The sequence below is a fragment of the Cherax quadricarinatus genome, chromosome 86 (assembly GCF_038502225.1).
Source record: "Cherax quadricarinatus isolate ZL_2023a chromosome 86, ASM3850222v1, whole genome shotgun sequence".
NCBI lineage: Eukaryota > Metazoa > Arthropoda > Malacostraca > Decapoda > Parastacidae > Cherax > Cherax quadricarinatus.
Window position 1 is genome coordinate 10,012,286 of NC_091377.1, and position 64,526 is coordinate 10,076,811.

At 43.8% G+C, this 64,526-nt stretch overlaps 1 protein-coding gene across 2 annotated transcripts; it reads left to right on the top strand.

The window, feature by feature from the left end:
* Nucleotides 1-6,954: 6,954 nt before the first annotated feature.
* LOC128703011 (uncharacterized) lies at nucleotides 6,955-60,170 on the top strand. Of its 2 annotated transcripts, none has more exons than XM_053797553.2 (6): nucleotides 6,955-7,473; nucleotides 30,106-30,426; nucleotides 34,380-34,624; nucleotides 37,567-37,720; nucleotides 52,573-52,676; nucleotides 55,781-60,170. In XM_053797553.2, the coding sequence occupies exons 1-6, from the start codon at nucleotides 7,392-7,394 to the stop codon at nucleotides 56,291-56,293; spliced, it is 1,419 nt and encodes a 472-aa protein (XP_053653528.1). In that variant the 5' UTR covers nucleotides 6,955-7,391; the 3' UTR covers nucleotides 56,294-60,170. The 2 variants fall into 2 exon arrangements, with proteins under 2 accessions (XP_053653528.1, XP_069959723.1); XM_070103622.1 differs by lacking the exon at nucleotides 6,955-7,473 and adding an exon at nucleotides 24,864-25,009.
* Nucleotides 60,171-64,526: the final 4,356 nt, after the last annotated feature.

Genomic DNA, 64,526 nt, shown 5'->3' on the forward strand with positions numbered 1-64,526 from the left:
AACACCCTACCTGAAAACTCTAGAACTGCAGACACATTCATCACCTTCAAAACTACCATTAGAAAACATCTTATCTCCCTGATACACCCTGTCAACTAATTACACGAATACCACCTGGTGGTTAACACTTACACTCACTCACCCATTTGACCATAAACAGAAATATTAATCTCAATCTTAAAATAATGAATCCAAACTAGTCATAAGTTGGCCTGTGATACTCCAATACTGAAACTATGTACTATGCCAAAACAAAAGCATTCACATTGCTAAACTCACAAACTAGTATTTAGTCACTCAGCCATAATACCAACTTACCTCATAATTTGTAATATTTTAAAATTAAGAATTAAACTAAGTCTGCCCGAAATGCCTAGCTATGCTAGGTGTTCTAGTGGTACACTCTGTAATTATTATTTTACTACATGTAAACCACACAATAACCAAATTCTGTAAACTCAGCATTGTAATCCTTATGAAGAATAAACTTTGAATTTGAATTTGAATTTGAGATGGACACGAGGAACATCAAAGAGTGATCTGTGTCTTGTGTTATGGCCATGTGTTCTGTTGAGGTTGGTAAGGAGATGTTTGAGGGGAGGGTTTATGTCAGAGTTAAGTGTTCTATGTATGTAGTAGGTGCAGTAATAAGTATTGATGTTTTGTATTGTGAGTAGGTTTAGAATTTTGAATATTGGTGGAGTGTGTTGTCTGTAGTGGGAATTTGTTATCATTCTGACTGCAGCCTTTTGTTGGGTAATTAGTGGTCTGAGATGGTTTATTATTGTTGAGCCCCATGCACAAATTTCATAGGTGAGATAGGGGTAAATAAGTGAGTGATATAGGGCCAGGAGGGCTGACTGTGGAACATAAGAACATAAGAACATAAGAAAGGAGGAACACTGCAGCAGGCCTATTGGCCCATACTAGGCAGGTCCTTTACAATCCTTCCCACTAACAAAATATTTGCCCAACCCAATTTGTAATGCTACCCAAGAAATAAGTTTTGATGATTCTATTTATTCATTATGCAAGTCTCACTCAAATCCAACCCCTCTCACTCATGTATTTATCCAACCTAAATTTGAAACTACCCAACATTTTAGCTTCAATAATCCTAGTAGGAAGACTGTTCCACTCATCAACTACCCTATTTCCAAACCAATACTTTCCTATATCCTTTCGAAATCTAAACTTATCTAATTTGAATCCATTATTGCAAGTTCTCTCTTGGAAAGATATCCTCAAGATCTTATTTATATCCCCTTTGTTAATACCCATCTTCCACTTGTACACTTCGATCATGTCTCCCCTCATTCTTCGTCTTACAAGTGAATGTAGTTTAACCCTTTGACTGTCGCAACCCCAAATCCTGAGGTGTCTCCTGGTGTCACAAAATTCCCCCCCCCCCCAAAAAAAACTATTTTTTTCTTATGAAATTAAAGAGAATTTTTTCCCAATTGTAATGACACCAAAAGAACGAAATTTGATGGAAAACTGACGGAATTACGCTCTCGCGAATTAGCGACCTTGGCGATATTTACGAGTCGGCGATTTCGCCCACTTTGAGCCCTATTTTCGGCTAATTCCATTGCTCCAATCGACCAAACTCATAGCTATTTCTTTAGAACTCCATTTTTTCTATCGATTGAGTACAAGAAACTGCCCCTTTACCGATTTCAACTACCCAATAACGTGGTCAGAAATTTGCAATTTGGCCAATTTCACGAAAATTAAAAAATATGACAATTTCAAAATAGGGTCCAGAATGAACAATGCAGACATTCCTGGCTCTAAAATAACATTTTCTTTGTTAATAAGTCATGTCTCCAGGCCCCTCTAATATTACTCTTGCCTTCTAATTTGAATTTTTATTCAAACAAAAAATAGACGATTTACTGTTATGCAGACTACTGCAATATTGTAATAATTGTATAAATAATGTCAACCCATTCATGACTGCATATCAGAATGGCTACTTGGACATTTATTGGAAAATGACATTATTTGTTTACTTTTGAACATCGGCAAAAATCAAACATTTCCCCTACTTTGAGCTCCATTTCAAGGTTCATTTCATAGTAAAACCATTCAAAATCACCTCTATTTCTATAATATGTTTTCCATTCTATCAAATCAGACCAAGAAAACAAGAATACAACCATAAATACTATACAAAAATAGACCACAAAGTCAGCTTGATTTGAAGCCGCTAGAATTTATGAGTATATATACACGTCAAAAACGGAGGCTCGTAAGATGTATATATACTACCAAAACAGTCAAAGGGTTAAGAGTCTTCAATCGTTCTTCGTACGGAAGATTTCTAATGCTATGTGTTAATTTAGATTTCTTCGTTAAATGTTTTCTAAAGAATTTATATCCATTCTGTAATATGGAGACCAGAACTGAGCTGCATAATCTAGGTGAGGCCTTACTAAGGATGTATAAAGATGCAGTATAACCTCTGGACTTCTGTTGCTTACACTTCTTGATATAAATCCCAATAATCTATTTGCCTTATTACATACGCTTAGGCATTGCTGTCTTGGTTTAAGGTTGCTGCTTACCATAACCCCCAAGTCCTTTTTGCAATCTGTATGACTAAGTTTTACATTATTTAACTTATAAGTGCTAGGGTTATGGACACTCCTGAGCTTCAGAACCTTGCATTTATCTACACTGAACTGCATCTGCCACTTTTCTGACCAACAACTGAGTTTCTCTAAATCCTCCTGAAGTTCCCTGACATCTACGTTTGAATCAATTATCCTACCTATCTTTGTGTCATTGGCGAATTTGCTCATATCACTAGTAATACCCTCATCAAGGTCGTTGATATATAGTATTATAAACAACAACGGGCCTAAGACTGATCCCTGTGGTACGCCACAGGGATCCCCACTTGGATTTAACCCCATTTAAGCATACTCTCTGCTTCCTATTAGTGAGCCATGACTCAATCCATGAGAGCACTTTTTCCCCAATCTCATGAGCTGCCACTTTCTTTAACAGTCTCTGGTGTGGTACTCCATCAAAAGCCTTACTAAAATCTAAATAAACAATACTGAATTCTTTACCACGATCAATGGCCTCAAAAGCTTTACTGAAGAAAGTTAATAAATTAGTTAGGCAGGAACGGCCCCTCGTGAATCCATGCTGAGTATCATTAATCAAGCTGTGCTTATCCAGATGGCTTCTTATAATATCAGCTATAACTGACTAGTAATTTGCCTACAATTGAGGTCAGGCTTATTGGGCGGTAATTTGACGATAATGACTTGTCCCCTGCTTTAAAAATAGGAATTACATTAGCCATCTTCCACATATCAGACACTACACCTGTTTGAAGAGAATATTAAAAATATTAGTCAATGGTTCACAAAGTTCCATTTTACACTCTTTAAGAACCCTTGAAAAAAGTTCATCAGGGCCTGGGGATTTACAGTGGACCCCCGCATAGCGAACTTAATCCGTGCAAGAGGGCTGGTCGTTATGCGAAATGTTCGCTATGCGAATTAATTTTCCCCATAAGAAATAATGGAAATAAAATTAATCTGTGCAAGACACCCAAAAGTATGAAAAAAAAATTTTTTTACCACAAAAAAATGTTAATTTTAGTACACACAAACTGAAAAAGGCATGCACAATTACATGACACTTACTTTTATTGAAGATCTGGTGATGATTGATGGGATGGGAGGAGGGGAGAGAGAGTGTTAGTGTTTAGAAGGGGAATCCCCTTCCATTAGGACTTGAGGTAGCAAGTACTTTTCTGGGGTTACTTCCCTTCTTCTTTTAATGCCACTAGGACCAGCTTCAGAGTCACTGGACTTCTTTCGCACAACATATCTGTCCATAGTGGCCTGTACCTCTCGTTCCTTTATGATTTGTCTAAAGTGGTTCACAACAGTGTCATTGTAACAGTCACCAGCACGGCTTGCAATAGCTGTGTGAGGGTGATTTTCATCAAAAAAGGTTTGCACTTCAAGCCATTTTGCACACATTTCCTTAATCTTTGAACTAGGCAATTCCTTCAATTTCTCTCTCCCCTCCTTAGAACCAGTTTCCCCAGGTCTGGCCTCTTGCTCTTGAAGTTGATCTATCAGCTCATCAGTGGTTAGTTCTTCATTGTCCTCCTCCACCAACTCTTCCACATCCTCCCCACTAACCTCCAACCCCAAGGACTTCCCCAATTCCACAATTGATTCCTCAACTGGTATACTACTCCTCTCAGGGTTAGCCTCAAACCCTTCAAAATCCCTTTTGTCTACACATTCTGGCCACGGTTTCTTCCAAGCAGAGTTCAAGGTTCTCTTAGTCACTCCCTCCCAAGCCTTACCTATAAGGTTTACACAACTGAGGATATTAAAGTGATCCTTCCAAAACTCTTTTAGAGTCAATCCAGTGTCTGTGGTCACTTCAAAGCACTTTTGAAACAGAGCTTTTGTGTACAGTTTCTTGAAGTTGGAAATGACCTGCTGGTCCATGGGCTGCAGGAGAGGAGTGGTATTAGGAGGCAAAAACTTCACCTTAATGAAGCTCGTGTCCCCATAAAGTCGCTCTGCCACGTCTGTAGGATGACCAGGGGCATTGTCTAACACCAGGAGGCACTTAAGGTCTAATTTCTTTTCAGTTAGGTAATCTTTCACATTGGGGGCAAATGCATGGTGTAACCAGTTATAGAAAAGGCATAGTACCGTATCTTCGATAGTATGCCTACGGTCTTGGAATTTTTTTTGGAAATTTGTTGTATATGTTTGAAATTTGAGTCTATTATCAAGGTGGATGCCTAGGAATTTTCCCTCTGTGAGTTTTGTGAGAGGTGATCCATTTATTTACCTGGAGTTTACCTGGAGAGAGTTCCGGGGGTCAACGCCCCCGCGGCCCGGTCTGTGACCAGGCCTCCTGGTGGATCAGAGCCTGATCAACCAGGCTGTTGCTGCTGGCTGCACGCAAACCAACGTACGAGCCACAGCCCGGCTGATCCGGAACTGACTTTAGGTGCTTGTCCAATGCCAGCTTGAAGACTGCCAGGGGTCTGTTGGTAATCCCCCTTATGTGTGCTGGGAGGCAGTTGAACAGTCTCGGGCCCCTGACACTTATTGTATGGTCTCTTAACGTGCTAGTGACACCCCTGCTTTTCATTGGGGGGATGGTGCATCGTCTGCCAAGTCTTTTGCTTTCGTAGTGAGTGATTTTCGTGTGCAAGTTCGGTACTAGTCCCTCTAGGATTTTCCAGGTGTATATAATCATGTATCTCTCCCTCCTGCGTTCCAGGGAATACAGGTTTAGGAACCTCAAGCGCTCCCAATAATTGAGGTGTTTTATCTCCGTTATGCGCGCCGTGAAAGTTCTCTGTACATTTTCTAGGTCGGCAATTTCACCTGCCTTGAAAGGTGCTGTTAGAGTGCAGCAATATTCCAGCCTAGATAGAACAAGTGACCTGAAGAGTGTCATCATTATGTTAAGAGACACATTTGCAGCTCTGTTACCAAAATGAATGTAGTAGGTTTTGTCAATGTTTAGAGTAAGTTTGTTGGTCCTCATCCAGGTTGATATTTTCTGTAATTCGGTATTTACAGTATTGGCTAGCATGACTGGGCTCGGGTGAGAGTAGACGTATGTAGTGTCATCTGCAAATAGTGTGGGTTTGAGTAGTTGCGATGCATTTGGTAGGTCATTTATGTATATGATAAAGAGAAGAGGGCCTAGGACGCTTCCCTGTGGGACACCAACTGGAATTGGCTGTGCGGAAGAGTTTGCCCCATTTATGTACACATATTGGCTTCTGTTGCTGAGGTAAGACTTGAGGTAGTTGAGGGAGTGCCCTCTAATACCATAGTGTGACAATTTTACGTGGAGCAAGTCGTGGTCAACTGTATCGAAAGCTTTACGTAAGTCAATGAAGATCCCCAGTGGGACTTCTTTTTTCTCTATTGCTGTATAAATATGTTCTAGCATGTGGATAATAGCATCATTAGTATTTTTATTAGGCCTGAAACCAAATTGGCAGGGGTTGAGTATGTTGTGGGAGATGAGGTAGGAATAGATACGCTTATGTATTAATTTTTCAAAGATTTTAGAGAGAGGGTGTAGTTGGATATTGGCCTATAGTTATTCAAGTCTGTGTGGTCTCCTCCCTTATGGATCGGGGTGACCCTTGCTATTTTGAGAACTGTAGGAAAGGTAGAGGATTCAATGGATTTGTTAAAGAGTGTTGCAATAATTGGTGATAGCACCTGTGACACTTTTTTGTATATAATAGGTGGTAAGGTATTTAAATCTCCTGTCATGTGTTTTAGTTTGTTGATAATAAGGGAGACTTCAGTTGGGTTAGTCGGAGCTAGGAACAGTGTGTTCGGGTAGTTGCCAGTGAGGTAGTCATTGGGTGGGGTATCTGAGCTTGGGATTTTATTGGCAAGGTTTTTTCCTATAGTGGAGAAGAAATCATTGAGTCTGTTTGCTGTTTCAGTAGGTGGGAATTGGGGTTCATCTGGTTTTGTTAATTCAGTTTCGCTATTTCGTGTTATCTTTTTTGTTCCTAGTATTTCTGATAGGGTTTTCCAGGTCTTTTTTATGTCACCTCGTAAGTTGGATAATCTGTTCTCATAATACAATTTTTTAGCCCTTCTTATTAGGCTGGTTAGGACTGACGAGTAACGTTTTGTTTGGTCTCTGGTTATGTGGCCCATTCTGTACTGTTTTTCGTATAGGTGTTTTGTATTTATGGATTTGAGGATACTGGGTGTTAGCCAGGGACTGTTCAGTCTCTTTGCAGTCATCTGTTTAGTTTTGAATGGTTCATACAACGAAAACCCGCTACAAGGGTTTTTTCCTTCGCAAGTTTATGATCTGGTAACAATGTTATGAAGAGAGGATGTTCAGGAAGCGCCTTAACCCAGATACGTTAGTGGCAGGGAGGGCCATGTTAGTGTGTTTTAGGTAGTGGTGGTGAGGGGTTTACCGCTGCTTCAGTATCTCAGTCTTATCCTAAGAGTGAGGACGCACACTGGTGCTGTAGGTCAGGAGCCATTTGTCGAAATACCCATTAACTTCTTCAGACCTCAAATTATCATTTTGTAAATGTAAAATATTTATGCTGGTAGAACGATATAGTGCCATTAATGTGAACGTCAGGAACCTGAGTGATTGTGTTCCACAATTAATGTAACAATCTCCAGTAACAGCTAGAAGGATCGAACCTTCACTCTTAACACTAAATGATCTAGAAAATTTTGCCTCCTTACGTAAATGGTAATAATCCACCGATTAAGATTCAAATTTGAGTGTTGAAGACAGGTAAAACTACAACTTCAACTCCATTTTAGCACTGACAGCCGAGGAAGGCAGAACAAGAAGCCAGAGACACAGAAAAAGGTGATTTAGTCATGGATAACTTGAAGAGAAGTGTCTGTGTGTTGCTCTCAGCTGTTGTTGTCACCTTCGTCAGTGCAGAAGATCTGAAGGATGGTGAGAAACATGTTCCAACCCCCCCCCCTCATAGCATTTCTCTTTTTTCTGTGGTTATATGAATTTCTCTGTGCTAGCGGTTTTTTTTTATGATATTAACAACAACTGATAATTCTTTCGTATCTCCACCATTCTATTCATTGCTTGTAACCTGTCCTAGAAATACGACATTGAAATATTTATACTAATGGTTACTGTGAATTATGTGAGCAAATTGCCTTCATGAGGTTTACTGGGTATTACCTGAATTATTACAGGCAAGTAATTTGGATGAGATAATTGGGACTTAACTTCATCACTCACACAAAAAGCTAGACCTGACATTAAATTAATAATTACAATATTAAAACCAGCTGCTCTGGTAAAGTAAAGTTGTGGACTGTATATGATTAGGTTTGCTGAGTACACAAAGGAAATTTATATTACCACTTACCATTTAATTACTATAGCTGGATCACACCACAACACCTGCCTGACACCTAGACCCTAATTAAGGTCAAGAGAGGCCTGAGCTTGCTACCATCTGCAGCTCATAAGACTGCCATCCCCACGAGCCCCTTTGAGGCGGGGTAGATGGCAGACCAGAGGCCTAGCTTCTCCCTACGAGCCCCGTGAGGGCGGGAAATGTGGCTAGGACTGGGGACACTTGGTCCCAAAGATGAGGAGGTACTGTACCGCCTCCCATGGGAGACTTTAGTCTCGAGACACTCCCCAGATAGGGAGCCAAGGCCGGGTCACCACTGCTTGGAAAAGACCCGGGCCGGGAGAATACCGGCGAATAAAAAAAAAAAAAAACCTAGACCCTACACTGCCCAGTTAGAGATCTAAATAAAAGGACTAATGGTGCACTTCCCTGTGAGTGATGGTCATATTCCTTATCTTCCACCATCCACGTAATTCTTGAGTTCCCGTAAATTTCCTGTCCCAACTCTTCAGCAGGGGGCATTAACACAGGTTCCTATTACAAATTCAGGCCGGAAAACCCTAATTTGGCAATGAAAATGCCGGATTATTAGCTGAATTTTCCACAGCAACCAGTGCTCCCAAATTACAAATGGAATCTCCCCATCCGCGTCACTCAGCAGCTGTTCTTCCTCCCCCCCACTCAGAATTTCTCTAAAGGGTCAAATCAGCATCACATTTCATTACACAATTCTTGTATTCAAATTTACACATGCTGAACTTAAGAAAATCTAAAATTATCCACAGTTACCTAGAAGTCTGTTGACCCATTTCCGTTGACATTTTTTTAGGTAAACAAAATACGTTCTTTTCAGTGTTTGTCTATTTTTCCCTTTATTCTCTAAACACTGATGCATTTGTTAAGATGATACTTTTAAGTTTAGAATGTATAGGTGCAAATATACCAGATACATGTTGAGATAACTGGAGAATACATCACCTGGTCGGTTTTGAAATTGATTACACTGAAAGATAATTATTATTTTAGTGAGTTTCATAAAATCTGATTCACTGATTTTAATGAAATTTTTGAGGTATCATCCTTATTCCTGAAAAATTAATGCAGCTATAAAAACATTTCAAACCTATACCTTGTTTATATACATGCAGTTCTCTCTATCTGTTCAGGAAATACTGGAGGCTGGAGATGACATCAGGTGGACCCTGAGGTCACTAGCTGACAGTGTATTGAGGTAGACGAGGCTTGACATGATCGAGTGTCAGGTGTGTCGGTATTTTTGAAAGGTTATAACTTACATATTTTTTATCCAAGGTAACGGTGATAGCGATCAATGAGGCTTCTAGGAATTTTCGATTCCTCAAATGAGGTTCTATGATAAGAAGGGGTTATGCCCTTTTCCAGTTAATAATAATATAATATCTTTATTTACTACCAGTACATGTACATGTACATGTACTACCAGTACATGTAGGGGTGGCCCGGTGGTCTGGTGGCTAAAACTCCCGCTTCACACACGGAGGGCCCGGGTTCGATTCCCGGCGGGTGGAAATTCCGACACGTTTCCTTACACCTATTGTCCTGTTCACCTAGCAGCAAATAGGTACCTGGGTGTTAGTCGACTGGTGTGGGTCGCATCCTGGAAATAAGTTAGACAGTCCTCGATGACGCACTGACTTTCTTGGGTTATCCTGGGTGGCTAACCCTCCGGGGTTAAAAATCCGAACGAAATCTTATCTTATCTTATCTTACGAAGTATACAGACCATAGCTGACATCAGTGACATACTACTATATAGAAAGCTGCTTGTTATGCTGAACATTTTGGGTAAATTAGGTCCTTGTCCCAGGATGCGACCCACACCAGTCGACTAACACCCAGGTACCCATTTTACTGATAGGTGAACATAGACAACCGGTGTAAAGAAAGATGCCCAATGTTTCTACGCGTGCTGGGAATCTAACGCAGACCCTAGCCGTGTGAAGCGAGTTTTAGCCACCAGGCCACGGTGTTCCATGGAGATCCTGTGGAGAACATAGACGATGCTCAGGTCCCTGATGCAGGAGGATAGACTTCTGTCTCTCGTACACACTTCTTGGTAGTGGTCGTATAGGATGATGTAAACGTTTGCTGTGGGAGGGATGTAGGACTGTGCTTCTTGGTGAGGTCCTTGATGGAGGGTGAATGTAGGGTCAGTCGGTACCTGACCAGTCGGGCTGTGGCTCGTACGTTGGATTGCGTGCAGCCAGCAGTAACACCCTGGTTGATCAGGCGCTGATCCACCATGAGGCCTGGTCACAGACCGGGCCGCGGGGGCGTTGACCCCCGGAACTCTCTCCAGGTATGTTAGGTACAGGACACTCTAGGAGTTTTGTCAAGCTTCTGGAGAGCGAAACGTTGCCACAATAAAAATATCACATTAGCTGCATATGTGTCCTTTTACCTACATATTGCAGGTAATTTTACCAACGATGATGTTGCTTGTAGCGAGCACCCGGGAAGTGTTCCTGGCAACATCACAACATCTGAGCACCAAGAGCTGCTGTGTGGAAGGTTCCGTAAGGGTAATACAATGGTAGAGTAAACCAACAATTATCAATAAGACACACAATGTGGGTTCTGGTATTTAATAGTGAAGAAGTTTCGCCCATCAGAATTGATAAAGTCCCTGATGGGCGAAACGTCTTCACAATAAAATGCCATAACCCAAATTGTGTCTTATCCACGCGTATCACGAGGGTTTTGATGAGGATAAATTGCGCCTTCAGTCCCAGATGAAGCAAGAGAGTATTTGAAGTCTCAGGAAAGCTCGTCTTACATAGATACACAAATGTTGAGAGGGGGGGGGACTCTTTAATGCAGGTGAAGGACTCTTTATCCAGGGAATTAGACATACTCTTCTTTTCCTGGAAATACTCCTGACTACTAACTCGTTCATACAGCGTCTAACCATTCTGGAAAAAATGACTTTGCCTATCGTAAATAACGCGTAATCACTTAAACTTGTTAAATTTCAAGCATACCTTGCTAAAACATTAAGTAATATTTTTGTCACCTAATTCATATCTGTATAAGTAACTCATTATGATTGTTACCAGATATAAATATGTAAATAGTCCATTACTACTGTAACTATAATTATTAAATGTTTGTAGCCTAGTCCCTAGACCCATTATGTACCTAATATTTTGACTACCACCCACGGAATGGGTATCACGTGTATAATGAAGATATAAGACTAATTTGATAATCCCCCTGGGGAATGGGAGGTAACTAAATAAATAAAGAAAACAGACATAAAGAGGAAGGAACGTCGTCTCATTCTTTGTATCAAGAGCCCCTCGCTGTCATCAAGGTATCTCCCATGAAGGAAAATCGCACAAAAACAAGGTTTCAGTTACACGGTAAAGACAATGTCTATCACCACGAACAACGTATTATGCTAATACAATTAAGCTCTGAACTTGTGCGGGTCATAGGGTGTCGTCATGGACAAAGGACAACCAGCCATCCTGCCATGGCTTCCAAACGTTTCTGGCATCCGTTTATACCTAAGACAAGCACATCCACCCTGCATGACCGCTCCACCACCTCAGTCATGCACACAATTCTCACCACTATGGATACTGTAAGCACAATATCTTAGGTGGTATTTATTTGACGGGATGGAAGGGTAAGTCATCACAAAACATCGGGTAATATAAATAATTAAGGACCCCAGTGGAAATAAGTCACTTAGTCTGACTATTTTGGGTTATCCTAGGTGCTTTATGTATGATAATTGTACTTACCGGTGCCTAAATAAACTTACTTAACTACATACAAGCTACATTGTAATATTTTTGTGACTTAATTCATTACGATTGTAACCAGATATGGCCATGCACTCTGTCCCAGGTCCAGACTCATGGAACTCCGTGCTCATCAAGAACTGCAAGAAACCTCTATCATGTGCTTTTAACATCCTATGGAGAGTAAGCATGGACACAGGTCGTCCCACAGCTGCTAAAAACAAGACATAGCCCCACTCCACAAAGGGGGCAGTAAAGCAATAGCAAAGAACTACAGACTGATAGCACTAACATCCTATATCATAAAAATCTTTGAAAGGGTTCTAAGAAACAAGATCTTTACTCATAGATTCCCATCAGTTACACAACCCAGGACAACATGGGTTAGAGCAGGTCGCTCCTGTCTGTCCCAACTACTGGACCACTATGACAAGGTCCTGGTTGCTCTAGAAGACAAAACGCAGATGTAGTATACACAAACTTTGCAAAAAGCCTTTGACAAGTGTGACCATGGTGTAATAGCGCACAAAATGCGTGGTAAAGGAATAATAGGAAAAGTTGGTAGATGGATCTATAATTTCCTTATAAATAGAACACAAAGAGTAGTAGTAAACAGAGTAAAGTCAGAGGCGGCTACTGTGAAAAGCTCTGTTCCACAAGGCACAGTACTCGCTTCCATCCTGTTCTTCACGCTCATGTCTGACATAGAAAAGGATGTAAGCCACAGCACTGTGTCTTCCTTTGCAGATGACACTCAAATTTGCATGACAGTGTTCTCCATTAAAGACATTGCAAGACTCCAGGAGGACATCAACCACATTTTTAAATGGGCCGCAGAAATTTCAATTACTCGGATATGGAAAAAGTTAGGAAATTAAAACTATATCAGAGTGTAAAACAAATTCCAACCACACAATAGAGTGAAAAGCTAATGTGAAAGATGTGGGAGTGATAATGTCAGAGACTCTCACTTTCAAAGACCACAACATTGTATCAATCGCATCTGCTAGAAAAATGACAGTATGGATAATGAGAACCTTCAAAACTAGGGATGCCAAGCCTATGATGTGTAAATGCTGCCCACCTTTGCACCCGTTGGCAACAACGTTGGTCTGATCTGCTCCATAATAAACTACATTCTATTAAACAGAGTGTAGGTTTCTGACCGTCTTCTTATCATCGTTGTCGAGGTTGGGAGACTACTCTCCCGTCTTCGCATCGGCCACACTCGTCTTACTCACGGGTATCTCATGGAGAGGCACCCTGTTCCACTCTCTGAGAATTGTCAGGTTCCAGTTTCTGTTAGCCACATTCTGTTGGACTGTCCACTCTATCAACGGGCACGCAGAATTTACCTCCAACGTCGTCATCGCTCTACTGCCCTTACTTTACTTCCCGTCTTGCTGATAGATTCTCCTTTAACCCAGACTCTCTCATTGACTTTTTGACAGCAGTTGATTTACTGTACAAACTCTGATGATGATGCCTCTAGTATTCATCACAGCCCTTTTTACCTCAATCTCTTGCTATCCTCTACTCCTGCACTGCCCACTGTACTCCATGACCTAATAATCATCCCTCTCCCTCTTGCTGCCCAATACCCCTGCATCCTTCCCTGCCCGGCGGCACTATATGATCCTTGTCGGTTCAGCGCTTCTTTTTGATAATAATAATAATAATAATAATAATAATAATAATAATAATAATAATAATAATAATAATAATAATAATGATAAGCCCATGATGGCACCCTTCAGGTCGCTTGTTCTATCTAGGCTGGAATATTACTGCACACTAACACCACCTTTCAAGGCAGGTGAAATTACTGACCTAGAAAATGTGGAATAGTCTGGAAAGTGATGTAGTGGAGGCAGGATCCATACATACCTGGAGTATATCTGGAGAAGGTTTCGGGGGTCAACAGCACACATAACTGCGATAAAACACCTCAGTTACTGGGAACCCTTGAAGTTCCTCAACCTGTACTTCCTAGAAGGCAGGTGGGAGAGTTACATGATTATATACATATACACATATATATACACTTGGAAAATCCTAGAGGGATTAGTACCAAACTTGCACACGAAAATTACTTCCTATGAAAGCAAAAGACTCAGCAGACGATGCAACATTTCAGTGAAAAACAGGGGTTACACAAATAACCCGCACATAAAAGACAGAAGCTTACGACGACGTTTCGGTCCGACTTGGACCATTGACAAAGTCGCACTAACAATGGTCCAAGTCGGACCGAAACGTCGTCGTAAGCTTCTGTCTTTTATGTGCGGGTTATTTGTGTATCGTTCCAGTCACGGTATTGTGCCTTTTTGTTATTTAAAAACAGGGGTGCCAGTAGCACGATAAGACAGCACAATAAGTGTCAGGGGGCCCAAGACTGTTCAACTGCCTCCCAGCAAACAAGGGGGATTACCAATAGACCCCTGGCTGTCTTCAAGAAAGCACTGGACAGGCACCTAAAGTCAGTACCTGACCAGCCGGGCTGTGGTTCGTACGTCGGGTTGCGTGTGGCCAACAGTAACAGCCTGGTTGTTGAGGCCTGGTCACAGACCGGGCCGCGGGGGCGTTGACCCCCGAAACCCCCTCCAGGTATACAAACATGAATATAGTTCATTACCACTAACTTGTTCAGCTAGCAACACTTTGGAGTCCAATACCTGGACCTGGAAACTTTTGCCTACCACCCACACCATGTGTATGTGGTGCCTAATAAGGATATTAAGCTAAGTAAACACCCATAAGCTTCACTGATCGGGTCATTATATGAATAAAGCCGCTTTATGGATTTTTTTTCCTTTTATAAATACTCACAAACAAGATTCTCCTCCCGTTCATCTATCATAACTTTGGGGCCCAGTCCCTGGACCCATTATGTACCTTTGTAATCTTTTGACTACCGCCCACAGGATGGGTATGGGGTGCATAATAAAGATATTAAACTAAACGTCCACTCGCTTCTTACGAATCTATTTCATATTTATATGAAATTCTACATAATGCGTGGGAGGGTGACAGGAAAGACGTCATTTCTTCCAAGATACGTTTATTAATAGTTCAACGTGATGATGGTGAATATTTCACAGCAACGTTCAACTAGTATTAACGTAACAATAAAGAAAATATATCTTTCCTACCACTCAACCTTCAGTAAGTAAGTTTATTCAGGTATACACAAATACAGTTACATAGAATTACCATACATAGCAGCATATGTGTAGAGAACCTGGGATAACCCAAAAGTCAGACAGAGTGACTTATTTCCATTGGGGTAGGATGGGAGACTTTTACTGAGCTTACGAAAAATAACTTGCGTGAGTGAATATGGGAAAGAAACATAGGTTAGAATCCACAATAGCAACTACCGAGACATTACAGCAACGGTTCTCTCTTCAGGAGCTTGATCCAGTCAGTAATAATAATTCTTATTTCTACAAGTGAACGTACAAGGTATACAGGCCTAGCTGACAGTGACATGCTATATAGAAGGCCGCTTGTTATACCTGGAGAGAGTTCCGGGGGTCAACGCCCCCGCTGCCTGGTCTGTGACCAGGCCTCATGGTTGATCAGGGTCTGATCAACCAGGCTGTTACTGCTGGCCGCACGTAAACCGACGTACAAACCACAGCCCAGCTGGTCAGGTACTGACTTTAAGTGCCTGTCCAGTGCCAGCTTGAAGACAGTCAGGGGCCTATTGGTAATCCTCCTTATGTATGCTGGGAGGCAGTTGAACAGTCTTGGGTCCCTGACACTTATTGTGTTGTCTCTTATCGTGCTTGTCATTGCGGGGATGTTGCATCGTCTCCCGAGTCTTTTGTTTTCATAGGGGGTGATTTTCTTGTGTATATTTGTACTAATCCTTCTAATAATTTCCAAATGTATATAATTATGTATCTCTCTCGCCTGCGTTCCAAGGAATACAAGCTAAGGGATTTCAACCTTTCAGTAATTTTACCTGCCTTGAAAGGTACTGTTAGTGTGCAGTAATATTCCAGCCTAGATAGAACAAGTGACCTGAAGAGTGTCATCATGGGCTTGGCATCCCTAGTTTTGAAGGTTCTCATTATCCATCCTGTCATTTTTTCTAGCAGATGCAATTGATACAATGTTCTGGTCTTTAAAAGTGAGATCCTCTGAAATTATCTCTCCCAGGTCTTTTACATTAGTTTTTCACTCAATTGTGTGGTTGGAATTTGTTATATACTCTGATATAGTTTTAACTTCCTCACGTTTTCCATCGTGGGAGACCTAGCTAAAGCTGGTTGGTTTGTTAATTAATGGGGTTTGAAGCCTACCGTCAACACGAAGAGTCACTGAGTGTGCGGTAGCCTTTTACACCCACGGACAAGACTACTTTAATACCTAAAATAGTGATTCATATATACGCTGATATATACACCTCGGTGTATATATCCTGTGCAGTGTATATAATACTATGTTGGGATTATGGGATACGAGAAGATCATATTGCTAATGAATACATTGATTTTTATGTAAATATGGCAACTACAATCTACCAAATTTATCTGTAATATTTTCAAGTAAATATATAATATTTTTGTGTGCGAGGGGCTTGGACTTCCAGCAGGCATGCGTGAGCGTGTTTGATAGGAGTGAATGGAGACAAATGGTTTTTAATACTTGACGTGCTGTTGGAGTGTGAGCAAAGTAACATTTATGAAGGGGTTCAGGGAAACCGGCAGGCCGGACTTGAGTCCTGGAGATGGGAAGTACAGTGCCTGCACTCTGAAGGAGGGGTGTTAATGTTGCAGTTTAAAAACTGTAGTGTAAAGCACCCTTCTGGCAAGACAGTGATGGAGTGAATGATGGTGAAAGTAATATGTAATATTTTATGCAACTTTACTATATCCAGTCCAGCTACTGTATCTGTAGTAATTTATAGTGTTGTTTCTACGACTGATCAGTAAGTTTAATATAATGTATTTGCCACCATATTCATTATATAATCGAAGACACCGTTCCCACGAGTCCTCCCTGGGGCACCTCACAAGACTGCCGTTCCCACGAGTCCTCCCTGGGGCACCTTACAAGACTGCCGTTCCCACGAGTCCTCCCTGGGGCACCTCACAAGACTGCCGTTCCCACGAGTCCTCCCTGGGGCACCTTACAAGAGTGCCATTCCCACGAGTCCTCCCTGGGGCACCTCACAAGACTGCCGTTCCCACGAGTCCTCCCTGGGCCACCTTACAAGACTGCCGTTCCCACGAGTCCTCCCTGGGGCACCTCACAAGACTGCCGTTCCCACGAGTCCTCCCTGGGGCACCTTACAAGACTGCCATTCCCACGAGTCCTCCCTGGGGCACCTCACAAGACTTCCATTCCCACGAATCCTCCCTGGGGCACCTCACAAGACTGCCGTTCCCACGAGTCCTCCCTGGGGCACCTCACAAGACTGCCGTTCCCACGAGTCCTCCCTGGGGCACCTCACAAGACTGCCGTTCCCACGAGTCCTCCCTGGGGCACCTCACAAGACTGCCGTTCCCACGAGTCCTCCCTGGGGCACCTCACAAGACTGCCATTCCCCCGAGTCCTCCCTGGGGCACCTCACAAGACTGCCATTCCCACGAGTCCTCCCTGGGGCACCTCACAAGACTGCCATTCCCACGAGTCCTCCCTCGGGCACCTCACAAGACTGCCATTCCCACGAGTCCTCCCTGGGGCACCTCACAAGACTGCCATTCCCACGAGTCCTCCCTCGGGCACCTCACAAGACTGCCATTCCCACGAGTCCTCCCTGGGGCACCTCACAAGACTGCCATTCCCACGAGTCCTCCCTGGGGCACCTCACAAGACTGATATTCCCACGAGTCCTCCCTGGGGCACCTCACAAGACTGCCATTCCCACGAGTCCTCCCTGGGCCACCTCACAAGACTGCCATTCCCACGAGTCCTCCCTGGGGCACCTCACAAGACTGCCATTCCTCCGAGTCCTCCCTGGGGCACCTCACAAGACTGCCATTCCCACGAGTCTTCCCTGGGGCACCTCACAAGATTGCCGTTCCCACGAGTCCTCTCTGGGGCACCTCACAAGACTGCCGTTCCCACGAGTCCTCCCTGGGGCACCTCACAAGACTGCCATTACCACGAGTCCTCCCTGGGGCACCTCACAAGACTGCCATTCCCACGAGTCCTTCCTGGGGCACCTCACAAGACTGCCATTCCCACGAGTCCTCCCTGGGCCACCTCACAAGACTGCCATTCCTCCGAGTCCTCCCTCGGGCACCTCACAAGACTGCCATTCCCACGAGTCCTCCCTGGGGCACCTCACAAGACTGCCATTCCCACGAGTCCTCCCTGGGGCACCTCACAAGACTGCCATTCCCACGAGTCCTCCCTGGGCCACCTCACAAGACTGCCATTCCCACGAGTCCTCCCTGGGGCACCTCACAAGACTGCCATTCCTCCGAGTCCTCCCTGGGGCACCTCACAAGACTGCCATTCCCACGAGTCCTCCCTGGAGCAGTTCACAAGATTGCTATTCCAACGAGTCCTCCCTGGGGCACCTCACAAGACTGAAATTCCCACGAGTCCTCCCTGGGGCACCTCACAAGACTGCCATTCCCACGAGTCCTCCCTGGGGCACCTCACAAGACTGCCATTCCCACGAGTCCTCCCTGGGGCACCTCACAAGACTGCCATTCCCACGAGTCCTCCCTGGGGCACCTCACAAGACTGTCATTCCCACGAATCCTCCCTGGGGCACCTCACAAGACTGCCATTCCCACGAATCCTCCCTGGGGCACCTCACAAGACTGCCATTCCCACGAGTCCTCCCTGGGGCGCCTCACAAGACTGCCATTCCCACGAGTCCTCCATGGGGCACCTCACAAGACTGCCATTCCCACGAGTCCTCCCTGGGGCACCTCACAAGACTTCCATTCCCACGAATCCTCCCTGGGGCACCTCACAAGACTGCCATTCCCACGAATCCTCCCTGGGGCACCTCAGAAGACTGCCATTCCCACGAGTCCTCCCTGGGGCACCTCACAAGACTGCCATTCCCACGAGCCCTCCCTGGGGCACCTCACAAGACTGCCATTCCCACGAGCCCTCCCTGGGGCACCTCAAAAGACTGCCATTCCCACGAGCCCTCCCTGGGGCACCTCACAAGACTGCCATTCCCACGAGTCCTCCCTGGGGCACCTCACAAGACTGCCATTCCCACGAGTCCTTCCTGGGGCACCTCACAAGACTGCCATTCCCACGAGTCCTCCCTGGGGCACCTCACAAGACTGCCATTCCCACGAGTCCTCCCTGGGGCGCCTCACAAGACTGCCATTCCCACGAGTCCTCCATGGGGCACCTCACAAGCCTGCCATTCCCACGAGTCCTCCCTGGGGCACCTCACAAGACTGCCATTCCCACGAATCCTCCCTGGGGCACCTCACAAGACTGCCATTCCCACGAATCCTCCCTGGGGCACCTCACAAGACTGCCATTCCCACAAGTCCTCCCTGGGGCACCTCACAAGACTGCCATTCCCACGAGTCGTCCCTGGGGCACCTCACAAGACTGCCATTCCCACGAGTCCTCCCTGGGGCACCTCACAAGACTGCCATTCCCACTAGTCCTCCCTGGGGCACCTCACAAGACTGCCATTCCCACGAATCCTCCTTGGGGCATCTCACAAGACTGCCATTCCCACTAGTCCTCCCTGGGGCACCTCACAAGACTGCCATTCCCACGAGTCCTCCCTGGAGCACCTCACATGACTGCCATTCCCACGAATCCTCCCTGGGGCACCTCACAAGACTGCCATTCCCACGAGTCCTCCCTGGGGCGCCTCACAAGACTGCCATTCCCACGAGTCCTCCATGGGGCACCTCACAAGCCTGCCATTCCCACGAGTCCTCCCTGGGGCACCTCACAAGACTGCCATTCCCACGAATCCTCCCTGGGGCACCTCACAAGACTGCCATTCCCACGAATCCTCCCTGGGGCACCTCACAAGACTGCCATTCCCACAAGTCCTCCCTGGGGCACCTCACAAGACTGCCATTCCCACGAGTCGTCCCTGGGGCACCTCACAAGACTGCCATTCCCACGAGTCCTCCCTGGGGCACCTCACAAGACTGCCATTCCCACTAGTCCTCCCTGGGGCACCTCACAAGACTGCCATTCCCACGAATCCTCCTTGGGGCATCTCACAAGACTGCCATTCCCACTAGTCCTCCCTGGGGCACCTCACAAGACTGCCATTCCCTCGAGTCCTCCCTGGAGCACCTCACAAGACTGCCATTCCCACGAATCCTCCCTGGGGCACCTCACAAGACTGCCATTCCCACGAGTCCTCCCTGGGGCACCTCAGAAGACTGCCATTCCCACGAGCCCTCCCTGGGGCACCTCACAAGACTGCCATTACCACGAGCCCTCCCTGGGGCACCTCACAAGACTGCCATTCCCACGAGTCCTCCCTGGGGCACCTCACAAGACTGCCATTCCCACGAGTCCTCCCTGGGCCACCTCACAAGACTGCCATTCCCACGAGTCCTCCCTGTGGCACCTCACAAGACTGCCATTCCTCCGAGTCCTCCCTGGGGCACCTCACAAGACTGCCATTCCCACGAGTCTTCCCTGGGGCACCTCACAAGATTGCCGTTCCCACGAGTCCTCTCTGGGGCACCTCACAAGACTGCCGTTCCCACGAGTCCTCCCTGGGGCACCTCACAAGACTGCCATTACCACGAGTCCTCCCTGGGGCACCTCACAAGACTGCCATTCCCACGAGTCCTTCCTGGGGCACCTCACAAGACTGCCATTCCCACGAGTCCTCCCTGGGCCACCTCACAAGACTGCCATTCCTCCGAGTCCTCCCTCGGGCACCTCACAAGACTGCCATTCCCACGAGTCCTCCCTGGGGCACCTCACAAGACTGCCTTTCCCTCGAGTCCTCCCTGGGGCACCTCACAAGACTGCCATTCCCACGAGTCCTCCCTGGGCCACCTCACAAGACTGCCATTCCCACGAGTCCTCCCTGGGGCACCTCACAAGACTGCCATTCCTCCGAGTCCTCCCTGGGGCACCTCACAAGACTGCCATTCCCACGAGTCCTCCCTGGAGCAGTTCACAAGATTGCTATTCCAACGAGTCCTCCCTGGGGCACCTCACAAGACTGAAATTCCCACGAGTCCTCCCTGGGGCACCTCACAAGACTGCCATTCCCACGAGTCCTCCCTGGGGCACCTCACAAGACTGCCATTCCCACGAGTCCTCCCTGGGGCACCTCACAAGACTGCCATTCCCACGAGTCCTCCCTGGGGCACCTCACAAGACTGTCATTCCCACGAATCCTCCCTGGGGCACCTCACAAGACTGCCATTCCCACGAATCCTCCCTGGGGCACCTCACAAGACTGCCATTCCCACGAGTCCTCCCTGGGGCGCCTCACAAGACTGCCATTCCCACGAGTCCTCCATGGGGCACCTCACAAGACTGCCATTCCCACGAGTCCTCCCTGGGGCACCTCACAAGACTTCCATTCCCACGAATCCTCCCTGGGGCACCTCACAAGACTGCCATTCCCACGAATCCTCCCTGGGGCACCTCAGAAGACTGCCATTCCCACGAGTCCTCCCTGGGGCACCTCACAAGACTGCCATTCCCACGAGCCCTCCCTGGGGCACCTCACAAGACTGCCATTCCCACGAGCCCTCCCTGGGGCACCTCAAAAGACTGCCATTCCCACGAGCCCTCCCTGGGGCACCTCACAAGACTGCCATTCCCACGAGTCCTCCCTGGGGCACCTCACAAGACTGCCATTCCCACGAGTCCTTCCTGGGGCACCTCACAAGACTGCCATTCCCACGAGTCCTCCCTGGGGCACCTCACAAGACTGCCATTCCCACGAGTCCTCCCTGGGGCGCCTCACAAGACTGCCATTCCCACGAGTCCTCCATGGGGCACCTCACAAGCCTGCCATTCCCACGAGTCCTCCCTGGGGCACCTCACAAGACTGCCATTCCCACGAATCCTCCCTGGGGCACCTCACAAGACTGCCATTCCCACGAATCCTCCCTGGGGCACCTCACAAGACTGCCATTCCCACAAGTCCTCCCTGGGGCACCTCACAAGACTGCCATTCCCACGAGTCGTCCCTGGGGCACCTCACAAGACTGCCATTCCCACGAGTCCTCCCTGGGGCACCTCACAAGACTGCCATTCCCACTAGTCCTCCCTGGGGCACCTCACAAGACTGCCATTCCCACGAATCCTCCTTGGGGCATCTCACAAGACTGCCATTCCCACTAGTCCTCCCTGGGGCACCTCACAAGACTGCCATTCCCACGAGTCCTCCCTGGAGCACCTCACATGACTGCCATTCCCACGAATCCTCCCTGGGGCACCTCACAAGACTGCCATTCCCACGAGTCCTCCCTGGGGCGCCTCACAAGACTGCCATTCCCACGAGTCCTCCATGGGGCACCTCACAAGCCTGCCATTCCCACGAGTCCTCCCTGGGGCACCTCACAAGACTGCCATTCCCACGAATCCTCCCTGGGGCACCTCACAAGACTGCCATTCCCACGAATCCTCCCTGGGGCACCTCACAAGACTGCCATTCCCACAAGTCCTCCCTGGGGCACCTCACAAGACTGCCATTCCCACGAGTCGTCCCTGGGGCACCTCACAAGACTGCCATTCCCACGAGTCCTCCCTGGGGCACCTCACAAGACTGCCATTCCCACTAGTCCTCCCTGGGGCACCTCACAAGACTGCCATTCCCACGAATCCTCCTTGGGGCATCTCACAAGACTGCCATTCCCACTAGTCCTCCCTGGGGCACCTCACAAGACTGCCATTCCCTCGAGTCCTCCCTGGAGCACCTCACAAGACTGCCATTCCCACGAATCCTCCCTGGGGCACCTCACAAGACTGCCATTCCCACGAGTCCTCCCTGGGGCACCTCAGAAGACTGCCATTCCCACGAGCCCTCCCTGGGGCACCTCACAAGACTGCCATTACCACGAGCCCTCCCTGGGGCACCTCACAAGACTGCCATTCCCACGAGTCCTCCCTGGGGCACCTCACAAGACTGCCATTCCCACGAGTCCTCCCTGGGGCACCTCACAAGACTGCCATTCCCACGAATCCTCCCTGGGGCACCTCACAAGACTGCCATTCCCACGAGCCCTCCCTGGGGCACCTCACAAGACTGCCATTCCCACGAGCCCTTCCTGGGGTACCTCGCAAGACTGCCATTCCCACGAGCCCTCCCTGGGGTACCTCACAAGAGTGCCATTCCCACGAGTCCTCCCTGGGGTACCTCACAAGACTGCCATTCCCACGAGTCCTCCCTGGGGCACCTCACAAGACTGCCGTTCCCACGAATTCTCCCTGGGGCACCTCACAAGACTGCCATTCCCACGAGCCCTTCCTGGGGCACCTCGCAAGACTGCCATTCCCACGAGCCCTCCCTGGGGCACCTCACAAGAGTGCCATTCCCACGAGTCCTCCCTGGGGTACCTCACAAGACTGCCATTCCCACGAGTCCTCCCTGGGGCACCTCACAAGACTGCGATTCCCACGAATCCTCCCTGGGGCACCTCACAAGACTGCCATTCCCACTAATCCTCCCTGGGGCACCTCACAAGACTGCCATTCCCACGAGCCCTCCCCGGGGCACCTCACAAGACTGCCATTCCCATGAGTCCTCCCTGGGGCACCTCACAAGACTGCCATTCTCACGAATCCTCCCTGGGGCACCTCACAATACTGCCATTCCCACGAGTCTTCCCTGGGGCACCTCACAAGACTGCCATTCCCACGAGTCCTCTCTGGGGCACCTCACAAGACTGCCATTCCCACGAGTCCTCCCTGGGGCACCTCTCAAGACTGCCGTTCCCACGAGCCCTCCCTGGGGCACCTCACAAGACTGCCGTTCCCACGAGCCCTCCCTGGGGCACCTCACAAGACTGCCGTTCCCACGAACCCTCTCTGGGGCACCTCACAAGACTGCCGTTCCCACGAGTCCCCCTGGGGCACCTCACAAGACTGCCGTTCCCACGAGCCCTCCCTGGGGCACCTCACAAGACTGCCGTTCCCACGAGCCCTCCCTGTGGCACCTCACAAGGCTGCCGTTCGCACGAGTCCCCCTGGGGCACCTCACAAGACTGCCGTTCCCACGAGTCCCCCTGGGGCGGGGAAGATGAAAGACCAGAGGCCTAGCTTCTCCCTACAAACCTTGTTAGGGGGGAGAATGGGGCTAGACCTGGGGACAGTTGGTCCCGGAAGATGGGGAGGTACTTGTACCTCCTCCCATGGCAGACATAGGTCTCAGACACTCCCATGACAGGGAGCCAAGGCCGGGTCACTATCTGAAAAAGACCTGGACGGGAGAGTACCGGCGAATCAAGAAGAAATATTCATATATAATATAATAATAATAATAATAATAATAATAATAATAATAAGAAGAAGAAGAAGAAGAAGAAGAAGAAGAAGAAGAAGAAGAAGAAGAAGAAGAAGATAAAAATGTCTATAACTATGACCATAATTTTTAAAGGGATGGAAGGGTAAGCCAGTGGAAGGCCTCTGTCAGATGACCAAAAGCTCCAGCTGTTGTCATCAGTCATCATATGACTAAGACCCGCGTCAGGAAACGCTTGTGCTGTTTCCTGTCAAACCTTGCCTAACCTTGATAACAGAGAATTTTCAGTGTTGATTATCCAGTCAATAATATTTATTAGGTCCCGTATGTGAGTGTATGAGTGTGTAGAAAAGAGAACGTGACCTGGTGGTAAAAGCTCTCGCTTCACAGGCTGAGAGTCCGGGTTTGATTCCCGGCGAGGGTAGAAACATTGGGCGTGTTTTCTTACACCTGTTGTCTATGTTCACCCACCAGTTAAATAGGTATCTGGGTGTTAGGCGACTGGTGTGGGTCGCATCTTGGGGCAAAACTAACCTAATTTACCCGAAATGCTCAGCATAACAAGTGGCTTTCTATATAGCAGTATGTCAGTGATGTCAGCTATGGTCTGTATACCTTGTACATGTAGAAATAAATATATTATTACTAATATAATAGTGTACTATAGTGACGTCGAGTACCAGCAAGACGGTGCTTGCTCAACCACTGATAACTCACACAGGAAAGACGGTGGTAACTGCATGTTAACTTAGAGTGCCAGACGATACATCAGAGTTACAGCAGTGGGTTTACAGTGTATTTCTCTCAGGATAACCTCATGCTTATATATAGCAATACACAGATAACCCGCACATAGCAGAAAGAAGCTTATGACGTTTCGGTCCGACTTGGATCATTGGCTAGTTACACTAACACACGAAGGTAAGGGAGCCAGTATATATAGGAGAGGAGGACACGGACGGGACAAGGAGAGGGAGAAAGAAGGTAGTGGAGAAGTAGTGGTACTAGCCTACTTTCCCATTCATGTAACTGCCAGCCTACTCTCCCACCCATGTAAATACCAGCCTACTCTCTCACCCATCAGGGCCTGATCAACCAGGCTGTTACTGCTGGCCGCATGCAAGCTGACGTACGAACCACAGCCCGGTTGGTCAGGTACTGACTTTAGGTACCAATCCCTCCAGGACCTTCCAAGTGTATATTATCATGTATCTCTTTCGCCTGCGTTTGAGGGAATACAGATCAAGGAAGGACCTTCAACCGTTCCCAGTAGTCTAGGTGCCTTATCACACTTATGTGTGCCGTGAAAGTTCTTTGTACACTCTCCAGGTCTACAATGTCTCCAGCCTTAAAGGGGACAGTTAGTGTACAGCAGTATTCCAGCCTAGAGAGCACAAGCGATTTAAAGAGAATCATCATGGGCTTGGCGTCCCTAGTTTTGAAGGTTCTCATTATCCATCCTATCATTTTCCTAGCAGATGAGGTAGCTACATTGTTGTGGTCTTTGAAGACGAGATTCTCTGACATTATCACTCCCAGGTCCTTCACATTACTTTTTCGCTCTATTGTATGGTTAGAATTTGTGGTATACCCTGACACATTTTTAATTTCTTCAAGTTTCCCATATCTGAGTAGTTGAAATTTCTCCTCGTTGAACTTCATATTGTTTTGAGTGGCCCATTCGAAAATTTGGTTGATGTCCACTTGGAGTCTCACAGTGTCTTCGATGGAGGTCACTGCCATGGTGATCCGGGTGTCATCCACAAAGGAAGACACGGAACACGCTATATACATCCCCTTTATTTATTCCCATTTTCCATTTTTACACCTCGATCATGTCCCCCCTAATTCTACGCCTTTCTAGAGAGTACAGATTCAGGGCCTCAGTCTATCCTCATAGGGAAGATTTCTGATACATGGGATCAACTTTGTCATCCTCCTCTGTACGTTTTCCAGAGCATTTATATCCATTCTTTGATGAATGGTTTTGAAAACCGACAAGTTGAAGATTGAGACACTTATGCAACATATTGGGATCTTTATTTAGGAAACGTTTCGCCACACAGTGGCTTCATCAGTCCAATACAAAGCAGAAAGGTGTAAGGAGAGGAGGAGTTTGAGATAATCAGTCCCTCAGCCTGGAGTCAATGTGTTCAGTCCATCAATCTTCTACAAGATTGTTGGACTGAACACATCGACTCCAGGCTGAGGGACTGATTATCTCAAACTCCTCCTCTCCTTACACCTTTCTGCTTTGTATTGGACTGATGAAGCCACTGTGTGGCGAAACGTTTCCTGAAGATTCCCATATGTTGCATAGGTGTCTCAATCTTCAAATCTTCTTATCCATTCTGTAATACGGTGACCAGAACTGAGCAGCATAGTCTAAATGAGGCCTAAGCCAAGAATTCTGTTAGCTTTATTGCGAGCACTTATGCACTGTTGTCTTGGTTTTAGATTACTGCTAACCAGAACTCCTAAATCTTTTTCGCAATCAGTAGTATTTAAGATCTACATTATTCAGTTTATAAATGGCATGGTTATTGTCCTGTCCAACATTTAGCACTTTGCATTTGTCAATATTAAACTGCATCTGCCACTTCTCCTACCACTGCATCAGTATATTCAAATCATCCTGGAGTGCACTAATGTCCTCAATAGAATGAATTGGACGGCCTGTTTTGATGTCATCAGCAAATTTGCTTATGTCGCTATTTATTCCCTCATCTATGTCGTTTATGTAAATTGTGAACAACATGGAGCCCAACTCTGACCCCTGAGGAACACCGCTTGTGACGTTCCCCCATTCTGATTTCTCACCACTTATGCAAACTCTTTGTTGCCTATTTGTCAGCAATGCCTCTACTCAGGAAAAAATTTCTCCTCCGTTTAAGTGTGTCTTAAGTTTCCTCAATAGCCTCTGGTGTGGAACTCTATCAAAAGTCTTACTGAAGTCCATATACACAATATCATATTCATTACCATGATCTACCTCCTCAAACACCTTAGTGAAAAAAGTTAGTAAATTCATAAGACAGGAACGCCCCTTTGTAAAACCGTGTTGAGATTTATCAATTTATGCCTATCAAGATGGCTACGAATTGCTTCGGCAATTATTGATTCTATAAATTTTCCCACTGTGGAGTTAAGGTTATTGGTCTATAGTTCGAAGCCAAGGACCTGTCACCTGCCTTGTAAATAAGTATTACATTAGCCATTTTCCACTTATCAGGCACTATGCCAGTTTGTAGTGATATGTTGAAAAGATTAACGAAAGGTATGCTAAGTTCCTCTTTACATTCTTTTAACACCCTTGCAAACAGTTCATCAGGACCTGGGGATTTGTTAGGCTTTAATTTCTCTGTTTGTCTGAGGACCATGTCCTCAGACAAACAGAGTATACTACTGACTCCGGCCATACAATAGAGCGGAAAAATAATGTAAGGGACCTGGGAGTAGTAATGTCTGAGGATCTCACTTTCAAGGATCACAACAGTGCCACGATCGCACGTGCAAAGAAAATGATAGGATGGATAATGAGAACTTTCAAAACGAGAGATGCCAAGCCCATGATGATCCTTTTCAAATCACTTGTTCTCTCTAGGCTGGAATACTGCTGTACATTAACATCTCCATTCAAAGCAGGTGAAATCGCAGATCTAGAGAGTGTACAGAGATCCTTTACTGCACGTATAAGTTCTGTCAAGCACCTTAACTACTGGGAACGCTTGGAAGCACTTGACTTGTACTCGTTGGAACGCAGGAGGGAGAGATATATCATAATCTACACTTGGAAAATCTTGGAAGGAATGGTCCCAAATCTGCACACAGAAATCACTCCCTACGAAAGTAAAAGACTGGGCAGGCGATGCAAAATGCTGCCAATAAAAAGTAGGGGCGCCATTGGTACACTAAGAGAAAACACCATAAGTGTCCGGGGCCCAAAACTGTTCAACAGCCTCCCATCAAGCATTAGGGGAATTGCCAATAAACCCCTGGCTGCCTTCAAGAGAGAGCTGGACAGATACCTAAAGTCAGTGCCGGATCAGCCGGGCTGTGGCTCGTACATCGGACTGCGTGCGGCCAGCAGTAACAGCCTAGTTGATCAGGCCCTGATCCATCGGGAGGCCTGGTCATGGACCGGGCTGCGGGGGCGTTGATCCCCGGAATAACCTCCAGGTAACCAGGCTAGTTACCGCAATCGTGCATATTTATTATCGTCCTGTTCTACATAATCTATTATTTCTGGAATTTTGCTAGTATCTTCCTGAGTAAAGACTGAGAGGAAGTAAGAATTAAAAATCTCACACATCCTTATCACTGTCAGTGATCTAACCTGAGTTACTCTTAAGTGGGCCTATCCTGTCCCTGATCTTACTTCTGTATACCTGAAAGAACCCTTTTGGGTTAGTCTTTGAGTCCTTTGCGACCTTAGCTTCATAATCCCTTTTTGCTTTTCTTATTCCTTTTTTTTTATTTCTCTCTTTAACCGAATACAGTGGTCCCTCAATAATCGACCGGCCTGAAAGTCGACCATTTCGGAAATCAACCGTTTTTTTCGACAAAATATTGACTCGGAAATTGACCGAAATTCGTTTATCGACCCGTCTCGACCCGTCGTCCCAGACGCGTATGCACGAGGTAAGCGGGCCTCGACCCGCCTCAGCCTTCCTTCCCAGCCAGTGTGTCGACAAGAGGGATTTGGAAGGGTTTGGGGCTGACCCTGATGAGCCTATGTCAGTTTTGAACTCTATTGTGGCACTGGGGAGTTCCATGGGGTTGGATGTGAGTTTGGAGGATGTGGAAGAGTTGGTGGAGGACCACAACGAAGAGCTAACCACTGAGGAGCTGCAAGAGCTTCAGCAGGAAGAGCAACAGATCGCAGCTCAGAATCTTGCTGCAGAGGAGGAGGAAGAGAGATGGAAGAAGGTGCCTTCTTCAGAAATTAAGGAGATTTTTACTATGTGAGGTAAGATGGAAAGATTTATGGAGAAACATCACCCAGAGAAGGATGTTGCAAGCCATATCGGCAACTTGTACAGTGACAGTCTTGGCCCATTTTAGGGAAGTTTTAAAGAGACGCCAGAAACAGAGCTCTCTGCACAGTTATTTTGCGAGACAGGACTCCAGTGACTCTCAAGCTGGTCCTAGTGGCATTAAGAAACAGAGAAAAGAAGCAACCCCAGAAAAGCAAATGGTACCTGAGGTGTTGCTGGAAGGGGATTCCCCTTCCAAACTATAAACAATCCACTCTCTCCTCCTCCTCCAGTCTCCCATACACTAAGAAGAATCTCCAATAAAGGTAAGTGTTATGCTGTTAATGTTTCATTCATCATTTCCCATTGTATTGTTTATGTACTACATGAATATTTCATGTAAAAATTTTTTTTGTTTTAATACTTCTGGGTGTCAGGAACGGATTAATTGAATTTACATTATTTCTTATGGGGAAAATTGATTCGTAAATCGACCATTTCGATAATCGACCGGCTTCCAGGAACGGATTACCGTCGATAATCGAGGGACCACTGTATATTGAATTCCTAACTGCCCATCCCCTCTTTTGATAAGCCTATATATGCCTCTCTTTTGACCAGTGAGATGTTTTAATCTATTGTTCATCCATTTGGGATCATTTTTGTTAGATCTAATTTCCCTTCTCGGAATTAAAGTTGACCGAGCAGCTTGAACTATGCTATGTAACCACGAGCCTACTCCCGCACTTGTGTAACCACGAGCCTGTTCTCATCCCCTCATTAACCACCAACCTACTCTAGCACCTATGTAAACACAAGCCTACTCTCTCACCAAATGTAACCACCAGCCTGGTTTAGAAAGACACGTAAGCAAACACTAGGACAGAAAACATTTCGGTTCTGGGACCTTGATGAAGGTCCCAGAACCCAAAGCGTGTCTTTCTAAACTAAGTTGTCGGTATTTATCACCAAGATCTGTACCATCCACCAGCCTACTTTCCAACAATTGCTACCATGCAATAATCTGCATATTCACTGCAGGTTGTATGGTGCTTGATGGTCTAAACAAGACTACGCTGGAGAGGAACTTGACTCTGCTGGTGGCGGAGCCGCTGGCGATGGACCTGCGGATGATGGTGATAGGAGTGCAGCAGAATTCCAGCATTGAGAATTGGCGAGGCGGTAATAACTCCCTGGCGCCTCGATCCTGGACCCCAGCAACTATTCAACTCTACCCCCAACTGCGGCTCAGTGTACATGGCCATCCCATTGTGTCGGGTGAGAGATTCTCATCCAGAGAAGATATGGGACCTCTGAGGATCGTCGTGGAGAATATTCTGCTCATGACTAATTGTCCGGAAGGTAAGCATGAATTGTATTGACTACCAGCCTACTAGATCAGCCAGGCTGTGATGGATATGTGGGGCAGCGGCCACCAACAACAACACCCTGGTTGACCAGGCAAATACCAGACGAGCTTGGCAATGGCCGGGCTTCGAGAGTAGAAAAACTCGGAACTCATCAAAGGTATATATACCTGTGATCGTGAAGTCACTATAATCTACCTTGTCCATAATTACTATCGCATTTGCTTTGTTTGTTTCGTAAGGTGAAGTCCAGGATCTTTACTTAATTCATGGTATAACTTAACAAATCTTTGATGTCAATTGTCTTCAGCAACACAATTGTCCTCAGATGTTTGTTAAGTTATACCATGAATTAAGTAAAGATCTTGGACTTCACTTTACGAAACAAAGGAAATGCGATAGTAATTATGAACAAGGTAGATTATAGTGGAAAAATGAACTTGTTATTGGAAGATGGGGGAACTTACGTGTCTCTTAAGGGTCGGGCCAAGAGCTGAGACTTGATCCTTCACGACCACAACTGCTTACTAAAGCACTGTTTCAGCCAGAGTTTCACGAAGACTATTGTTGCAGTGGTTGTACGATAGTCAGTTTTCTTGATTGAACCTCAAAAAAAAAAAAAAGACAAGCGTTGACTCAGCTAGACTTGTTTCGATTAGGAAACAAGTCTATCCGATTAATTATATGATGACCCGCTAGTGGAGCTTTTGGTCATCAGACCGAGGCCTTCCACTGGCTTACCCCTTCACCCCTTTAAAAATTAAGGCTGTAATTATAATAATATTAAGTTATAGGTGTATCGGTCTCTGCGCGAACCGAGGAAGGCATTTCCCGTATAACAAAACTCCAGCTCCAGCACACACAAAGTCTAGCACTACTAGGCCTCTTGAAGTATTGCTACTAGTCTAGTACACAAATAACGACGACGTTTTGGTCCGACTTGGACCATTTACAAAGTCACACTGTATCGTTTCAGTCACGGTATTGTGCCTTTTTTTTGTTATTTACTAGTCTAGTAGCTATACATGATTATATACACCTGGAAAATCCTAGAGGGACTAGTACCGAACTTGCACACGAAAATCACTCACTACGAAAGCAAAAGACTTGGCAGACGATGCAACATCCCCCCAATGAAAAGCAGGGGTGTCACTAGCACGTTAAGAGACCATACAATAAGTGTCAGGGGCCCGAGACTGTTCAACTGCCTCCCAGCATACATAAGGGGGGTTACTTACTTACTTACTTACCAACAGACCCCTGGCTGTCTTCAAGCTGGCACTGGACAAGCACCTAAAGTCGGTACCTGACCAGCCGGGCTGTGGCTCGTACGTTGGTTTGCGTGCAGCCAGCAGTAACAGCCTGGTTGATCAGGCCCTGATCCACCATGAGGCCTGGTCACAGACCGGACCGCGGGGGCGTTGACCCCCGGAACTCTCTCCAGGTAAACTCCAGATACATCAAAACTTTCAATAAGCACAGGAGCTGCAGCTCAACTCCGTCGACAGATGTAGGAGCTATAACTCAATCCTCCCAAGATGTCCTTGAACTAGAGATCAACAATTTATATAGGCCTAGCAGTTTTCAAGCGTACATACATACGCTGCCTAGCACCTGTAGTTTACCATCCTTAGGAGACTCAGAACTGTAGTCAAGACTCGACAGCTGTATAATGAGTTGTAGATCAGCATCGTCAAGAGAACCAGGAGCTAAAGCTCAACACAGTTAATCAGTGTAATAACAAAAGACTTGGCAGGTGATTTCAGCAGTTTTCAGTGATCTCAAGACTCTTAGAAGCCACGAAGACTAATTTTTCAAGGAAGGAGTTCGCTGTTATTTCACGGAAACTGACCAGTTAGTTTACACCAGTTAGTCTACACCAGTTAGTCTACACCAGTTAGTCTACACCAGTTAGTCTACACCAGTTAGTCTACACCAGTTAGTCTACACCAGTTAGTCTACACCAGTTAGTCTACACCAGTTAGTCTATACCAGTTAGTCTACACCAGTTAGTTTACACCAGTTAGTCTACACCAGTTAGTCTACACCAGTTAGTTTACACCAGTTAGTCTACACCAGTTAGTCTATACCAGTTAGTTTACACCAGTTAGTCTATACCAGTTAGTCTACACCAGTTAGTCTATACCAGTTAGTCTACACCAGTTAGTCTATACCAGTTAGTTTACACCAGTTAGTTTACACCAGTTAGTCTACACCAGACTGCCGAATCAAATTAAATTAATGATCTGAAGAGCTCTTTTCTTGTTGTCTTTGATGAAAAAGGACTGCAAGAAAAGAGCTCTTCAGATCATTAATTCTCCACGCACCAACACCACTCCTAACAAAGTTATAATTGAACATTGAAATGGTATAAAATACCGACAGGTTGTTAGGTAAGACACATATGCAACAGTTAGGTATCTTTATTATGAAACGTTTCGCCTACACAGTAGGCTTCTTCAGTCAAATACAGAAAAGTTGATAGGAGCAGAAGATACTTGAAGACGATGTAATCAGTCCATCACCCTTAAAGTTTTGAGGTGGTCAGTCCCTCAGTCTGGAGAAGAGCATTGTTCCATATTGTTTCATACTATGGAACAATGCTCTTCTCCAGACTGAGGGACTGACCACCTCAAAACTTTAAGGGTGATGGACTGATTACATCGTCTTCAAGTATCTTCTGTTCCTATCAACTTTTCTGTATTTGACTGAAGAAGCCTACTGTGTAGGCGAAACGTTTCATAATAAAGATACCTAACTGTTGCATATGTGTCTTACCTAACAAAGTTATAATTCTTCCCAACAGCCAGGTTGCATTGAACGTTTCTAAAGTACTTTCACAAGCTAACACCAGAGTCGCCATCGCTTCCATCACTTCAATAAAGGATCTAACCAGAACAAAATGAAACACCATGAACCAGTCAACACAGGGGTTTACACTATACCCTGTGGAGGCTGTGACAAGATTTACGTAGGTGAAACAGCAAGAAACCTCGACACCCGCCTCAATGAACACATGCATGTAGGAACGATAACTTGAACAACGCCTGTGTACAACACCGAAATTCCACCAATCATCTCATGAAATTCAGGGACGCCCAATTAGTGATCAAAGAAACTAATTTCCGCAGACGCAAGTGCCTTGAATCAGCACTGATCGCTGTTTCGAATACAATTAAACAAAACAAAAGCAGCTTCACCATCTCTGAAGTCTTAGCAAGAATCCTCCTGAAAACAGTAAACCCTGCCGTCACATAGTCTCTCCTGTTAATACTACACAAATCACATTACAGAGAGTGAACACTGAAACAAGCTGCCTCCATCCAGCCTCCAATAAAAATATTTGTCTAACCAGTTTTTTTATGTTACCCAAGTAATAGCTTTTATATCCTTTTACTCTTGTGCGAGTTAATTGTTCTACCATATTGTATTACTACTACTACAACTTACATCACTACTACTACTACTACTACCACTAGTATCGCACCTCACTCTGAGCCTATATATACCCTCTGTGTCCATGTATTGTTTGTAATGGCTTGATAAAGCTCCTGGAGAGTGAAACGTTGCCACAATAAAATGTCACATTAGTTGCACTTGTGTCCTTTTACGTTACATATTGTCGGTAATTCTACCAACTTTATTACAAGTTTTCTAAGGTTCTTTTGGTACAAAATTATTAATTTTAACATTAACATAAATTAAAAAAAATATATCCAAATGTATAAGAGAAAATTTTAGAAAGGACTTAATTTTAAATGAGTTCTTGCTAATTGGCCAGTTTTACCTAATCGGCACGACACACACACACACACACACACACACACACACACACACACACACACACACACACACACACACACACACACACACACACACACACACACACACACACATATATATATATATATATATATATATTCTATATATACTACTTGCATTTTTCAGGTAACTCTGTGTGGAAAATATCTGCAAACGAAAGCCTCGGGTTTCATTTGGGCGACCGTGAGAATTTCACCATCATTGCGAATGAGTATGTGCCTCTATATATCCATTTTGATCGAATTAAGCATATCATGTGTATGACCGATGGCAAACCAGTCCTGAGGGAGAGTCGCTACACCTGTGCTGGTGAAGAACGGCCTCCAGTGCGTCTCAACCTACAAATTACACTCTCCGACACTGAGTATAAGGCAAGAAGCTTTTTGTGTGTTTTATATAAACTATATCTGAGCTCCAGTTTGTTTTCTCCGACCAGCTTATGGGAGGAGAGGGTTAATACACAAATAACCCGCACATGGGAGAGAAACTTATGACGAAGTTTCGGTCCGTCTTGGACCATTTATAAGATCACAGTGTAACTTTGTAAATGGCCCAGGTCGGACCGAAACGTCGTCATCAGCTTTTCTCTCCTATGTTCGGGTTATTTGTGTATTGTTCCAGTCAGGGTATTTTGCTGTTTTGTTCTCTGAGGAGAGGATTGTATTCCTGGGGATGTATTACAAAAGTATGGAGGGTCGTAGGTATCCGGGGATGGATGGAAGAGTTGAGCCGGAGGGTAACCTTAATTCCTTGAATCGTGAAATATTCACCAATACCAAGGCGCCTCTCAATTTGCTTGTAACAAATAATGAATTATAGATATGTAGATATAAATCCATATGTATTCCTGTTAACCCTTTGGGGCCTAGTTCCTAGGCCATTTGTGTATCCATATGCTCTCGCGCTACCGTCCACAGGATGGATATGGGGTGCACAATAAACTAGCCACTTCGGTGGCAGAGGTACCAGCTGTAACCCAGGTGAACTCCTCTTTTCGTTGGTGCCTCTGATGGAATGCAATACAGTATTACTTCTGATTCCTTCCTGTTAGAGGCCTGGGCAGCTGGAACAGTAGAGCATCGGACTGTCAATTTGCAGACCCCGGTTCGTGCCCATCGTCCACTCTTCTGTTAATTCATAGAATGTGAAGTTGACATTACCTTGACCAATTGCCAAGCGGCTGTCAAATGATCAAACAATGATATAATAATAACATAATATCTTTATTTCTATAAGTACATGTACAAGGTATACAGACCATAGCTGACACCAGTGACATACCATTATATAGAAAGCCGCTTGTTATGCTCAGTATTTCCCCCAAATTAGGTCAGTTTTGTCCCAAGATGCGACCCACACCAGTCGACTGACACCCAGGTACCTATTTTACTGATAGTTGAACATAGACAACCGGTGTACAGAAATACGCCCAATGTTTCTACCCTCGCTGGGAATCAAACCCAGACGGATAGCACTAACATCCCATATCATAAAAATCTTTGAAAGGGTCCTAAGAAGCAAGATCACCACACATCTAGAAACCCATCAGTTACACAACCCAGGGCAACATGGGTTTAGAACAGGTCGCTCCTGTCTGTCTCAACTACTGGATCACTACGACAAGGTCCTAAATGCACTAGAAGATAAAAAGAATGCAGATGTAATATATACAGACTTTGCAAAAGCCTTCGACAAGTGTGACCATGGCGTAATAGCGCACAAAATGCGTGCTAAAGGAATAACAGGAAAAGTCGGTCGATGGATCTATAATTTCCTCACTAACAGAACACAGAGAGTAGTCGTCAACAGAGTAAAGTCCGAGGCAGCTACGGTGAAAAGCTCTGTTCCACAAGGCACAGTACTCGCTCCCATCTTGTTCCTCATCCTCATATCCGACATAGACAAGGATGTCAGCCACAGCACCGTGTCTTCCTTTGCAGATGACACCCGAATCTGCATGACAGTGTCTTCCATTGCAGACACTGCAAGGCTCCAGGCGGACATCAACCAAATCTTTCAGTGGGCTGCAGAAAACAATATGAAGTTCAACGATGAGAAATTTCAATTACTCAGATATGGTAAACACGAGGAAATTAAATCTTCATCAGAGTACAAAACAAATTCTGGCCACAAAATAGAGCGAAACACCAACGTCAAAGACCTGGGAGTGATCATGTCGGAGGATCTCACCTTCAAGGACCATAATATTGTATCAATCGCATCTGCTAGAAAAATGACAGGATGGATAATGAGAACCTTCAAAACTAGGGAGGCCAAGCCCATGATGACACTCTTCAGGTCACTTGCTCTATCTAGGCTGGAATATTGCTGCACACTAACAGCACCTTTCAAGGCAGGTGAAATTGCTGACCTAGAAAATGTACAGAGAACCTTCACGGCGTGCATAACGGAGATAAAACACCTCAATTACTGGGAGCGCTTGAGGTTCCTGAACCTGTATTCCCTGGAACGCAGGCGGGAGAGATACATGATTATATACACCTGGAAAATCCTAGAGGGACTAGTACCGAACTTGCACACGAAAATCACTCACTACGAAAGCAAAAGACTTGGCAGACGATGCAACATTCCCCCAATGAAAAGCAGGGGTGTCACTAGCACGTTAAGAGACCATACAATAAGTGTCAGGGGCCCGAGACTGTTCAACTGCCTCCCAGCATACATAAGGGGGATTACCAACAGACCCCTGGCAGTCTTCAAGCTGGCACTGGACAAGCACCTAAAGTCGGTTCCTGACCAGCCGGGCTGTGGCTCGTACGTTGGTTTGCGTGCAGCCAGCAGCAACAGCCTGGTTGATCAGGCTCTGATCCACCAGGAGGCCTGGTCACAGACCGGGCCGCGGGGGCGTTGACCCCCGGAAGTCTCTCCAGGTAAACTCCAGACATTTAGTTACCAGGCCACGGGGCACTGCCTTATCCTTTCGTGGCTAACATTTGACATGGCTCCCATGGCTAATTTGTAAATGATTCCTTAACGTTAAAAATTGGTCGCTGGTCATACTGATCGTGATGCCAATTATTTTTGTATTATGCTGCAGATTTTCGGACCTTGTTTAAACCGGTCACTGACTCTGGTCGGGTGTAGATGTTTTGCCCTCACTAGGTTTAGGTGGGAAAAGTTAACTTTTCCGGTGTAGGAACTTTTCGTACAATCTTCTATATTTCCTCTTATACTTGGGAAATATTTCTTCCCTGTACATCATGAGGTTTAGGGTTCAATACAGCTGTATGATTTGCTAATAGTAAGAACAATCCACTAACCTGTCCATGTAACCTATTCACTTATCCGCCAGATCCTCGGTAATGGACATAAGCTGAAGAACCAGAAATGGAATAAAGACCGGTCCAACGAAATTAAATTTACGGCTAAAGCAGACATGACAAACGATATTTACGTGCTTCACCCTCTGCCCCTTACTGTACAGCCCACACGCCGGAACACAGCAGGTGCACACCCACTACTTTGTAATGTGTTGTATATTCATAAATATTGAACTAGGAGTGTTAAATAATTGTGTATTTATATTTTTAAGCCTTTTATGCATACATCTTCTCTTTCACAAAATACACAACATAATTTATTAAAAAAATTAAGATTAAGAAATTTCAGAAATATATATCTGTGCTCAAATTCGACGAACCATGTTAGATATGGCTGGCAGGACACGAGTGTGTACACGACGGATATCTATGCTGGATACGTTTCGGTCGTTATACCTTGGAGTGACAGGTCCCAGGACCGAAACATATGTAATAACTAGGCTGTAAGTGTTGGTACTGGTGTACAATCGTCCATTATGATGCTATCAGTATAACTTCTGTCTTCATTTTTTTTTTTATTATCACACTGGCCGATTCCCACCAAGGCAGGGTGGCCCGAAAAAGAAAAACTTTCACCATCATTCGCTCCATCACTGTCTTGCCAGAAGGGTGCTTTACACTACAGTTTTTAAACTGCAACATTAACACCCCTCCTTCAGAGTGCAGGCACTGTACTTCCCATCTCCAGTACTCAAGTCCGGCCTGCCGGTTTCCCTGAATCCCTTCATAAATGTTACTTTGCTCACACTCCAACAGCACGTCAAGTATTAAAAACCATTTGTCTCCATTCACTCCTATCAAACACGCTCACGCATGCCTGCTGGAAGTCCAAGCCCCTCGCACACAAAACCTCCTTTACCCCCTCCCTCCAACCCTTCCTAGGCCGACCCCTACCCCGCCTTCCTTCCACTACAGACTGATACACTCTTGAAGTCATTCTGTTTCGCTCCATTCTCTCTACATGTCCGAACCACCTCAACAACCCTTCCTCAGCCCTCTGGACAACAGTTTTGGTAATCCCGCACCTCCTCCTAACTTCCAAACTACGAATTCTCTGCATTATATTCACACCACACATTGCCCTCAGACATGACATCTCCACTGCCTCCAGCCTTCTCCTCGCTGCAACATTCATCACCCACGCTTCACACCCATATAAGAGCGTTGGTAAAACTATACTCTCATACATTCCCCTCTTTGCCTCCAAGGACAAAGTTCTTTGTCTCCACAGACTCCTAAGTGCACCACTCACTCTTTTTCCCTCATCAATTCTATGATTCACCTCATCTTTCATAGACCCATCCGCTGACACGTCCACTCCCAAATATCTGAATACGTTCACCTCCTCCATACTCTCTCCCTCCAATCTGATATTCAATCTTTCATCACCTAATCTTTTTGTTATCCTCATAACCTTACTCTTTCGTGTATTCACCTTTAATTTTCTTCTTTTGCACACCCTACCAAATTCATCCACCAATCTCTGCAGCTTCTCTTCAGAATCTCCCAAGAGCACAGTGTCATCAGCAAAGAGCAGCTGTGACAACTCCCACTTTGTGTGTGATTCTTTATCTTTTAACTCCACGCCTCTTGCCAAGACCCTCGCATTTACTTCTCTTACAACCCCATCTATAAATATATTAAACAACCACGGTGACATCACACATCCTTGTCTAAGGCCTACTTTTACTGGGAAAAAATTTCCCTCTTTCCTACATACTCTAACTTGAGCCTCACTATCCTCGTAAAAACTCTTCACTGCTTTCAGTAACCTACCTCCTACACCATACACTTGCAACATCTGCCACATTGCCCCCCTATCCACCCTGTCATACGCCTTTTCCAAATCCATAAATGCCACAAAGACCTCTTTAGCCTTATCTAAATACTGTTCACTTATATGTTTCACTGTAAACACCTGGTCCACACACCCCCTACCTTTCCTAAAGCCTCCTTGTTCATCTGCTATCCTATTCTCCGTCTTACTCTTAATTCTTTCAATTATAACTCTACCATACACTTTGCCAGGTATACTCAACAGACTTATCCCCCTATAATTTTTGCACTCTCTTTTATCCCCTTTGCCTTTATACAAAGGAACTATGCATGCTCTCTGCCAATCCCTAGGTACCTTACCCTCTTCCATACATTTATTAAATAATTGCACCAACCACTCCAAAACTATATCCCCACCTGCTTTTAACATTTCTATCTTTATCCCATCAATCCCGGCTGCCTTACCCCCTTTCATTTTACCTACTGCCTCACGAACTTCCCCCACACTCACAACTGGCTCTTCCTCACTCCTACAAGATGTTATTCCTCCTTGCCCTATACACGAAATCACAGCTTCCCTATCTTCATCAACATTTAACAATTCCTCAAAATATTCCCTCCATCTTCCCAATACCTCTAACTCTCCATTTAATAACTCTCCTCTCCTATTTTTAACTGACAAATCCATTTGTTCTCTAGGCTTTCTTAACTTGTTAATCTCACTCCAAAACTTTTTCTTATTTTCAACAAAATTTGTTGATAACATCTCACCCACTCTCTCATTTGCTCTCTTTTTACATTGCTTCACCACTCTCTTAACCTCTCTCTTTTTCTCCATATACTCTTCCCTCCTTGCATCACTTCTACTTTGTAAAAACTTCTCATATGCTAACTTTTTCTCCCTTACTACTCTCTTTACATCATCATTCCGCCAATCACTCCTCTTCCCTCCTGCACCCACTTTCCTGTAACCACAAACTTCTGCTGAACACTCTAACACTACATTTTTAAACCTACCCCATACCTCTTCGACCCCATTGCCTATGCTCTCATTAGCCCATCTATCCTCCAATAGCTGTTTATATCTTACCCTAACTGCCTCCTCTTTTAGTTTATAAACCTTCACCTCTCTCTTCCCTGATGCTTCTATTCTCCTTGTATCCCATCTACCTTTTACTCTCAGTGTAGCTACAACTAGAAAGTGATCTGATATATCTGTGGCCCCTCTATAAACATGTACATCCTGAAGTCTACTCAACAGTCTTTTATCTACCAATACATAATCCAACAAACTACTGTCATTTCGCCCTACATCATATCGTGTATACTTATTTATCCTCTTTTTCTTAAAATATGTATTACCTATATGTATTACCTATTCCTGTCTTCATGTTAGGAATAAACTAAATCTCTAAATATAGTGGAACTGGTGTTTAAACTTAACTGGTTTCTAGGTGGTGTTCGAACTGCGAAAAGTTCGAAGTCCGAAACAGTATTTCCAAGGCTTTAATTATCAGCTTCACTCACCGGAGAATGTTGAACTGACTCTTCCAAAGTCTGAGAGTTAGGTCAGTGTCAAAGAACATTTCAAAGCACTTTTGAAACCGCTTTTGTGTCAAGTTTTTTTACAGCTAAATTACAAACAAACCGGCACATTCAGAATCCAGTAAATTTATTCAGGTATACACAAATACAGTTACATAGATTATCATACATAGCAGCATATGTGTACAGAACCTGGGATAACCCAAAAAAGTCAGACACAGTGACTTATTTACTTTGGGGACCTTCGAAGACAAAAATGTTCGGACTCCAGAACGTTCGAGGTCCTGTAAGTTCGAACTCCGAGGTTCCACTGTATATCTGTTTCCACTGTAAATTGGCTTCCCTTTCACCTGGATCTAAGTCTCCCCATCACCCATCTGCGATCTCTAGTGCACACCTATTTTCTTCCTACTACTGTAGTTATTGTATTATTGTTTTATTTGAAAGACAAAAGTCATATGTGTTATACAGTCCCTGGAACCATTATGTACCTCTGTAATGTTGAGGTGCAGTCACTGGAACCATTATGTACCTCTGTAATGTTGAGGTGCAGTCACTGGAACCATTATGTACCTCTGTAATGTTGAGGTGCAGTCACTGGAACCATTATGTACCTCTGTAATGTTGAGGTGCAGTCACTGGAACCATTATGTACCTCTGTAATGTTGAGGTGCAGTCCCTGGAACCATTATGTACCTCTGTAATGTTGAGATACAGTCCCTGAACCCATTATGTACCTCTGTAATGTTGAGGTGCGGTCCCTGGACCCATTATGTACCTCTGTAATGTTGAGGTGCAGCCCCTGGACCCATTACGCACCTCTGTAACGTTGAGGTACAGTCCCTGGAAACATTATGTACCTCTGTAATGTTGAGGTGCAGTCCCTGGACCCATTATGTACCTCTGTAATGTTGAGGTACAGTCCCTGGAACCATTATGTACTCTAATGTTGAGGTACAGTCCCTGGAACCATTATGTACCTCTGTAATGTTGAGGTGCAGTCCCTGGACTCATTATGTACCTCTGTGATGTTGAGGTACAGTCCCTGGAACCATTATGTACCTCTGTAATGTTGAGGTCCTGTCCCTGGAACCATTATGTACCTCTGTAATGTTGCGGTACAGTCCCTGGAACCATTATGTACCTCTGTAATGTTGAGGTGCAGTCCCTGGACCCATTATGCACCTCTGTAATGTTGAGGTACAGTCCCTGGAACCATTATGTACATCTGTAATGTTGAGGTACAGTCCCTGGAACCATTATGTACCTCTATAATGTTGAGGTACAGTCCCTGGAACCATTATGTACCTCTGTAATGTTGAAGTACAGTCCCTGGACCCATTATGTACCTCTGTAATGTTGAGGTGCAATCCCTGGACCCATTATGTACCTCTGTAATGTTGAGGTACAGTCCCTGGAACCATTATGTACCTCTGTAATGTTGAGGTGCGGTCCCTGGACCCATTATGTACCTCTGTAATGTTGAGGTGCAGTCCCTGGAACCATTATGTACCTCTGTAATGTTGAGGTACAGTCCCTGGACCCATTATGCACCTCTGTAATGTTGAGGTACAGTCCCTGGACCCATTATGCACCTCTGTAATGTTGAGGTGCAGTCACTGGACCCATTATGTACCTCTGTAATGTTGAGGTGCGGTCCCTGGACCCATTATGTACTTCTGTAATGTTGAGGTGCGGTCCCTGGACCCATTATGTACCTCTGTAATGTTGAGGTTCAGTCCGTGGATCCATTATGTACCTCTGTAATGTTGAGGTACAGTTCCTGGACCCATTATGTACCTCTGTAATGTTGAGGTACAGTCCCTGGACCCATTATGTACCTCTGTAATGTTGAGGTGCAGTCCCTTGACCTATTATGTACCTCTGTAATGTTGATGTACAGTCCCTGGACCCATTATGTACCTCTGTAATGTTGAGGTACAGTCCCTGGACCCATTATGTACCTCTGTAATGTTGAGGTGCAGTCCCTGGACCCATTATGTACCTCTGCAATGTTGAGGTGCAGTCCCTGGACCCATTATGCACCTCTGTAATGTTGAGGTACAGTCCCTGGACCCATTATATACCTCTGTAATGTTGAGGTACAGTCCGTGGACCCATTATGTACCTCTGTAATGTTGAGGTACAGTCCCTGGACCCATTCTGTACCTCTGTAATGTTGAGGTACATTTGGAGGTATATTTGGAGTGGGTTTCGGGGGTCAACGCCCCCGCGCCCGGATCTGAGACCAAGCCTCGTGGTGGATCAGGGTCTGATCAATCAGGCTGTTACTGCTGGCCCCACGCAAACTGACGTACAGTCCGGGTGGTCAGGTACTGACTCATATTACTGGGAGCGTTTGAAGTTTCTGAACCTGTATTCCCTGGAACGCAGGCGGGAGAGATACATGATTATATACACCTGGAAAATCCTAGAGGGACTAGTACCGAACTTGCACACGAAAATCACTCACAACGAAAGCAAAAGACTTGGCAGACGATGCAACATCCCCCCAATGAAAAGCAGGGGTGTCACTAGCACGTTAAGAGACCATACAATAAGTGCCAGGGACCCGAGACTGTTCAACTGCCTCCCAGCATACATAAGGGGGATTACCAATAGACCCCTGGCAGTCTTCAAGCACACTGGACAAGCACCTAAAGTCGGTACCTGACCAGCCGGGCTGTGGCTCGTACATTGGATTACGTGCAGCCAGCAGTAACAGCCTGGTTGATCAGGCTCTGATCCACCAGGAGGCCTGGTCACAGACCGGGCCGCGGGGGCGTTGACCCTCGGAACTCTCTCCAGGTAAAGTCCAGGTAGGGAATGATTTTCGTGTGCAAGTTTGACGAGGGTTGGCCTGTATATCACAGAATCACTTATTTGCTCAGAACTACTAAATGCCTCAAATGATGTAGTTGAAGTTTTAGCAGTAAAGATCGAGAACCAAAACCTGGTCATTGTGGTAGTCTACAAGCCTCCGGATGCAACGTCCCAACAATTCCAGGGACAGGTTTTGAAAATTGACCACTGTCTGGAAAATCTTCCAGCTCCTGCCCCCAACATCTTGCACCTGGGGGATTTCAACCTAAGGCACCTTAAATGGAGGAATATTGCAAATAATGTTGTAGCAGAGATAACACCAAGAGGCAACTCAGAGGAAAACTCGCACACACGAACTTTTAAATCTCTGCACCAAAAGTAATGTGAAGGACCTGGAAGTGATAATGTCAGAGGATCTCATCTTCAATGACCACGACAATGTATCTACCACATCTGCTACAAAAATGATAGGGTGGATAATGAGAACCTTCAAAACTAGGGACGCCAAGCCCATGATGATTCTCTTCAAATCGCCTGTTCTCTCTAAGCTGGAATACTGCTGTGCACTAACTGCCCTCTTCAAGGCTGGCAAAATTGCTGACCTGGAGAGTGTACAGAGAACTTTCACAGCACACAAGTACGATAAAACACCTAAATTACTGGGAACGGTTGAAGTCCCTTTATTTGTATTTCCTGGAATGCAGGCGAGAGAGATACATGATAATATACACTTGGAAAATCCTAGAGGGATTAGTACCAAACTTGCACACGAAAATTTCTCCCTATGAAAGCAAAAGACTCGGCAGGAGATGCAACATTCCCCCAATGAAAAGCAGGGGTGTCACGAGTACACTGAGAGACAACAATAAATGTCCGGGACCCAAGACTGTTCAATTGCCTCCCAACATATATAGAGGGGAGCACCAATAGACCCCTGGTTGTCTTCAGGAAGGTACTGGACAGACACCTAAAGACAGTACCTGACCAACCGGGTTGTGGTTTGTACGTCAGTTTGAGTGCGGCCAGCAGTAACACCCTGGTTGATCAGACCCTGATCCACCATGAGGCCTGATCTCAGACCGGGCCGCGACGGCCTTAACCCCCGAGACCCTCTCCAGGTAAACTCCAGGAATTATGTGACTCGGTAATCTTTTGACTATCACCTACATAATGAGAATGGAGTGCATAATAAAGATATTAATAATTATAATAATAATTATATTTTAGATAAGTGACATATAGTAATGCATGCAGAAAATCCATAGTTATGCAGAGCATTTCGATCAACTGTATATAATATATATATATATATATATATATATATATATATATATATATATATATATATATATATATATATATATATATATATATATATATATATATAATATATATATATATATATATATATGCCATGCGCTGGCATGGCAAGACGTGTGGCGGGCTAGCTGCGGGATTTTCAATTATAACTCCGGATCAACGAGGCTGACCAGGTTAAGACTCAACAGGACTTATTGTGAATACTCTGGGAAGATTCCAGTGAAGCGAGAAGATAAGATAAGATAAGATAAGATTTCGTTCGGATTTTTAACCCCGGAGGGTTAGCCACCCAGGATAACCCAAGAAAGTCAGTGCGTCATCGAGGACTGTCTAACTTATTTCCATTGGGGTCCTCAATCTTGCACCATTTCAAGGTAAATTGTGGAAGTGTTGTGCAGTTTGTGAATGTTGGTGAGTGGTGGTAGTGAGGAAGACGGCCAGTGGAGGAGTATAAATAGGGAGCGGACAGGTGTAACATATCGACTTCTTTATTTTTCAACCGATTACGTTCATTTTTGGTGTACTATTAGAAGCTTATATCAAATATCCTGTGCTGAAGTTTCAATCATATCGGCCAAAAAGGAAATGAAATATGCAAAATTTACGAAAAATTGCATTTGGCAGGGGAGTCCTTCTCAGTGGTACTTGGAAAAGTGGTTTTGACACTTGCTGCTGATAGAACACCTCTAATTCCATCACTGTAAGTGTACCTATTCTAAAATAAACCTTATCTTCATGCTAAAAAAAAATAAGTTTCATAACTTTTTTGACATATTGGAAGATGTCGGTCTTGTTGCCCACATAAATCTAAAAATATTTGGGATAGTTCAGAAAGGTACATGTAAACTTGTAAAGCAATCATTCTCCTATGTTTGTTGTGAAAATCAAGTCAATTCAATCATAAATAAAGATGGATTGCCCCTAAATAGATAAATAAGTTACTTTCGAGATATAGGCCGAAGCGCGCTGCACCCCAGCTGCCCGGGAAATAATTTTTTTCCCCGAAAAATTCGCTTTATTTTACACTTTTTGCGTGACCTACGAGTGTTTATTACAGTTAACCATTGTAAATTCGTTTTCTCTCATCACTTGTAAGAGATAACGAAACTTCAGGGGATACACCGATAGAAATTTTTCCCTCTTGGGCATCATATTATGCTATATATTACTTTTTTCGGTGTGCTTTTTATGTTTATATGCTATTATTATATTGCATTATGTCATAATAGATCAATTGTGATAGATAAATAAGCCTTATAATTGATATTAGCGTGGGTATGGAATATTTATGGAATATTTTGTTGGCTGGAGGTGTTGGCCATTTTGGGTACTATACCCAGGGTACCTGACTGGTTACTTGACCATATTAGCTCCGCCCGCTCGGGCATGATCTCAGACAGTGAATTTGTATTATATTAGACATAAAGATATACGAAAACGATAAAAATAACAAGGGGGAAAAACGTAAACAAAGCCGCGTCAGCGCTTCTTACGCAATATGACGCGTCAGCGCTGTCACCATGCCTGTTATAAATGGCTGTAATTCCTTTTAGAAACATCGTACAAGGATAATAATTATACCAGAGTGTAGCCAGAAAGTTCAGCTATTTTTTGGTAACAATAACTCCATTTTCATATTTTTTCGAATTGTTTTTTGCTCCGCGCGCGTGAACCTGACCGCTCCCTAAGGCCTACACTGTGTATGAGTACCGGCCAAGATTATCGTACATACAAACCTCGAAAAGCTCTTATAAAAACATCTATATCCAGCACCATGCACCATGCTTCCAGTTAACTTGGAAATGATTGTGTCGATGCATGGACTATTTAGATTTTAGAGGCATATGTTATGGAAAAACAATGTGAAATTAATGTTAACGAGGGAGTAACCAGTCAGTGCATTCACCCCCAAGTCACGGGAGTGGGTGGAATAAGTAAGTAAGTAAGTAAGTTTATTCAGGTATACACAAATACAGTTACATAGAATTATCATATATAGCAGCATATGTGTAGAGAACCTAGGATAACCCAAAAAAGTCAGACAGAGTGACTTATTTCCATTGGGGTCCTTTAGGAAGAGGTGGGATGTGTAACTAGATGGTGAGTGAACACATTCAATTCAATTCAAAGTTTATTCTCTATAAGGATTACAATGCTGAGTTTACAGAAATTTGGTTATTGTTTGGTTTACATGTAGTAAAATTGTGATTACAGAGTGTACCACTAGAACGCTTAGCATGGCTAGGCATTTCGGGCATACTTAGTTTTATTCTTAATTGTAAAATATTTCAAATTATGAGGTAAGTTGGTCTTATGGCTAAGTGACTAAATACTAGTTTATGAGTTTAGCAATGTGAATGCTTTTGTTTTGGCACAGTATATAGTTTCAGTATTGGAGTATCACAGGATTCATTATTTTAAGACTGAGATTAATATTTCTGTTTATGGTCAAATGAGTGAGCGAGTGTAAGTGTGAACCACTAGGTGGTATTCGTGTAGTTAGTTGACGGGGTGTATCAGGGAGATAAGATGTTTTCTAATGGTAGTTTTGAAGGTGATGAATGTGTCTGCAGTTCTAGAGTTCTCAGGTAGGGTATTCCAGATTTTAGGTCCTTTGACATACATTGAATTTTTGTAAAGGTTTAGTCGGACACGGGGAATGTCGTAGAGATGTTTGTGTCTGGTGTTATGCCTGTGGGTTCTGTCACAACTATCAAGAAAGCGTTTTAGGTCAAGGTTGATATTAGAGTTTAAGGCCCTGTAGATATAGATTGCACAGTAGTAAGTGTGGATGTACTGAACTGGGAGTAAGTTTAGATCTTTGAAGAGTGGGGGGGTGTGCTGCCAGGGATGGGATTTAGTGATTATTCTTACTGCAGCTTTTTGTTGGGTTATTATTGGCTTTAGGTGTGTTGCTGCAGTTGATCCCCAAGCACAAATAGCATAGGTGAGGTATGGATAAATAAGTGAGTGGTATAGTGTGAGAAGGGCATTTTGCGGCACGTAGTATCGTATCTTGGAGAGGATCCCAACCGTTTTGGATACTTTTTTGGCTATATGCTGGATATGGGTGCTGAAATTCAGGTTGTTGTCAAGGTATAAACCTAGGAATTTTCCCCCATTATTTCTGGTAATTAGAGTGTTGTCAATCTTAATGTTAATTTGTGCATCTTCTGCTCTGCTACCAAACATAATATAGTAAGTTTTGTCAGTGTTAAGCGTAAGTTTATTGGCTGTCATCCAAGTCGATATTTTAATCAGCTCCTCATTCACAATGGTGTTGAGGGTGGCAAGATTAGGGTGAGAGATGACATAAGTCGTGTCATCAGCAAAGAGAATGGGTTTCAGGTGTTAGGATACGTTTGGAAGGTCATTGATGTATATGAGGAAGAGCAGGGGACCAAGGACACTTCCCTGCGGAACTTCAGTATCAAGTGGCCGTGTTGCTGATGCTGTGTCTTTAATGGTGACGTACTGATACCTATTAGTAATGTAAGATTTGAAATAAGCAAGCGCATGGCCTCTTATACCGTAGTGGTCAAGTTTGTGGAGTAGGATTTGGTGGTTTACTGTGCTGGTTCAGCAGTGCCCATACCCACATTGTTCATAGTGTACATGGGAAACAAATAAAGTTATGTGTATTGTAAGACAGTGTGAACAATATATAGTGTGCAAGTCCATGTGTATTGTACTCCCCGGGATAACCCCACTCAACCTGCGCCTCCCCCACCTAATTCCCAGGGGAAGTTTTCCCCTTCCCCTCCCGGCCCCTCAAACCCCACCAGGCCACCACGGTCAAGTTCACTACCTTCCACGCACCATACCCACCCAGCAGGTCATATTCCACTCCTATTGTCTAGTCTAGCAGATGGATGCCAACCAGGAGGAAGCAAGCAGCCAGGGAAATGGCACGGCTGGCAATACTAGGAGAGGCAAGTGTCAGTCATGCTTACAGCTTCGTTGTCTCAACTCTAATGGTTTCCTCCGCAAACACGGTAGTTGCCCTGGTTCAGGATGTCCTCCTGTGGAAAGTGATGATCCAGAGCCACCTCAGGCACCTGAACCCACTCCAACAGATTTCATCTCATCAGACAATCTCTTGGAAGCAATTAAAGCAACAGGTACGATGACACTCACACATATTCCCAAAGCAGCCCGTCCACACGCAGCTGGGAAACTTACAGACCTCCTGAAAAAAGTAAACGATGGTTCCACTATCTTAAATGCTCCACCAACCATCAAGGCATGGCACAACTTGCTATTTTTTGGCAATGTCTGCTTAGCTGTGCCGGAAAGAAGGGGAAAGAGGCTAGCCTCAATGATAATTAAATCCTTAAGAGATTTTCCTAGAGTTGATAACCTCATTCGCCTTCCCCGTCAACACAAAAAAGGGAGAGGCAGAACCCCCACTCACTCTACTGACAGTGAAAAAGCCAGAGTCCAGGTGAGCAAGAAAATTGAAGAGGGCAACACAGTGGGGGCAATCAGAATTATTACCAGTGAAGATACAGTTGCTCCCAGGGATGCTGACACTGCTGAAGCACTTAGAGGAAAGCACCCTGCCAGGGAAACCAGTGGCACCAACAGTTCCAACACCTCTGTCCCCACTATGGAACCATTGATTGTGGAAGACTCAGACATTTACAAAGCAATAATGTCGTTCCCATCTGGCTCTGCTGGGGGTTACACTGGAATAAGGCCACAGCATTTAAAGGAAATGGTTAATCCAGTTATTGGGGAAATTGCAGAGACACTGCTTTCAGAGATCACAAGGTTCGTCAACAATTCCTTGGCTGGTCTGATTCCTGATGAAATTAGACCTTTCTTTTTTGGTGCAACACTTTGTGCACTTAAAAAGAAGGATGAAGGAATTCGGCCAATTGCAGTAGGCAACACGTTACGCCGCCTCGTGTCCAAAGCTGCTGTCCGAAGTATTCGTGCACAGGCAGCCATGATGCTTCAACCAAACCAGCTTGGCTTTGGGGTCTCTCAAGGAAGTGAAGCAGCGGTTCATGCAACAAGGGCGTATATCAACAACCTGCCTGAGGACAATGCAGTGGTAAAATTAGATTTCAAGAATGCGTTCAATCTCCTGAAAAGAGACGTGGTATTAGCAGCAGTACAAGAACATTTACCTGGTCTCTTCCCTTTTGTTTCAGCTGGGTATAACAAGGAATCAATGCTTCTCTTTGGAGAGCATGAAATCACATCATCGGAGGGTGTCCAACAAGGAGATCCTCTTGCACCATTTCTCTTCTGTATAGCAGTTAGGGAAATCACAGTCAGACTGACCAGCGAGCTACACATCTGGTTCCTAGATGATGGCACACTAGCAGGTACAAAGGAGTCCCTCCTACATGACCTTACACAGGTAATGACACGGGGAAAGGAAATGGGTCTCATCCTGAATCCATCCAAATGTGAAATCATCTCAGTCAGTCAACAAGTGATAAATGCAGTGAGATCAAAACTACCAGGAGCAGCAGTCATTGCCCCCACAAATAGTGTCTTGCTAGGAGCACCTCTGGGAAGCAATGCCATTGACACAATTCTCAGGAAGAAATTGGAAGAGTTAAGGAGAATGGAACAACGAATAGGCAATCTGGACACCCACGATGCCTTGTACCTTCTCACAAAGTGCTTGAGTCTGCCCAGGTTGACATATTTCCTAAGATGTGCACCTTCATATGACAACTCTATACTGCACGGATATGACAGTATTCTGAGGCAGATTTTTACGAAAGTACTTAACCTTACTCTAGAAGACGGGCAGTGGAACCAAGCTACACTTCCAGTCAGACTAGGAGGCATTGGTGTCCGCAAGTCATCACAGATTGCGTTACCTGCTTTTCTGTCCTCGTGTATTGCATCCAGAGAGCTTGTAGCAGCGATTCTCCCTGAACATCTTAGGGACAAGATTGGAGTCCAGGACCAAAAATTCATTGACGGAGCAATGATCTGGGATAATCTAACGGGCTCTGAAACCAGACCTGCTCCCCCCAACAACTATAAACAATCGCACTGGGATGGTCCAATAGTGGAAAATATTGCCTCAACAATGCTTCAGAGTGTGTCAGGGAAGGATAGAGCCCGCCTCCTGGCAGTTAGAGCCCCTCATGCTGGGGACTTTCTGTTGGCTGTTCCCAACTCCAGCCTTGGCACACGCCTCGACCCACAGACCATCCGCATCGGTGTTGCCCTTTGACTTGCCGCCCCTATTCTCGCCGAACACAGGTGTATTTGTGGCAGTGAAGCAGCAGACCGATTCGGGTACCATGGTCTTGTGTGCCGTAAATCCGAGGGAAAGATTGCAAGACATGAGGAGGTTAATAACATTATCAAGAGAAGCCTCACAACAGCTGGATGCCCAGCAGTAAGGGAGCCACCCCAACTATGCAGATTTGATGGCAGCCAGAAGCGTCCAGATGGTATCACCCTTCACGCCTGGACAGATGGAAAGCAGGTGGTGTGGGACTATACATGTGCATCTACCTTGGCTGATACCTATCTCCAATACACCAGGGAGGAAGGAGGGGCAGCTGCCAGCTTCAGGGAGTCCCAAAAGTCTAGAAAATATGGAGAACTTGCCCATCATTATATGTTTGTTCCCATAGGCTCAGAGATCCTTGGCTTATGGGGAAAGAGTGCATCTAAATTTCTTAAGGAGCTGGGAAAAAGACTCATCAGGGTAACTAGGGATCCCAGGGCAGCTAGTTTTCTGTTCCAGCGGCTCAGTGCGGCTGTTCAAAGGGGTAATGCCTGCTGTATTTTGGGCACACGCCCCAGCTCTGAGGAGCTGGATGAGATTTTCGCCTTATAATCGGTGATACACACGTAACAACATGTACCGTATATGCCACCTTCATATCAACAATGTATCTCTTAAATCTTCTGTGCCATATTATGTAATAAAATATTCCTATTAGTAAAAAAAAAAATAGTTTAAAAGATGGGGTGGTAGGGGAAGTGGAATATTCAAACGGCTTCAGGAAGAAACCCAAATATTCTTCCTTGAAGCCTTTTTATCCACTTCTCCGAGGCTGTGGGTCCCACAGTTTACACCAGAGGTGGACCCCATCATATATATATATATATATATATATATATATATATATATATATATATATATATATATATATATATATATATATATATATATATATATATATATATATGTATATATATATATATATATATATATATATATATATATATATATATATATATATATATATATATATATATATATATATATATATATATATATATATATATATATATAAGTGTTGTGTAAATTGTTATAATCATAACCATAATTTTTGAAAGTGTGGAAGGATAAGCCAGCGGAAGGCCTCGATCAGATGACCAAAAGCTCCATCTATAGGTCATCATATGACTAAGACCCGCGTCAGGAAACACTTGCCCTGTTTCCTGACAAACCTTACCTAACCTAACCTCTGTGTTTGTGATATCGTTTAAGAAGTTAATTTCCTGATCGTAGTTTTTAATTATAGGTCCTACAGCTGCTATTGTGGCCCTGACTGTGGTAGTGGTAGTACTGGTGACATTACTCTGCCTGGCACTCATCTTCTTCCTGCGTAACTCCCCGTTACTCTTTGTAAGTCATTTTCACTTACACCTCACTTTTGTTAAGTCATTTTCACTTACACCTCACTTTTGTTAAGTCATTTTCACTTACACCTCACTTTTGTTAAGTCATTTTCACTTACACCTCACTTTTGTTAAGTCAGTTTCACCAACACCTACGAAAAGGTGCACAATCTTGAGGAAATACGAAAAGTGCACAGTTTGTAGAAATGAGATAATCAGGGTAAAGTTGTCAGTTAGTTTAATATCTTTATTATGCACCCCATACCCATCCTGTGGGCGGTAGTCAAAAGATTACAGAGGTACTTATATAATGGGTTCAGGGACTGGACTCCAAAGTTTTGATAGCTGAACAAGGTACAAAGGTAATGAATCATGTAAGTAAATTTACTTACTTACGTTTATACATGGATACAATCATTAACAAATTATAGAATAATGAACAATTCACACGTCCACACCCGGTCACAACTGTAATGAGTTACTGGTGCAAATATTAATTGTTGGGTCACACACAGACACACACACACACACACACACACACACACACACACACACACACACACACACACACACACACACACAGATTGGGGAAGGGCAAAGAAGACCGCAGACGGAGTACAGTCTAGGGGGCCAGAGACTACAAACCTCACTCAAGGAAAAAGATCTTGGGGTGAGTATAACACCAGGCACATCTCCTGAAGCGCACATCAACCAAATAACTGCTGCAGCATATTGGCGCCTAGCAAACCTCAGAACAGCATTCTGACATCTTAATAAGGAATCATTCAGGACCCTGTACACCGTGTATGTTAGGCCCATATTGGAGTATGCGGCACCAGTTTGGAACCCACACCTAGCCAAGCACGTAAAGAAACTAGAGAAAGTGCAAAGGTTTGCAACAAGACTAGTCCCAGAGCTAAGAGGTATGTCCTACGAGGAGAGGTTAAGGGAAATCAACCTGACGACACTGGAGGACAGGAGAGATAGGGGGGACATGATAACGACATACAAAATACTGAGAGGAATTGACAAGGTGGACAAAGACAGGATGTTCCAGATATTGGACACAGTAACAAGGGGACACAGTTGGAAGCTGAAGACACAGATGAATCACAGGGATGTTAGGAAGTATTTCTTCAGCCACAGAGTAGTCAGTAAGTGGAATAGTTTGGGAATTGATGTAGTGGAGGCAGGATCCATACATAGCTTTAAGCAGAGGTATGATAAAGCTCACGGCTCAGGGAGAGTGACCTAGTAGCGATCAGTGAAGAGGCGGGGCCAGGAGCTCGGACTCGACCCCCGCAACCTCAACTAGGTGAGTACACACACACACACACACACACACACACACACACACACACAGAAGTTGAAGGTCTGGTACATGAACGTGGATGGAATAATGAATAAATATGAGGAGTGGCATGAAAGAATCAATGAGAAGTCCCCAGACATCATAGCAGTCACAGAAACGAAACTCACTGAGACAATAACAGACACAATCTTCCCACCAGGATATCAGATCCTGAGGAAAGATAGAAGAAGCAGAGGGGGAGGAGGGGTTGCACTGCTAATAAAAAACCGATGGAGATTTGAGGAAATCGAAGGCATGGACGAGATTGGAGAAAAAGAATACATAGTAGGTACACTTCAGTCAGGGGAACATAAGGTAGTCATTGCAGTGATGTATAATCCACCACAAAACTGCAGGAGGCCAAGAGAGGAATATGAAGAGAGCGACAGAGCAATGGTGGGCACACTGGCTGAGGTGGCAAGACGAGCTCACTCGAGCAAAGTTACCGGTTATGGGCGATTTCAACCACAGGGAGATAGACTGGGAAAATCTGGAGCCACACGGGGGTCCCGAAACATGGAGAGCCAAGATGATGGATGTGGTACTGAAAAACCTTATGCATCAACATGTTAAGGACACTACCAGAGAGAAAAGGGAGGATGAACCAGCAAGACTGGACCTTGTGTTCACCCTGAGCAGTTCAGACATTGAGGACATCACATATGAGAGGCCCCTTGGAGCTAATGATCACATGGTTCTGTGTTTTGAATACATAGTAGAGTTACAAGTAGAGAGGGTAACAGGAGTTGGATGGGAAAAGCCAAACTATAAAAGGGGGGATTACACAGGTATGTGTGTGTGTGTATTGTGTGTGTGTACTCGCCTAGTTGTACTCACCTAGTTGAGGTTGCAGGGGTAGAGTCCTAGCTCCTGGCCCTGCCTCTTCACTGGTCGCTACTAGGTCACTCTCCCTGAATCGTGTGCTTTATCATACCTCTGCTTAAAGCTATGTATGGATCCTGCCTCCACTACATCGTTTCCCAAACTATTCCACTTCCTGACTACTCTGTGGCTGAAGAAATACTTCCTAACTTCCCTGTGATTCATCTGTGTCTTCAACTTCCAACTGTGTCCCCTTGTTGCTGTGTCCCATCTCTGGAACATCCTGTCTTTGTCTACCTTGTCAATTCCTCTCAGTATTTTGTATGTCGTTATCATGTCCCCCCTATCTCTCCTGTCCTCCAGTGTCGTCAGGTTGATTTCCCTTAACCTCTCCTCGTAGGACATACCTCATAGCTCTGGAACTAGTCTTGTTGCAAACCTTTGCACTTTCTCAAGTTTCTTTACGTGCTTGGCTAGGTGTGTGTTTGTGTGTGTGTACTCACCTAGTTGAGGTTGCAGGGGTCGAGTCCAAGCTCCTGGCCCCTGTGTGTGTGTGTGTGTGTGTGTGTGTGTGTGTGTGTGTGTGTGTGTGTGTGTGTGTGTGTGTGTGTGTGTGTGTGTGTGTGTGTGTGTGTGTGTGTGTGTGTGAGTGATTACATGTACGTGCACGTGTGTGTATCTGTGTGCGTGCTTGACTGCATACCTATCCTGTGGATGGTAGTCACGAGATTGTTGGGTCGCACAAGCAATCGTCAGCCTAAGTTTACATACACAAATAACCCACATATAGGAGAGACGAGCTTATGACCAAGTCAATGGTCCAAATCGGACCGAAACGTCGTCATAAGCCTCTCTCTCCTATGTGCGGATTATTTGTATATTGTTCCAGTCACGGTATTGTGCCTTTTTATTCTTAAAGTGTACTTACTCTATTGCAGAAGTGGAAGCTGTGGCAGCGTTCCCATCAAGATTGCACTGCACAGCATAGTGTTGCACACGAGGAAGTGCCTGTGGCAGCATCCTCTAAGGACAAGGTGAAGAGAGCCCCAGTGTCTGAACCTCTGCAGCATACAGCCAAGCCCTGGCCCAAGACACAGGTCGGATACACAGCCCAAGAATCCCAGAATGTATCTCAGAATGATTATGACACTAACTATATTGTCGCTAAAGACGTGAAACCCATAGAGGTGGAAGTGTTGAGGCAGCAGAATGTTATTAGGGGTAAGATCTATCATCAAAGTCCTTCCACTTGGTCAGCACCAGCAGCTCAGTACAACGCTCAACACAACCCTGCTTCTCGCCAGCAGTCTGCAAACACAAACTACTCGCACGCCAGCACGCTCGACGACGACGAAGATAGCATCTACCTCAACAGGACGCAAGGGGACAGTGACCAGAGAATCTCAACCACCTCTGAGCTTTACGACACTATTTATAACTCCAATTATTAGGCATGACAAAATGGTAGCCACCACGTAAAATTAACTCAAGCTCACCAAACCATACAACGGGCGGGCATAGAACCCGCGATCAGAGAGTCATAAAACTCCAGACCGACGCCCAAAGGATGGGCATGGGGTGCATAATAAAGATATTTAACTAAACTAACGACGCGTTGGCTAATGCGTCGGCCTGGAGTTTCATGGCTCACTAATCGCGGGTTCTATCCTCTCCCGGTTTATGGTTTGTTTGCGATCGTGTTATTACGATTTCATGAGTCTTCACTCAAGCTCCGTTGAAAGGAAACCTTTAAATCTCACGTAGTTAACCTGATGGGCTACCTGAAAACACAAATGTTAGGGAATCTCATAGGTATGGTGACCCTAGACTTGCAAAAGGTATTTGATACTGTTAACCATAACATATTATGTAAGAAACTACAAGCTGTGCAACAGAAGACAAATTATCAAGGTCAATAATACAGACTCAGAACCCCTGCATGTGGAGTTCCCCAAGATATTCTCTGGGCCCCTTAGTTTTTGTATTATGGGAATGATGTGCCCATCAGTGTCAAGTGTAAACTTTTGTTGTATGCAGACGATAGTGCTCTTCTAGTCTCAGGTAAAGACCAACGAGATATAGCTAATCTACTATCACTAGACATAAAGTCCTGTAGCAGATGGTGAGTAGACAACAAGCTATTGCTACACCCTGGGAAAACAGAAGCCATAGTCATCGGCACGAAAAATAAACTGAGTAAATGCTTAAATGTCCAGTGCAGTTGGGAACCCAACACTTAGTATCTTCAATGAAATATCTGAAAATTCCCTTCGACCCAAACATGTCAGGAGAATTCATAGTGAACAATGAAGCAAAAGAGAAATGAATGCCAGGCTAAAGTTCCTCTATAGACAGGCACAGTGTCTACCTACTGAGGTTCGCAGAACCCCATGACTAGCTCTTATACAATGTCATGTGGGTTATTGTTGTTCGTGGTACTCTGCTTTAACCAAAAAAAAAATTAAAAACAGACTACAAATCACCCAGAACAAAAAGATGAGATTCATCCTGGACCTGGGTCCAAGAGAGCATGTAGGATAGGATGAACTAAAACAACTGGATATGCTGAATGCTGAAAACAGATTATAGCAATTGAAATTCAATCATGTTTATAAAATCCTCACAAGCAGTGTCCAGAATATCTTGCTGCCAAGTTTGCCAAGGTTAGGAACCAAAACCAGTGTGGTACTAGGGAAGGGAACACAATTTTGTAGTACCTACAGTAGGTAGTCAGGCCTCAAACACCTTTTATTATACAGCAATAAAGAGATGGAACGGATTGCCTAAACTGGTCAAAGCCTGTCCTAGTATGAGCCAGTTCAGGAAGAGAGCTAAAATGTACCTAATGAATGAAGCTACAGAAAGGGAGGAGAGTGATTCACTGTATAGTTAATAATGGTGTACCTTTTATTATAAGCTGATCCTCTATTTAATGTTAATGTAAATAACTCGGTTCAGTTTATTCCTAGTGTACCCCTGTTATTGTAACTCGCAGTTTATTCCTAGTGTACCCCTGTTATTGTAACTCACAGTTTATTCCTAGTGTACCCCTGTTATTGTAACTCACAGTTTATTCCTAGTGTACCCCTGTTATTGTAACTCACAGTTTATTCCTAGTGTACCCCTGTTATTGTAACTCACAGTTTATTCCTAGTGTACCCCTGTTATTGTAACTCACAGTTTATTCCTAGTGTACCCCTGTTATTGTAACTCACAGTTTATTCCTAGTGTACCCCTGTTATTGTAACTCACAGTTTATTCCTAGTGTACCCCTGTTATTGTAATTGTCACACAGTTCAGTTACTTAACTATTTTAATTTTTAAGGTTATAATCATCATTGATTTCTACACTACCTTATTGCTAGGCTTTAAATAATAAGTTATTATGAAGACCCTAGTGGAAAGAAGTAACTTTTCCTGATTTTCTTGAGTTATCCTACGGAATTTACACTTACGTTACCATGTATGATAATTGTACTTATGTGTACCAGTACTAAAATTGTACTTATGTGTACCAGTACTAAAATTGTACTTATGTGTACCAGTACTAAAATTGTACTTATGTGTACCAGTACTAAAATAAACTTACTTAACCCAAAGGAATGTTTAACGATATCTTCATCGCTCAGTGGAATGTTTAACGATATCTTCATCGTTCAGTGGAATGTTTAACGATATCTTCATCGCTCAGTGGAATGTTTAACGATATCTTCATCGTTCAGTAGAATGCTTAACGATATCTTCATCGTTCAGTGGAATGTTTAACGATATCTTCATCGCTCAGTGGAATGCTTAACGATATCTTCATCGTTCAGTAGAATGCTTAACGATATCTTCATCGTTCAGTGGACTGCTTAACGATATCTTCATCGTTCAGTAGAATGCTTAACGATATCTTCATCGTTCAGTAGAATGCTTAACGATATCTTCATCGTTCAGTAGAATGCTTAACGATATCTTCATCGTTCAGTAGAATGCTTAACGATATCTTCATCGTTCTACCGTAACTTCCTGGTTTAATTACCTTACACTATGAGAGCAGGAATGTGATATTTACACCGATAAATATCATTTTAGGTAAATTAATATATTTGCAATCGATACCTGTTGATACCTGTGACACGTGCAACACTAGAAATCTCTATTGACGAAATATTTCGCCCAGACTGCAAGCTTTATTAGTCGATGTGGAAAATTAAATTTACCTGGATGTAACTCATAAGGTACATACCAGTAAATGGTAACAAAGATGATTATTATTTATCAAAGTTACATAGACAAGTAGGAATTTTGGGACACTTAGGTCGCAAAAAATGTCCCCTTCGATACCTACAACTGTCATATCCACAAGTTGCTCTAGACCTATATTAATTGTAAATGAAATATACATCACCAGAAATTCTGGTAAACTATAAATTTGTTGACTGTATGTTAAATTTAATAAATGATTACATATACACATCTATATAACAGAAGGAGAATTTATAATCATAATACTCACCAATTTGTCTGGAGATTACTGCGTGTCATGTACAGAACCCCCCCCCCCCTCTTGTCTAAATTTATGAAAAAATTACTGGCCAGAATTTAACACAAATTTTAACAACACTTAGCTGGGGTAATATCCTGTTTCCATATAATTACGGAGTCCTGTCCAGTCGCCTGAATTATCACGTTATGCAGGACTGCAGTTCCAACAATTTCGGCTCCTATTTGAGAGGTTTTAAGCCCAATATAACCCCTAGATTATTATTATTATTATTATTATAAAAAAGAAGCGCTAAGCTACAAGGGCTATACAGCTATATAAATTAAGCACATTATACATACGTGCTTATAATACATTCAAAACAATGGCGACTCTTCCCTGCTCGTCAGTGCAGGCAGATTATTATTATTATTATAATCAAAAAGAAGCGCTAAGCCACAAGGGCTATACAGCGCTGCAGGGTAGGGAAGGAAGCGAGGGTATTGGATGGCAGAAGGGAGGAGGGATGATCAGCAGGTTACAGAAAACAGCAGGGCAGGGGATAGTACGGGGGTAGAGGGTAGCAAGAGATTGAAGTAGAAAGGGCTGAAGGTATCAGAATTTGTGAAGTAAGTCAGTTGTCAAAAAGTCAATGAGAGAGTCCTGATGAAAGGTGGGTCCATCAGCGAGAAGGGAAGGTAAAGAGAGAGCAGCGGAGCGAAGAGTGCAGGCGCAGAGCCTCCCTGTCGGTTCCATTCTCTAAAATACACTTTTAATCAGGTTTATTTACACAGCATAAATTTGGGAAATTATTTTCCACAGTCGATGTGAAAAAAGACTTATGTACAGTGGCGAAACGTTAGGAGTATATATATATATATATATATATATATATATATATATATATATATATATATATATATATATATATATATATATTGTGGAAAATACTGTATATATTTTCCAGAAATTCAGTATTTATATGTATATAGATGGCCATGCTGTATTTAATAATATTTATGTCATAGAAAACGGAAAGCCTGCGTCTGCGCAGACGAGACTCGCCATCTTGGTTTTGAATTTTGTACAAACGTTGGTGTAATGGGAAGAATTTTTCGTGCTCTAGAGGTTAAAATTGTGTTGACACCTCTCAAATAGGAGGCAAAATTGGTGGATGTGCATTCCTGCATAACTTGAGATATCAGACGACTGGACAAGACAGCTCCAGGAACCTCAGATAAGCTCTCTAGATTTGTGTGTAATTCTGGCCAGCATTATTTTCATAGATTTAGTTAGAGTGAGGTTTTCTGAGTATGATACACATTAATCTCCAGTCAAATTGGTGAGTGATGTTAAGATATATTTTCCTTCTGTTATGTAATTGTGTATATATGTAACCATTTATTATTTTTAATATACAGTCCACAAATTTATATATTTACCAGTATTCCTGGTGTATGTATATTTCATTTAATTAATAGGTCCAGAGCAACTTGTGGTTATGACAATGGTAGGTATCGAAGGGGGACATTTTTTGCGACCTAGGTGTCCCAAATTCCTACTTGTCTATGTAACATTGATAAATAATAATTATCTTTGTTATTTACTGTTATGTACATAATGAGTTACACACAGATAAATGTAATTTTCCACATTTAATTGCCCGTTGGTCCTTCTTGAACCGGAGGTAATTAGTGAAGTCATTAATTAGTTAATTACTTAATAATTATATGTGAAATAACAGAAGGAAGTGGATGTTGGGTTCACAAATTTATTTAATGTGTAGTGGATTACTATTATTACAATATTAATTTTGATAAGTCAAGTCTGGCTAAGTTTATATTAATTTGTATAATATTAATTTGATAAGACAATTCTGGCCAAGATTTATATCAATGTATGTGTAATTGCTAAGCTCAAGTGTAGCTAACATTGTTAGTGTGTATTTAAAATTTATATTACAACTTTTTACATGTAATTGCTAAGCTCAAGTAGCTAGAATTTATTTAAAGGTAAGTTGTACTATTTACCTTTATAAAGTGCATAATTTAGTACATAATCAGTGTTATTAAGTTGAATTTAATACATTGCATCATGGCTGAAAATGAGGAAATTAATATAGAAGACAAACATATGGAATATAGAGTAAAGAAAGCATCAATACAGGCTAGAAAAGTTCATGTAACCAAGGCATATAATAAGTGCTTGGAGTTAATGAATCAAGAAACTGTGAATACTGATGATTTAAAATTGTATTTAGATGCTTTAGGGTGGCCTGGTGGTTAACGCTCTCGCTTCACACGGTGAGGGCCTGGGTTCGATTCCCAGCCAGAGTAGAAACATTGGACGTGTTTCTTTCCACCTGTTGTCTATGTTCCCCATCAGTAAAATGGGTACCTGGGTGTTAGTCGACTGGTGTGGGTTGCATCCTGGGACACTGACCTAAGGAGGCCTGGTCACAGACCGGGCCGCGGGGGCGTTGACCCCTGGAACTCTCTCCAGGTAAACTCCAGGTAATAGATATGATTCATACAAATTATATTACAACATATATGAAGGAGATTTATTAGTAAACTGTGTAGATGAGACTGAAATAGATCTCATGATTAATCAGTATTATGAATTAGAGGAAAAGATTCTTTCCTGTAAAAGTCAGGCCTTGAATAAATTAAAATGTGTAAACCAGGCAGTTGGTCAGTCTGCTCCAACAAATAATATGTCTTTGCCAAAACTCCCAGAATTGTGTTTGCCTGTGTTTAATCCTGGAGAAAATTGGGAGGAATTTTGGTCAATTTTTAAAGCAGCTGTGCATGACAGGAGTGACCTAGCCTGTGTAACTAAATTATTTTACCTCAAAGGACAGGTAAGAGGAGATGCTCACATACTGATACAAGCCTTTCCCAATGTAGATGACTCTTACAATTAAGCAGTTGACTTGTTGAAGGTCACTTATGGTAATATAGAACAAAGTAGGTTGGATCTAGTGAATATCATTGTTAATTTAAAATCTCCAGATCACACTTACAAAGGTTTACAACAGTTTAGAGTTAAACTGGAGAGCACTCTCAAAACTTTAAGTAATAAATATAATCTGAAGGAATCAGACTGGTTATTGAGTGCCATGGTACAGAATAAATTAAGCTGTAAAACACTTGAATGGTTCTCAAACAAATATCACAAGGGTTATTTTGGTCTGGAGGAAATAAGACTAGGTCTACAAGAATTAATTGTGCAATTGCAGACCAACCAACTAACTCATTTTAAAGATGCAACACATAATAACTCTGAGGTATCTGTCAAGTTTCACAAAGGGAAAAATTATCCCAATGGTAATAATCAAAATTCATTTCCTAAAAAGAGTTGCATAGGTGCATATCAAGTAGCAGGAATCAGAAATAATGATTCTCCACAAGGTAAGAAGAATAATTACCCTCCTAAGAGTAGCCCAGTTAATAAGAAACCAGTCAGAGAAAAGAGAGATTGTCTTTTCTGCAAGGGTACTCAATTATCTAAGAATTGCAATGCATACAATTCATGGAATGATAAAGTTGAAAGATTGGAGGAACTTGACAGATGTATCCTATGTTTAGGTAATCACAATGTAAAGGATTGTTATGCAAATTAAACTTCTGTTATCAATGTCACAAAGGAAGACACCATATAGTCATGTGTATAGGTCTATATGATAATGTTGATAATAATGATAATGTTGACAATCCTGACACAACAGTGGCTAATGTAAAAATTGCTGCTAATGTTAATAATGATGGTTTTGCTGAAGTAGCCTTACCTGTGTTACAGGTAAAAATTTATGATAAAAGGCATAAATCAAAAAATGTAAATGCATTATTGGACCAGGGATCCCAGCGTACTTTCATAAAACGTAAATGTCTTGATGGTATGAAAGTACAGATGAGAGATCCCACAACTTTAAAATTATCTGGTTTTCTCTCGGATAAAAGGGCTCAATTGTATGACACTGTTTATGTAACTGTCAGGTTGGGCAATGAGAAAAAAACGTGTTAATGCAGTAATTGTAGATAGACTTCCAGAGAAAATATCTACAGTAGGGCTTAGTAAAGCTACAGAAAGACTCTCACATAATGTAAATTTAGCACCTTCTGGGGTAAGTGATGATTCTGTAGGCCCAATAAATATTTTGATAGGTAGTGACTATTATGCCTCCTTTGTAAAGGGTATGGTAAAGAAATGTGGTGTCACCCTTTTGAAGACTGCAGGAGGCCATGTAATGTATGGTAGGATTCCTCGTAATAATAATTCATGACTAGAGGAAACTACAAATACCATAACTGTGTGTCTTACTCATGAAGTCGTGCCCCAGTATAATTCTTCCATAGAGGATGGTGTTGAGCCAGTGCATAAATTGTGGGAATTAGACAGCATTGGAATAAATGTAAATGAAGAAAGTCCAGACGATTCTTTTACTCAAGAACAGTACCTGAGAGATGTAAAATTTGAATCTGGACAATACTGGGTACGACTTCCGTGGAGACTGAACCATCCAGAATTGCCCACCAATTACAGAATGGCATATGGACAATTAAAGGCTCAGCTCCGCGAACTGAGTAAGACACCAGAATTGTTAACTGCCTATAATGATATAATTGCTGAGCAGTTAATTAATAAATTTATAGAAGAGGTATCTCCTGAGCAAGCCAAAATTTATGGTCACTATTTGCCCCATCATGGAGTGAAGAAGGATTCTAAGACCACTCCTTTGAGGATTGTGTTTAATTGTAGTGCCAGGAGTAACAAAAATGTACCTAATTTAAATGACTGTTTGATGACAGGTCCGTCGTTGACGGAAAAATTAGGAGATATCTTATTAAATTTCAGAGTAAAGAATTATGCCTTTATGGCTGACATAAGTAAAGCTTTCCTAAGAGTGGGTTTACAAGAGGCTGACCAGGATTGTACCTGCTTCTTATGGCCTGAGAATCCTATTGACCCACTTAGCCCTCTGAAAACCTTTCGCTTTAGGAGCGTATTATTTGGTGCTACATCCAGTCCGTTCCTACTTCAAGCGACGATAAATGCACACCTTAAATGTACGGGAAGTCCATTGAGTAAAGTAATGAGCAAACAATTTTATGTGGACAATTTCCTGGGTGTGACGTAAACTGAAGAGGAAGTGTTAATGACTTATGGAGAGGCTAATAAAATAATGCAAAGTGCAAATATGCCTCTGAGAGAAT

Bases quoted from the DNA above. Each gene is read 5' to 3' on its own strand.
- LOC128703011 (XM_053797553.2), top strand. From the start codon at position 7,392: ATGGATAACTTGAAGAGAAGTGTCTGTGTGTTGCTCTCAGCTGTTGTT. The intron at 34,625-37,566 runs GCAAGAAGCTTT...CTTATCCGCCAG, and splicing joins TCTCCGACACTGAGTATAAG to ATCCTCGGTAATGGACATAA. The intron at 52,677-55,780 runs GTAAGTCATTTT...ACTCTATTGCAG, and splicing joins GTAACTCCCCGTTACTCTTT to AAGTGGAAGCTGTGGCAGCG.